Source organism: Phascolarctos cinereus, unplaced genomic scaffold (assembly GCF_003287225.1).
Source record: "Phascolarctos cinereus isolate Bilbo 61053 unplaced genomic scaffold, phaCin_HiC Scaffold_4;HRSCAF=312, whole genome shotgun sequence".
NCBI classification, from domain to species: domain Eukaryota; kingdom Metazoa; phylum Chordata; class Mammalia; order Diprotodontia; family Phascolarctidae; genus Phascolarctos; species Phascolarctos cinereus.
In genome coordinates, this window is record NW_027555847.1 from 147,923,720 (window position 1) to 147,995,808 (window position 72,089).

Genomic DNA, 72,089 nt, shown 5'->3' on the forward strand with positions numbered 1-72,089 from the left:
GCTTTTCATAATGTTCTCTATCTCCTGTTTGGTCATGAATTCTTCTGTTCTCCATAGATCTGATAGGTAAACTATTCCTTGTTTTCCCAGTTTACTTATGGTATCAGCCTTTATATCTAAGTCATGAACCCATTTTGACTTTATTTTGGTATATGGTGTGAGATTTGGGTCTATGCCTAGTTTCTGCCATACTCTTTTCCAGTTTTCCCAGCAGTTTTTTTCAAAGAGTGGGTTCTTATCCCAGAAGCTGGGGTCTTTGGGTTTATGAGCAATCAATATTTTCCCAGTTGTTTAGGTCTGAGTTTATTTTTATGAAAACTGTTCTGTAATTGTGTTCATGTAGTTTCTGGGTTTGTCTTGGCAGGTAGACTCCCAAGTATTTTATCTTGTCTACAGAATTGAGTCACAAGATGGAAATCAGTGTGGTTCACTCAATTCCCACTACCCAACCACTTGCTGTTCTAATTCTCTCAGGGTAACACGGTTAATAAGTGTTTGAGGCTCGATTTGAACTTATCTTCCTGACTCCAGGCCCAGTGACACCTTTGAGTTCTTTACTTTGCAAATAAAACTGTCCTAAAGTTTTGGACCATGTGAGTCTGAGTGTTGAAAGGGGAAGCTAGTAGAAATATATGAAAGCCCTTCCTATCAGAAGCAAGCCTCCAACAACAGACAAGAGTCTAGGAGAACAGAACCAAATGGAGGAATTCTTGGTAGCTGAGTCAGGAATGAAATGACATGAGTGAACTTAATGATGGAAATTGGATATTGGAACTGTTCCCCTAGAACTGTACAGGGAATCATCCCTTTCATTGGATCCCCAAATTGAGGTAATGGTCATATATGGGCCCCAGCTATGATAACTTCGTAGTCTTGAAACCTTTCCTTTTAACCCCTGGGATTAGATCTATGCCACAGAACCTGTCATATGGAGTTGCTCAAAGATTCCACATGGCAGTGCTGCAAACTTCTATGCCAATTCTTTTATGGGATCACAGAATTTTAGAGTTGGAAAGGATATCAGTGGCTATTTACTGAAATCTATACCTAAAAAGGAACATACGTGAGATAGGGTCATCCAGACTTTCCTTGAAAACCTCTGATGAAGGAGCATCCACTGTCTCCTCAGGCAATTCACTCTTGGATAGCTCTAGCTGGGAGTTTTTCCTTATATCAAGCCAAGATAACCTGATTATCTCTTGGTTCTCCTCCTACTTGTGTGACCTTGCCCTCTTAGTCTCCTCTGCTGCCTGCACACCCCCTAACTGTGGGTATGCCCCCAAACTCTGTACTATGTGTCCCATTCAATTCTCTCTCTTGGTGACATCATCTTCTTTCATGGGTTTAGATATGATTTCTATGAAGGTGACTTGAAGGTCTATATATTTGATTCTAGTTTCTCTTCTGAACTCCAGTTTTACATCATCAGCTGCTATTGGACATTTCCTAATGGACATCCCATAAGTATCTCAAACTCAATTTATCCAAAATGGAATTCACTTTTGCCCTCTCTGCACCTCTGCCCCCGGGAAAACAAAAAACCCCTACCACTTATCCCTATTTCCCTATTTCTATCAAACCATTATCCCTCCAGTCATTCAAATTTGCATGCTTAACTCCTTCATCCCATGTAGTCAATCCATGGCCAATTTTTGTTATTTCTATCTCCACATTTCTTACATCTGGGTGTGGCAAAACTGCAGTTCAGGTCTACTCACAGAGCCACTAGTTCAGGCCTTCATTACTTTTCACCTAGACCAGGAGGGCTTAACCTTTTTTGTGTCATCCACTCATTTGAAAGTCTGGTGAAGCTTATGGACCTCTTCTTAGAATCATGCTTTTAAATGCATAAAACGGAATACATAGGATTGCAAAAAAAAAAAAATCTCAGTTATATTGAACTAATGATCAAAAAAATTTTTTTAAAGTTTGCAGATCCTAGATTAAGAACCCCTGATCTTGGGCAGCTAGGTAGCACAGTAGATAGAGCACCACCTTGGATTCAGGAGGACCCGAGTTTAAATTCGACCTCAAGACACATAACACTTACTAGCTGTGTGACCCTGAACAAGTCACTTAACCCCATTGACTAGCCAAAAAAAAAAACCCAAAACCCCCCTGATCTAGACTTGCAATAACATTTTTGGGGGTGAGGGGCAGCAATTGGGGGTAAGTGACTTGCTCAAGGTCATACAGGTAGTGTCTGAGGCCATATTTGAACTCATGTCCTCTTGATTCTAGGGCCAGTGCTTTATCCACTATGGCACTTAGCTGCTCTGCAATAGCCTCTTAATTGGTTTCCCTGCTTCAGGTCTTTCCCCTTTTCAATCCATCCTTCCCATAGCTGCCAAAGCAGTATTGCTATAGAGCATGTCCGAACATATCATTTCCCTATCCAGTGGCTAGTACTCTTTATATCCAAGATAAAATATAAATTCTCTCATTGGCATTTAAAATCCTTTGCAATCTGATGCCAGTCTATCTTTCTAGGTCCATTGCACCTTACTCATTCTACTTTATCAAGAATCCCTCTTTGAAAGGATTATAAGATCTTAGATTTAGAGTTAGAAGGTAGCTTAGATAAACTTAGATAAACTTTTTCCATTCGTGAGCCCTTTTTGCCTGAGAAATTTTTATGCCACCCCAATTTTATAGGTATATAAAATAGGTATACAAACCAAACATTTAATGATAACAAATCATAAAGAAATTGATTTTAAAACAATTCTTTGGTATACATATAATCTTACCATTTGCTAAAGATGAAAGGAAATTTACATACTAATGAGATGGATGAGCTTGTTTATTTTTACATAAAGAATTAAGTCTTGGCAGAATATCTGATACTGTAAGACATAGAGCACCTTCAACATTTTTCAGAGTTATCGATATTTTGATTTTTATAATAATCAATTCTGAGAATGCTGCTTTGCATAAAACATAGTACATGGCAGAAGTATGTTTAGGGCCGTTTCAGAAATTGTTGGAAATTCTGTCCTAATCCCAAGCCAAAATTCATGTAATGATTTTTTTAACCTGTGTTGCTTGATAACTTGGCAAATTCTTCCTGAACTTTTAATGGCAGATGACTGATTTTTTTTTATTTCAGCTGAGTATGGTTGATGAACCCAACTTATTTTTTTGGAATCAAAATGTGAAAGGAAGTATTTCTGAAACTATGTCTCCAGGCACTTCAGATGATCAATTATAACTTACAATTAAATCTTTGGGGAGGTTATTTTCAATTATAAAATCATCTGTGGCTATAAACATTTCTAAAGAACCATTTCCACCCTATTCTTCCATATGTTAACATTTTTAGTAAAACTTTCAATTCATCTTTTAACATAAATGTCACAATTTTCTCCTTGAAGTGACATGTTTAAATCATTGAGTTGTTCAAAAATGTCTGACAAATAACAGTTTTGAAGCCATAATTATGAAAAAATTAACAAAATTGGATTTCTGCTCAGTCAAAAATATAACAACTTCATCTTTCAATTTCAGTAACCTGTTTAAACTTCACCCTCTTGAGAGCCACCTTACTTCTACATGCAGTAATAGCTTTTGTAATCGGGTTCATGTTTTCCAAAGGTTTGAAAACAAATGACTGTTAAGGGCACAGCTTTTAATGAAGTTAATGATTTTGATAATATCTTGAAGCATATCTAACTCTGGTGATATTTTTTGGCTGCAAGTGCCTCCTGATGGATCATACAGTGAGTAAAAGTGATATGTTCATTACCACCAGCTTTAACTTTTGCTACAAATCCAACATTCTTACCCATCATTGCTCCAGCACCATCTGTACAGATTCCAATGCAATTTTTCCATTGTAAACCTTCATTTGTGAGAAATTCATCGACTTTAAGATATGTATCTTCTCCTCTTGTATGCCCTTCCAAAGGGCAACAAAACAATAATTCCTCATGTATGCTTCCTTCATAAACATGTCTTACATAAAGAACAACTGTTCCATGTTGGAAATATCAGTTGCTTCATCTGACTGAATTGCAAACTTTGGGCTGCCCTTCAGCCTGCTGGAATTGGTCATTACTAATTTCAGAAATTCTTTTGGAAACAGTATCATTTGATAAAGGAATTTTACAAATTTCATCCCCACACTTTTTCCCATGAATTATTTCTGATATTTTAATAGCTGCAAATAACACAAGATCTACTATTCTGTAGGGCTTTTTAGTTTTTGCAATTAAATAAGAATTCTCATAAGATGCAGGTAAATACTTTTCATTTACAGTAACAAATTTCTCAAACATCCTTTTTCTTTATTTGAAGATTTCCAAAGTCTTTCAGAATATTGCTTTGGTTTATCTTGGTACGCTGCATGCTTTTTGATATTAAGATATGTTTTAGTTTGGCTAGTTTCATGCTCTCTGCAGCCAAAACTTCATTACAAATGAAGCAAAGAGGTTTTTCCACATATCATCATTATTATAAGTAAATCCATATTGCAAAAATGATTCGACATATTTTCTTTTTCCTGTCAATTTAGGTGTACTCCAACCTGATAGCAAGGACATTGTCATCAGTATTTTTACCTCTTCTGTCTAAATGTAGCCACTTATCCATAACTGAATAATATTTTTGTCCTAAAATACAAATAAATATTGCTAATAATTTCTCAAATAAATACTAGCTTTAGTTTATGAGATTACATTTGTTAATGCTTAATTTAAAAACTGATGTTCACACTTAAATACACATACAGTGGTGATGATGAAGAAAATATTATTGAAAGGCTTTTGTCTTTATTTGCTTCAATTAAACATTTATGTTTCTGTAAAAGAAGGAGATAACAGCAATTTTTAAAAGCAAACAGCCTAACACAATACAATCCAAAGATATACTGATTTGATACTTACATGCTAAGGAATGATGGTAGAAAAATATTAAAAGTCTTTATTTTCCATTATTAAACTATAATTAAACACCTCGGATTCATTATGCATTTGATTTTGAATTATTTTTTGGTCATTACACCATTCAGAAACCTTTTACTGTTGCCAAATTTTTTGCGACCCCCACATTCAGTTACACAACCCCATACCAGGTCACAACCTACAATTTAAGAAGCACCGTAGTCCCACCCACTATTTTACAGATGAGGAAACTGAGGACCAGAGGAGTAGTAATGTATCTAAGGCTACACAGTTTAGCCAGGATGTCTTTTGATTTTAGATCTAGTTTTCTTTTGACTTTCTCATGCTACAATTAAAGAAGGCTTATACAGCAGTATAAGAACTAATTTCTTTCAAGCATGGTAGCTCATGCCTGTAATCTCTGCTGCTGTGGGAGGCTAAGGCTGAAATGAAAGAGTGAATAAAGCATTCATTAAGTACTTATGTGCAAAGTTGGTGCATCTTGAGCTTGATAGTTCTCAGTTGCAGTGGGTTAAGTGCGTCTGCACTAAATCTGATGATTAACATGGTAAGCCCCCAAGCCAAGGCCACCAGACTTAGGGCTCTTCCTCTATCCAGGCTGAAAATGGAGCAGGTCATAGCTCCTGTGTCAATCAATAATGGGATCAGCCCACAAGTACTTCCAATGTGGGCGAGAGGGATATTTGGTCTCAAATTTTTTTAAAATTTAAATTTAAATTTTAAAATGTTTTTTTAAAGGATTTAATTTTTAATCTGTTTACATTTCCCAGATTTGTAGGATACAATCTTCTGCTCCAAAGTCCCTGTGGCAGTAATTTGTGACCTGCTTTGTACAAAGGTCTCATTGCAGAAATTCAAGATTGTAGGCATGCCTAAAAGTACCAAGATAACACCCGTTGACAACTTTAGCTTCTTTTAACCCTCTGAATTTGAGAAAGTGACATACCCCATTCCCCAACAACTTTGCACAAACCACTTCTGTTCCACTCTGCCTCTCACTCAGCCATTCATCGAACTTTGGAGAGTTGATGAAAGTTAGAGTTTGAGTTGTTGGCAAGTTAGTTTGAAAATTAGAGAATTTGCTTAGTTATCAAGGAGATTAAATCAGTTGAGATGTGCATTAAGTAATCTAGTAATTTCAAGTCTTCAGTAACATCAACCTAAGATCCATTATTAAATCTAAATATCTTGGCAACATATTGTTAGGACAAGAGTTAATTAGAAATTGAGTAACAGCCCAATTGGACCTAAAGTGGCCACAGGTCCCAGGTGCTATAACTTTTCCTCAAAAGCACTGTTCTCTCTCAAATATCTACCCTTGGAGTTACCAAACTTCCGCAAAGCTTAGTAATTGTCCATACTTATTCAATTCAACAGAATTACTCAATCATTCACTACTGCTTCTTCCTCCATTTTGATTTACAACTACATTTCTGGTGTAGCAGACTGGCTCAAAGATAGATGACAGAAAACGCAATAAAAAGGGGAAAAAAGGTCAACTTATAGTAAGTACCAGTGTTACAAAACTTTATCTTGAGAGCTTCCTCATGATAGATTTGATTGCATAGCCTTTAAAGGTATATGCATAGGCTAGCTAAATTATTCAACAAGTCTATTGTGGCTTTCCTATTTTTTGATAGAGCACTGGACTTGGAGTCAGGAAAATCCACATTCAAATCCTGCCTCAGCAGCTTACTAGCTGTGTGACCCTGGGCAAGTCATTTTAGTTTTCTGGGGCCTCAATTTCCTCATTTGTAAAATAGAGTTAATAATAACACCTACTTCACAGGGTTGTTCCTCACAGAAGGATCAAATGAGATACATTTGCATTATATAAATGTTAGCTATTGTTATTATGAATAGCGAAGAAAATTAAGAATTTTTAAAAATTATTTCTTCATTAAGAAATCAGAGTGAATTTAGCACAAGTTTACATTCTGGGCCCCAAAGCAAGACTTTTAGAATCAGTTTTCTCTTTATTAATTGCAAAATGAGCACCCTCCAAGAGACAGTGTAGCGTTGCTGACTTGATATGGGCCCAACTGAGAACTTTGCCCCTCATACCAAAAAGAATTTGGGTCTCATTTGTCTATCGGCCCTCCATCTGGCCTCCATTAAGGTGCTCAGATTCTCTAAGAGTCTAGCCAAGTGCTCAGATTCTTAAAATGTAGCCGATAGCTGAGATTTACTCTAACATGTTTATCAATAGAAGCATCACAAACATTTAGATTCCTTAAGAGTCTGGACAATATGGAGAATCTTTAATAAACCTTGTCTTTGGCTGAAAGAAGGCTTGGGTTGAATTCATTTGGGCAGGACCCGTGTGTTGCTATTTCGAGGTCCCAGAACCCCTAAACCTCAACATATGGTTCCCTGAACCTCAACAGTGCCCTCCACTTGCAGCCCCTCCCCCCTCCCCAACTTTTCTAGAGATGAGGGATGCAATGGAAACTCTATTGCCCCTTCCCCTAAACTCCAGAAGGTATCAAGCTTCTTAAAGAACGAAGAAAAGTATAGCTCCAAGGCAGGCGAAAGCCTAATGAAGTTAGTTGTGTTATTTAGCCATGGCTACAGCTCACTGCCAAAGATCCTGTAAGGGTGCTCCCTCATTAGAATGTAAGCTCCTTGGGAGAACTGTGTTTTTTGCCTTTCTTTGTATCCTCAGCTTTTAGCAAAGGGAATGACGCTTAACTAGCACTTAATAAATGCATATTTGCTGATTGACTTATTGACATAAACAAGCTATGACTCCCCCCCTTAAAACAAAACAAAACCAAGCATTACTTCACAGTCCCCACTCTCAGTCCTTGCACAGAGGAACAGTCTGGAGAGCTAAAGAAGGGAGAATGTGAACAGAACCGCCCCTAGCCATTGTCAGATATGGTGCAATATCTAGCCTGCCTTGCATAGAAAAGGGGCTGGAAGCTTGAAAGAGCGAGCAAGAGAGCGGAGGCGATGGAAGGAGGAACGATCACGCTGCCAGCTCGTGCACCCTTAGCCAATGAGACTGCGAGCTGCCTCGGGTCCCACCAATCCTCGGAGGGCTGTGGACAAAGGCGGCCAATGAAAAAGCAGGGCCGGTGGGGCCGCGAGCTGAGCGCGGGGGGGGGGGCGCGGAGAGGGCACCAGCACTAGGCAGCAGGAGGTCTAGCTGCTGGCATCCTCGCGCGGCGCGCTTTCTCTCTCTCTCTTTCCCGTGACTCTCGGGCTTGCGCTAGTGCCGCGCTCAGCATCATGGACACCCCGCGCCAGGTGGTCAACTTCGGCCCGGGACCTGCCAAGCTGCCCCGTTCCGTAAGTGCTCGGCGCTCACCTAGGTGGGCGGAAGGACAGGGGGAGGTGGCAGGAGCGTTGTGGGGGTGGGGGGGCGGCTTTGTAGCTTCCTTGGCATCTTTCTTCCTTTGCACCCGGGAGACCCTTCTCCAGGGGGGGTTCCCTGCTATCCCCCCCACCTTTTGCAGCCGTAGAGCCTTTGCCCATGGGAATTCGAAATGCACACGGGCACCAGGCTGGCACGGTCAAGGCCACTGCCAAGGTCTGGTTGGCGCCGTAGCAACTTAAGCGATGGTGCAGAACCGCCTCGCGGCCCCTTGTTTGACTCCCTGCCAGGGCCCCGTGCCCTGCCCGGGCGTGCAATCAGCGCCTGGCAGAGCTATCTGCAGCAGCCCCCTACCCCGGAACTCCCCAGCCCAGGCTGACCTAGGACAGCCTCCAGGCATCGAATGCATGTCTCTGTGAACTTGGGGAGGGCGGGGCTGAGGAGTGATGGGGGAGAGAAGGTGGGGGAAAGAAATCATAGAGGTGGAAGGGACCCGAGAGCTCCTCCAATCCAGCTCTCTTGTTACTGAGTAAGCTCCTCCTAGGGTCACCTGTTAGTAAGTGACACAGGTGAGGTTCACACCTGATTCCATCCAAGGCCCCCGCTCACCACTCTAGTCTGAGGATGGGTTGCCAGCCCCCTTTTCCTCTCTCTTTTCATCCCGGGTCAGTCAATCAGTCGGTCTTTGAGCATGTATCAAGTGCTCACCAAGTGCCAGGTGCTGTGCTAAGCGCTAATTCAGTCCCTGCCTTCTGTGAGGGGAGACCACGTGCAAACGACGTATGTTATAATTGTTGGTAATCTCAGAGGGGAGGCACGGGGCGAAGTAGTGGAGGGATTCAACCACTTTTGGCTTGAAGTGGAATTCAAGGGATCTGGAATCAGGAAGATTTCCAAAGGGAAATCCTGTCCACCCTCTCTTCTCCGTTCTCCGTAAGACTGCACAATGATGAGACAATCAAGTTTTCTCTTGGTCAAGAGGGAAGAAAAATAAAGGGAGATTAATACTTTGCTTTCCCTTTCCATCTCAAATGAACTCTATGGGCTGTTAAGAAAGTTGCTTTTAATTCTTCAGATAAAGGGCCCAAAGACAAGCTGCTGCTTTTGCTAGATTATTTTTATTTTTTCTAAATCAGATGAGATAGAAAAGAGGCCTTGGAGTTTGAAAGATTGGATTCAAGTCCCATCTCTGATAGACTGGCTGGGCAAGTCGCAATCTCTCAGTGCCCTGGGCAACTCAGAGAAACCAAAGTTGCCTTAACAGCACTGGTGAGGGTGCTTCTCTAATTAAATTGTTGAAATCACTGGTTCCCCCCTCCCCCCAAAAAATCGAAGGAAGGAAGAAAGAAAGGAAGAAAGAAAAAGCAAAAGCAACAGTCTCTGATTGGCAGTCTCTGGTGCCAAAACCAAATGAGTTCCGTATTGTCATCTGAGTAAAATGGAATTTAGCCAGGTGCTTAATCTGTTGTTGGGACAAAAATTCTTAATTGAGCTCTTGGAGGTGCAGAGTGGCCCTTGTTGCTTCCACCTACAAATGAAGTACATTCTTATTCTCAAATATTCCAGGGAATCTGTGATTTCTTAATCATTTTGGATCCAAAACTCAACTGCCACCTATCATCATATGTGAGTCTTGTCCAAGTCCATACTTTTTTTTTTCAAGGCATGAAAAATAAGACACAAAAAAGTAAGGAATAATATCATTTCGAAATTTAAATTTTAAGCTTTTTTAATTTTTTTGGTGAAAAATGCATTATCTGAGGAAAAAGCTAACTCTTGCAGTGTCATAGTTGATATTAAGCCTGCTGAGGCATTGTAACGCTCCTGTCCGGTATTTGAATAGTGGTAGTTCTTTCCATTGTTAAATTTGAGCTTGAGGCCCAGGCTATGAAGCTTCCTCTCCCATGCACCACAAGATCTAATGCTGTGACAGATAAGAACACAGCTAGAGTGTTTCCTCAGAGCATGATGTCCATCTAGTGAATGATAAACCATTCCTGGGCTGAGATAACGGACTTTATTCCTTAGTTTTTACATTACCTTTAGTTCCTCTGCCAGACTCATGTACTTATTAATTTTTATGTCAGAAGCTTTTGCAACCTTTTTATTGAGTGGGGCGTGACTTAGTGCCAGGGAGTTATTTGTGTAACAGACAATATTTTACTTGTATAATTATTAACAGAATTTTAACGTCATAAGAAAAGGGCTTAGCTATAGAAATACTCAGGCTCGTATGAGTATAGATTTAGAGCTATGGGTCACAGATTCAAGGGTCTGTGATTTAAATGGTAGGAGTAGACCTTCCACCAACATAGATTACCATCACCCCCTTAAGTTACTAGATGGTCTGAGAGTTTGCTAAATCTGAAAAATGCATTACTATGTGGTCCTAGTCTGGGCCTCAGATAATAGTTTGGGTCTGAACTGGAATACTTTCCAGCTTGGGCCTACCAGGACCTACCAGAATTTCTGTTCTATGAGCCCTTGAGAGTCCTCATCCCTCCTGATGAAGCTAGAAAAAACGCTGAATTTAATCTTTCACATACTTCAGGTCCTGAGTGGTAGAGGGGTATGTGCCTCCTTGACCTAGGTGAGTCAGAGGGATTAGTGGTCTATCTCAAGAGTTTTAGGTCATTAGGGCTAGAATGGACCTTAGACATCACGATGTCCAGCTCACTCATTTTGCAGATGAGAAAACTGAGGCCCAGAGATAAAAGTCATAAGGGTAGTTAGCAGCAGATTTGGAATTTGAACCCTGTATTCTTCTCACCATGCTATCCTGAGTAACTGCTTTTATTTGCATGGTTGAGCTCCCACAGAAGAAGCTGAATCTGTAAGGGGAGGTCTGTGTGCTTATGTTTGTTTTTTGTATTCTTTATGAAGAGAGGTCATAAGTCTCATGGCTTCTGATCGCTTTAGTGCGGTTAGTTTTGTTGTTGTCCTTGGCTGTTGGGTTTTTTTTTTTTTGGTCTAGAGCCAGGGGTAAGGAACCTTTGGCTTCAAGTCCACATGTGGCCCTCTAGGTCCTCAAGTGCAGCCCCTTCGACTGAATCCAAGCTTCACAGAACAAATCCCCTTAAAACTTGGACTCAGTCAAAAGGCAGCACCCTAGGACCTAGAAGGCCACATGTGGCCTCAAGGCCACAGTTTCCCCAGCCCTGGAGACCTATGATCTTACCTGTGTGGGGAACTCTTGGTTTGGAAACTCCTTTCTCCAATGTAGATGAAGTTAAGTGACTTGCCCAAGGTCGTGAAGGTAGTATATATGAGAGGCAGGATCCACACCTAAAAGTCTTGATGCTACCCATTTTTCCATCCTGTCTCCCCTCATACTGTATTTATATCCTAAAAATATACCAGGCTTACTTTGATAATTATTTTTAATTTGTCTCTTGTAAGCAACATCAAAGATGCAAAATAAAGTAGATTACTGGAGCATTTACTCTTAGATCATTCATGAGCTTGTGGCGTGATGGATTCAGAACTAGAAGGGACCTCAGTTAAGTTCCCTTAATTTACATATTAGGAACTTACCCAAGACTACACAGGTTGCAAATGTCTGAGCTGAGATTTGAACCCAGATCTTCCGACTCCAGTGTCAGTGTTCTTTCCGGTATATCAGCATTCTAAGGACAGAGCTAGAAATTGTCTAATCCTCTCGTTTTACAAATGAATAAACTTGAGGTTTCAGTGAGGGGGCATAACTCACTCAAGGCCACTCAGCTAGCAAGCCTCAAAGCTGTGACTTGCACCCAGGTCCCTTGACTTTCTTAATGGTACAGATGTAGAAACCACATCCCACTTGATTGGATGATGAGTTTTAGTTTTGCTCTGGGAGAATTGTGAATTACTTTTACATTTTAGAATGGAAGTCTTTAACTAGTATATCCCAGTGAATAAAGCATGGATTGTTTTTTTTTCCTCAAGTGCTCCCATCTGTAATTTAATAAACATCTATAGGAGTTTTTAAAAAGTATTGACTTGGCAGTTTGTTTAAAAGAACAAAACAACAAAACCATAGTTAATATCTAAGTGAATTAATGCCTTAGGAGAACTATTGCATCAATGTCATCTTAGAATTAAAATTTAAACTTTTGGGTGAATTGCATAAGCAGAAACAGAGCTGGTCAGTAGAGAAAGTATCTCCTCCTTTGGCCTGTGGCGGGAATGCCCCCATGATAGTTTAATTAGATCAGCACTTCCTACGACCAGCCCATGCCTTTGTTCCTTGTATCATCAACTGTGTTATGTAGCAAATGAACCCTGGTGAACTCCAAAGTACAGGAGGCAGATACTGCATGTAAGCAATTAGCAAAGTTTTTTTTTTTTTTTTTTGCTGTAGAGTGGAGTTTTTTGCTCCAAGTTTACCTGCCTGTCAGTATTTTTTGGAGTGTAGTTCTATTATGTAATTTCCCCTGAAAAGTACCCCCCATCCCCCATATCATGTATAAAATCAAGTCTTATTTTTTTACATCTTTAAATTTCTCTCAGTTTAACAGAAATTGTTCAGTGGCTTTGGGAAAGTTTTAAAAGATGATCCCCAGGGTTCTTTCTAAATCCTATAAATTGAAGGGAAAATCAAAGAAAGGGTGAGCTTCTGGACATTAGGATCAGCTTGATCAGAATCCAAGGATATTCTGGAGCCAACTCAGGCTAGAATTGATTGTTAAATTTTCAGTATGAGCACTTATAACTCATTGTTATTGTTCAGTCATTTTTCAGTTGTGTCTGACTCTTTGTGACCCCATTTGGAAGGTTTTCTTGGCCAAGATACTAGAGTGGTTTGCCATTTCCTTCTCCAGCTCATTTTACAGATGAGGAAACTGAGACAAACAGTTACGTGACTTGCCCAAGATTACACAGACAGTAAGTGTCTGAGGCCAAATTTGAACTCGGGAAGATGAGTCTTCCTGACTCCAGGCCTGGCACTCTATCCACTGCATGAATATGCACTGTGTAGGTGCCCAGTTACAATGCAGAAATCAGCAAATGCTATAGATAAGGGCTTGATATATTGTTTTGTTGATTGTACAGACTTAAAGTGATGGAGAAAATGTTAATGAAGGTTAAATTTTTAAATGAACTTTTTTTGGAGAGCTGATTGTTAAACATTTGCCAGCATACCTTGTTTTATGCCTTACCTTTCTATACCCATTTATTCCTTGATTAAAAATACCCATCTCGGGCATTCCCTTTCCTCCCTACCACATATTTATTTAGACATAATGCCTTGTGACCTATATTCTTCATTATCTGAACCAGATTTGTTAATATTTTGTGTGTCTGCTTCTACTTGTGGGTCTTTGGGTCTATGTTACCTGATTTAGAGATGGGTAATACAAATGCTATTATGAAGTAATTTTCTTTTTTCCTACAGGTATTGCTAGAAGCACAGAAGGAGTTGTTAGACTACAAAGGACTTGGAATCAGTGTTCTTGGTAAGATTCCTGTATTTTGGGAGACTTTCAGGTGTGAAACTTGGATCTAACTAGAAACAATCTAGTTTTTCCATACTTAAAGATGTATTGTAGCTAGAATCTTTCATTTGTGTGTTGTTTATCAAAGTTTCTTCTACTTTTTCCTGCTTCCCACAGAAATGAGCCATAGATCATCTGATTTTGCTAAAATTGTAAACACAACAGAGAATCTGGTACGGGAATTGCTGTAAGTTTTATTTTTAAAACACTGAATTATGTTAATATTGTTTATTTAATACTCTACATGTACTGTGTGATTTATTTTCCCTGTGCTTCAGCCTTGTGAGGTTTTTGGGGGTAGTTTTAATTTCTTATTTCTTTTTATGAATCACGGGAGTTGGAACTGTTTGCATTGGAGACAGCTGAGGTTGAACAGTATTTTGTTTATTTTCAGATAGGGACCTACATTTTCATAAATTAATAGAATAATTACCTAATAATACCTTTTAATACTTAATTAACTTTTTAAAAATCTCAAGTCATATTTGAAAATAATTTGATTTAAAACTGATTTTATAGTGAAAAAGAATCATTCACAGCTTAATCACTCATAAAGTGCTCGTCTGCCACTGTTTTTGGTGTTCTGAAGATTTCTGGTGCCATCGAGAGTTTTTTGTTCTTTATGAGAATGTTTGAAGAGAGATAGTAATATGTATACATACAGTCATTGATTTTCTGGTATATTGTTAACCTACCAAGGTAAAAAGGAATGTTGTAGTATTTTATGTAGTATATTGAAATCCCTGTGTTTCTCTGGTGAATAGAGGATGTTAAGATAAGAGAGATTTTCTTGGTGTGTATGTACAAGGGACACCTGATGAGATCCAGAGTATAACCAAACTGATCATATAAGAAGGTGGATTTTACAATCCAGGTTTTATTCTATTTAGTATGATAGAGTTAGAGTTATAAAGCAGGATGGGACTTTAGAAATCCTCTGTCTTAGCTCCCTCCTTTAACGGAGGAGGAAACAGAGGGGAAAGGACTCAGTGTCCCACAGCTGTTTAAAGTCATGGAAAATTAGTAGAGCTCATCTCTCTAAAGCTGGCTCAGTGTCCTTTTTATTCCATGCATCACACATAAATACTCTATGATTGAGTCAGTATGAATTGCCTAGCCCCATGTTGCTTTGTGTTAAATGTTACTTCTGCTTTGATACAGAAATATTCCTGACAACTACAAGGTGATTTTTGTGCAAGGAGGTGGAACTGGGCAGTTTAGTGCTGTCCCCTTAAACTTGATTGGACTCAAAGAAGGAAGGTGTGCTGATTATATAGTGACCGGAGCTTGGTCTGCAAAGGCAGCAGAAGAGGCCAAAAAGTTTGCTACTGTTAAAATCATTCATCCCAAACTTGAGAGTTATACAAGTAAGTGATTGGGGTTGAGTTCACTGCAGAAAAGTACAGAAAAACTCTGCATTACAAGTTGCTTCTGGCCAGTGGCTTTTTCATATTTTAGGACAACCCAGAGATTTTTAATTCCTTCTTATTTTCAGTTACATTTTCATTAAATTCTGATTGGGCAGTGAGCCTTTTTAAAACTTCCTAAATATAGTTGAAGGACAGCATCTGCTTATTGAGAATTATTCTGTCATGTGAAGGATGGGTGCAAAGTATTCTTTAGGATGGTGATTATTATTATTTAGGATGGAAATTATTCCAAAATAGCAATATAGTATAATTTGTATATGAAATGTTTTGTAATGAAGTTGACTACATAAACATAAGTGATTTCCATGAAGAAAAATGGAGGAACTAGCTGTCTTAAGAAACCAATGTGCCTGCATAGGAAGCTCATTATCCAGCTCAGATTTTAAAAATAAATACATGGAAAATGGTGACTAGGATGAGGGCAAAAGATTGGAACAGTTTTATAGGAATGATAGGAATGGTAAAGCCTAAAATGAGTTGAAGCTTCCTATGAATACGAGTCAGACCAGTTTTGCCCTTTGTATGTACCTGTTTATTTACATATTAGCTTTTCCATTAGAATATAAGCTCCTTGTGGGGCAGGGACTGCTTTTGCTTTTCTTTGTATCTCTTTTGTGAATTTGCCTTTTTACCACATGATAAGTGAAGTCTACTTTGGAAAGAGTATTAGCTCAGTGTCGGGCCTATAGGAAGCACCTAATAAATGCTTATTGGCTGACTTAGTTATGACTCCCCTCCAATGTTGTGGGAGGTAGATTGGCATTATTACACTTATTGTGCTGAGGGATTTTTGGGTTTGCTGTCCACCACAAAGGAAAAAAAAAATCATGAACCAGTAAAGAAAAATGAGACCCTATCTTGAATCTTTATTTATTTTTTAAATGTTAGAGATTCCTGATCCAAGCACATGGAATCTCAACCCGGATGCATCTTATGTGTATTACTGTGCAAATGAGACTGTTCATGGTGTGGAGTTTGATTTTGTACCTGATGTCAAAGGAGCAGTCCTCGTCTGCGACATGTCCTCCAACTTTTTATCTAAACCAGTGGATGTTTCTAAGGTACAGTACAATAAATTACCATTTTGGGGAAGCCCAGTGTTTGAATTATTTTCCCTTCTTTTCTTTTTTTCCCCTTCTTTCTTTCCTTCCTTCTTTTTTTCTTTCTCTTTCTTTCTCTTCCTTTCTCTCTTTTCTTCTCTTTTCTCCTTCCCTCCCTCATTCCTCTCCTCTCTCTCTCTCTTTCTCTTTCTCCTTCCTTCTGTCCTTCCTTCCTTCTTTCCTTCCTTCCCAGTCTGGAAGTTCAGAGGCTACTCACTTACTCATGACCAATCCAGTACTGATTGGCGCATGAGCTTCGACCGTCTCTGTTTCTGACTTGGGCCATTTGTCCCTTTGTTAAGCATCTTGTTTCCGTGGAGCCAATGTTCTTTCTAGTTTTCTGAAGGGATACAAAACATGCTATCTTAGGCATGTATTTCTTGGGCAGGAGGAGAGAGTGCAAGGAGAATATTACAACATTATCAAAAGGGATAAGGCCTCTTTATGGCACTTTGACAAGAAGGTGTGAACTTGCCCCACGGGTAATTCTACTTATCTTGTGCTTTTGCATGCCTACATGTTGTAAAATTAAAAAAAATTATACTATACCCTGTGTTTTGGCACATAACCTGCCAGAAACAATTTTATTTAATTTAATGCTGTTTTATAATTTTCTAGCCTTAAGATGTTCCAGACTAGCATAGTTCCCTCATGCCCTTAGATGTGTCTAACCTGAGATGATTTTAGGTGATATTTATAGGAATATTGAAGGAGTGAAGATTATAATGTTAAAATACAGTTTTAGGTTAGCCTTCCAGAATTTTGATCATTCAATTCTTACTTTGTGGACCTCTTCTAAGGATTGAAAAGGTTTTTCTCTGTCACCCATTCTTAACCCAGAAAGCAAAAGGGGATGCTACCCTTAGATGGTGAGTAACTTCAGATGTCATAACTTCCAGGGGATGAGGAGACAATGAATGACCTTAACTAGGTAAGAGGTAAGGATGCTTTTCATCCATATTCCATTTCCCTGTGACCTTTTCTTCTCCCTACTTTTTTGTGGGGTAGAGTCTAGAAAGAGTTTTAGGGTGGAGAAAATATTATTTCTTAATTTTTTTTAGTTGAACTAAAAATATTTTTTTTGTTGTTTTTAAAGTGCTTTGATAGCATTCAGAATAGGGCCACTCTTGGATATTGCATTAGCCAAAGCGTGACTGAAAGCAGTGGATGTGGTGAGGAATTGGGGTAGATGCTTAGAAGAAGGCTTATATTCCATTTATACCAGGTATATGCATAGCTTGTGCTTTCATGGAAAAGAAGGAAAATCAGGGTTTTTTTGTTTTTTTTTTTGTTGTTGGAAGAGCGTCTCACCTGGGAATATAGTATCACTCATTGCAGGTGTAGTCTTTTACACTGGGCCTGGCTTTGACACAAAATAAGATTTCATCTTTACTTATCTCAGGTTTCCACTTGATGTGAAGCCAAGGTGATATGCTACACATGTGAAGGTGGCCCTAAGTGAAAGGAGGATAAAACTGGCCTGGCCTCTTCTGAACACAGTCGCATGAACCCTATAGCACTTTCTTTGGTTTACCAGGAGCAGTAGATGTCAAGACCATTTTATTGCTTTGAGGCAGAGTAGATAAAGAGCAGGAATATATAATATATATGGAATATGTTAATATAATTGCCCCATGTTAAAGTCTTTATCTGATTGAATTCAATGAATGCTTATTAAGTGCCTGTCATGGGTATCTGGTAAAAAAAAAAATACCAGTATGTTGTTTCCTCCCAGGAACACACAATTGGATGAAGGGAAAATATACATCCAATTAAATGTAATAGCTGATAAAATATGGTAAATAAAGCAAAAGAAAAATCTAAATATAAACAAAGTGCTGATAAAAAACCATCAGAGGCAAAGTGGCATTTTGGAGGAATATTAGATGTTGAATCAGAGGACCTGGGTTCAAACCCTGCCTTTGACATTACCTTTGTGACCTTGGTCAAGTTAATTTAGTCTCTCTGTGTCTGTTTTCTCATCTGTAAAATATGACAGTATTTGACATCTCTTCAGATCTTTGATCCATGGTCTGACTCTAGAATGAAAAAATATATAATTTATATATATTTGTAAATATGTATTTATAAGTAATCTTAATTCACTTGTATGGTCATTTATTATCTGTTGAAAACAAAGTGTATAGGCCTCTGAAATTTGCTATACATTTATCTTCTGATAATTGGTTTGTTGTCATATATAGAAGTAGTTTGGAAACAAATACATATCAGTGACAAGGAAGTTCAGAAGGTTATGTGACTTTAAGAATCATAATTAAACAGGTAGAGGCCTAGTGAACAGAGTGGCTTAGTGAAAGAGTACCAGACCTGCAACCAGAAGGCCTAGATTTAAATCCTGCTTCAGAAACTTCCTCACTGTGTGACTTCCTCAGGGTCATAGGTTCCCATCTGTAAAGTGATGAGTTGGATTTGATGATCTTTGGGACTCCACCTCTTAAAACAGCCTTTTTTCTTTTTGAAGTTTGGTGTGATTTTTGCTGGTGCCCAGAAGAATGTTGGCACTGCTGGGGTCACCGTGGTGATAGTGCGGGAGGACTTACTGGGATTTGTGCTGAAAGAATGCCCATCTGTGTTAGACTACAAAGTCCAAGCTGGGAACAACTCCTTATATAATACTCCTCCATGCTTCAGGTAACTATTTTGACTTTATATTTAAGAAAGGGGGCTTTGGAGACTATATTTTAAAAAAACAAACATGGAAATGCCTTTTTTAAAGGAGGGAAATATTTCTGTTGACTAATGACCTAATAGTCCCATAGCCTTTTATTAATGACTCTTCCCTTGGTCGTCCCTTCTTTTCCCTTTCTTGGCCCTCCTGTTGATTCTTCATTTGGTATTGCCCAGCATTCACTGTTAAACTACAAGCTGTCCAGGGCCTCACTGCTGTGACTTGCATTTAAAATAACCTTTTTGTGCCTTTCCCTTTTTAAAAACAATATATATATTTATAGAATAAAACAAGCATTCCTATAATATCATAAAATATTTACAGTGAAACTGCAAATCTACTATGCACAACATGCTCTTCCTTTCAAATAATACAACAGAATTATCATGTAAATTTCTTTTTTTTCTCTCATTTTTTCTGCCTCACCCCTACTCCATTTAACCATTTCATTTTTGTGAAAGACTTGAAAAGTCTGAGCCTCCTACTCCTTCCTTCTCTTCCCCCCACCCTGAGCCTGAAAGCTGGCAGCTCTGTGGAGTAAAACCGTTGGCTTCAGAATACAATTTTACTTTTTTAGCTAAATCTGCAGGGGACTCTTCATCTAAGTGTCAAACTAGCTGAATGAGAGCTCACACAGTGGCACTGTTCAGTAGCAGTTTTTCAACTTTTCAACTCTGTGCTCAAGGGTTTCTCCTTATGGAAATCTCCCGACACTCAGGATTTATTAACTGCCTGCAAGTCTCCAGAAAACCTGGTAGGAGAGAGGAAAAGAAAGATTTAGAGCCTTAGTGTGTGGATAACTGGATTTATCCTTTCATTCTGGGACATTTTCACTTATTAATAAAATGGATAAAAGCAATGTTGCCTCTCAGAGAAATGAGGAAGCAGTGAGAAGAAAGCTCTTCAGGGCGGATTTCTTCTGTCTTAAAGGATTCAGTTGTGGACATTGCATAATCAGTCAGTAAACACCTACTGTGTTCTAGGCTCTGCATTAGTTGCTGGTGATATAAATACAATGACTTTGTATCCCTACTTATAACGGGCTTTCATTTTAATAAAGGGTATAGCAACTGTATATGTAAATATATGTAGAATGAATATAAAGAGAATAAATGGAAAATAGTTAAATACAAAGTAGTTCGGAAGAAAGGTCACTCAGGAAAAGTTTTAGCCAGAGAATGGCTAAAAGCAGTGAATAGAATCTCCCTCTATACTTAAGTAGGGACATATAGCTTGGCAGGAAGTGGAAGGAGGGTGGTGCCTTCTTTGGGAGGATCACCTCTACTTGATGGGATTTTTCTTTTCAAAACAAATGACCATATAGAGTGGCAAAGGATAGGCAGATAGATAGAAAAAAGGGAAGATTCTATAAAATCTCTTAGCAGTAGGAATTTTGATTTTATGGAACCAGTGACTGTTTTGTTCCAAAACTTCCCAGCATGAACCCATTTTTATAAAATAAATTCCCAATTAACCCATCCTTCTTCCTCCTTCACAGTGAGTCATCTTTTATAGCAAAGAATAAAAAAGAAAAACTTTTCTGCAACACATTGAAAAAGTTTGATATTTTATGTAGTATTCCACACCTATCTCCCTTTTCTCCTAAGAAAGCAAGAAGGTGCCTTCATATAGATAAGCCTGTCTATAGATGACTAAGCCTAGGCACCAAACATAAATACAGATACAGATGTGGACACACACACCTATTTGGTGGCCAGGATTAGTCATTATAATTTCACCGCATTCAGTTTTGATTGTTATTTCCATTGTTGTAGTCATTGTGTCTATTTGTTTTTGAGTCTGTATTGTCCCTGATTTGGCTTACTTCATCATGTAGCAGTTAGTGCAAGTCTTCCCATGCTTCTTTATATTCATCATTTCCATCATTTCTGGTGGTTAATGTAATATAAATGTATTTTAGAGAGTACATATTATATGTACATGTATCTCTATATCCACACTATTTCACTCTGTTCATCTACCCCATCTTTTTTAGCCATTCATCAATGGATGGATATCTGTTTTGTTTCTACTTCTACTTCAAGATGCCCGGTGTAGTCACTGTTGGAGGAGTTTAATGACTGCTAGTCCACTAGCCTACCCAGTGTTTTACAACAGTCTCCTACACATGATTGTGTAGTCTCTTTTTAAACTCTGGTAATAGGGAAGGCATTAGACGGCTTTTTCTTATATTAAACTTAACTCTGTCACCCTGTAACTTCTTGCCCATTCGTACTAGTTTAGCCTTCTTTGAGCTTTATAGAATGTTTAATTCTTCTTTGATATAATAGCCCTTGAGATAGTCAAAGACAACTGTCATGGCCCCCTAAATTTCCTTTTATCTCAGTCTCAAATCTTTGGTCTCTACTCTTACTTCTTATGGAATGGTTCTTATATCCTGGTTGCTCCATTCTGGCTGAATTCCAGTCATTTTGGTTTCCCGAAATAGATACACTACTCCATATGTCATCTTGCTAACACAAAATATAGTAGGGCTTTTTCCACTTTTCTGGACATTCTACTTCTGTTAAAGAAAACTCAAGATCATATCAGCATTTTTGGCAGCTGCAACATCTTGTAGAGTCATTGAGCCTACAGCCAAATAAAACTCTTTTAAGTATTTTCAGTGTGAACTGCTCTTAAGCCAGGAATTCCCTATTCTTTGCTTGTGCATTGTACTTATTCAACTTAAGTAGCAGACTTCATATTTATTTATATTAAATTTCATCTTGTTATGTTTATCCTAGTCTACCAATATTTAGGGGACATGATTCTGCCCTAAAGTATATTGATTATCCCCCATAATTATATGATATCAGCAAATTTGATAAGTCAACCTTCTGTATTTTTTTTTTGTCCCAGTCATGGGTAATAAAGTGTTGAACCTGACAAGGAAACTTTCTTACATGTGTCATTGGCATTCAGATTATCTACATCTATATCTGTATCTATATCTATACCTGTCTGTATTGCATGCTTCTGATGGACAGGCCCATTGAAATCCCATTGATAAGGGAAATTAGATTAGTTTGCAATGAGTTGTTCTGATTGAACCCATATTGGCTCATAGCTAGCATTACTTACTTTTTAAGTGGCCACATAACATTTTACTAATCTGTCTGTCCAGAATCTACCGTTTCCTGAAAAGTAGGATATTAGACATAGACAACTCTTTTGATACCTTTCTTATTCTCCACAGTCTTTGAAGATTATGGGCTTAGCAGTAACACTTGCAAAATCTTTCATGATAATGTCTGGGGTAGTATTCATTTGGGCCTAGAGATATGTACTACTTTAAAGCAACTGTCGCACAGGATTTAGACCCAGAAGGAAATTTAGAAGTTATTTAATCCAGGAACTTTTAACCTTTTTTGTACTCTTTGGCAGTTTGGTGATGAAGCCTATGGACCCCTTCTCAAACTAATGTTTTTAAATACATAAAATACTAAAAAAAACCAATTATATTGAAGTACATTTATCACTGTATTAAAAAACAAAAAACAAATTCATGGCCTCCAGATTAAGAATCCCTGATATAGCCTAATCTCTTTATTTTACTAATAGGGAAACAGACACAGAAAGGGGAGTGACTTGATGATGGCCCCATAGGAATTAAGCAGAGCTGCTACTGTCACCTAATCTATTTTGAGATTTCAGTTTTCCCTTAATCATGTTTGTTATGCCCTTTTTAGTCTTAAGATCATTTTGCTTTGTAGAGAAGATAAAGAGAAAATAGTAAAGATAGTGTGTATCCTCTCATCTAATATTATTCTCTTTTTACCAAACAGTGTATCTCATTACTCTTCTTACTAAGAAAACTTTTTTTTTTGTTATCCTAATCTCCTTTTTCTGTGGTCTCAGCTTAATATTGTGCTTTTTGAGATTCTTAAAGTTTTTGCCACCAAGTACTGCTCATCCTTGCTTGTGGGCCTCTCTCATCTTTTTGTACGTGTCCTTTAAAAGTTTGAACCCATTGGATTTTTAAGCAGCTAGGTTGATTTTCTTTTTGTTATTTTCTCGTTAGGTTAATTAATTGGTGATTGTATTGTCAGAATTTCATTTCTGAGAGTCTTATCATCCGTCCCTTTTAAGCCCTCATTTCCTTAAGACATGCCTTTTTTAAAAAAAATTCTTAGCTTGGTAGCCATCAACAAAAAACAAAATTTCACCTAAAATAAAACATGACCATCTGTAAAAACAACTGTTTACAAATTTCAAAAAATGTATATCAACTTTAATGAAACAGTAATAATAAAAATGTCATTTCCTCCTGCCGCCCCCCCCCTTTTAAAATCTTTTTCTTCTCTGTATCGTTTTCAGGTTTTGTTGCTTTTGTTATTTTATGTAGCTCTGGCCCAGGCTAATTTTTCTAATTCTGTTTTTAAAATTTTATTCTGACAAGCCCCACCATCCTTCCCAAAATCTGAATATTTCCATTTACATCTACTTTTATTCCCTATCACTTTATCTAAAAATCTTTCTTCATATGTATTTCCTCATTCATAATTGTCATTTTTAGGGTGCAGCAACTTTCCATTCTATTCATAGGGTCATAGATAACTTACTCAGGCATTCCCCAAAGTGTAATTTTCTAGGGTTTTTTTTTTGTTTTTTGCAATTAAAAAAAAGTTTTGTGATATTTTTGTATTAATATATCTCAAATTCCTTCCCCCTCATTTTAAATAACATTCTAGTTATAGGATCCCTAAATGAAAGGTTGTAATTGGTTTTAGAACACTTATTACCTGTTGTTATATGACTTTCCCCAAAGGTAGCACCATTTTTTTCATGTCGTAAACTTTTTGAACTCCAGAGTCTGATATTATGTTTACATCTGATATTATAAACTCCTTGGAGATCACAGATGAGATAGTCACTTTTTCCTGGGGTTCCTGGAAGATCCTTTCACATCACTGACCAGTTTCTCCTGGTTAGTCACAATTAAATACGTAGGGGCAGTTCTTTCATATCCATTTCCTCCACCTTCAAAGAGATTTAAACTCTTTGGTGTATTTTCCAAGAGCAAACTCCTGTAGGAAATCACTTCTGACTAGATTAATTTTTATTTTGTTTTTATATTTTATATACATATATATATATACACACATATATATATATATATATATACGTATATATACATATATATACGTATATATATACATATATATACGTATATATATACGTATATATATACATATATATATACACACATATATATATACGTATATATATATACATATATATACGTATATATATACATATATATACATATATATGTATATATATTGTATATATATACACACACCACACACACACACACACACATATATATGTTCATTAATTTTTTACTTTTGATGGAACAGAGTAAGGACCTTCTTCTACAAATGCAGATGGATGACTGATCAGAAGTTTAGGTGGTCTCAGAGAGTTGCCTGGAATCACTGAACTACTATGTGCCAAAGGAAGGACTTGGGCATAGGTCTTCCTAACTAGAAGGCTAATTCTCTATCCACTAAGCCAGGCTGACTTTCTAAATTCAATTTTTAAAAATGATTTTTTTTTTCTTGGTTGAGTTTACTATCCAGTCAGCATTTCTGGAAGATTTCTCCAGTGTTTCTATGATATAAAACAATTGGGATAAATACAATATAACCTTTAAACATTTGGCGTTTTGAATGTTTTAGGTTTTTTCTTTTATTTGAATAACTAATATCATGTAAACCCCTTTGAATTTTGCTTCTATCTTTATTGAAAATGTTTCTAAAATTTGTGAGTATACTTTCTCGTCTTAGAGAATATAATTTAGTAAGCATAATTAGATATTTGCCAAGTGGAACTACCAAATTCAATGAGCATTTGAACTGGGGGCTGTTTTTTATCATTAATGATAACCTTCTCATGTTAGAGTTTGTATTGAATGTATACCAATTTCTTAGGATATTCTGTGAGAGTTATTTTTTACTTGTTTTTCCCTTCTAGAAGTAGAATATAGGAAAATTATATTCTGGTTAATTGGATTTTCTGCTATAATGCACCTGAAATGTCTAGAAGGGTATCTAAAATTTTTTAATTATTCACATTTAGAAAATTAAGTTATTCACATTTAGAAAGCAAATAAATGAATAGCCAAGGCTTAATGGGGAAATGAGAAAGGGGTGCATAACTAAGTATTATTCCCTAATCATTTTGAGATGAGTTGTCATTATAAACCTGGAAAAATTAGAGGACATTCTATATCATCACATGAAGCAATGTAGCCCTTGAAAATCCACTATTTTGAAAAGATATTAATGTCTTTGGTTACTTTTTTGGTAATCAAAACAATGTCAAGAGGCTTTGAAAACATATATTCATGTTGCATTGGTTAAATGGCCTTCAAATAGTTGATTGGTAGCCATGGAGAATGAATGGGCTTTCATGCCACATGTCTGGGCTCTGGATTAGTATAAAGGGCCTTAATTTTGATATTATTTAACCCATTAGTGCTTAGTTCTAGGCAGAGACTCAGCTCTAACTTAAATCCACATACCCAAAGAAAACTTAGGTTTCCCAAGAAATGAGGTGAAGGGTATAAGGTTGTTTTACTTGGGACACTGGTGAATAGAGTTGAAATTTTTCAAAATTTCCATTCCAAATTCATAACATAATTACTCTGCAAAGAATTATCTCAGATGAGGATTGGACCCAGATAGAATTTACCTGCTGAGACAAATCCAAAGATTATATGAACAAGATCATGCAACACTTTTCGTATTAAGACAGATCTAAACAATTGGAGAAATATTAATTGTTCATGGGTAGGCCGAGCCAATATAATAAAAATAACAATTCTCTGTAAGTTAATTTACTTATTCAATATCATACCAATCAAACTACCAAAGAATTATCTTATAGAGCAAGATTATATACAGGTATATATATATGTAGATAGATAATATGTCTATATATATATACATATACATATATATATATACATATATATAGAGAGAGAGTACATATACTATATATATATATATATATATAGTAGCAAAATTAATCTGGAAGAACAAAAGGTCAAGAATATCAAAGGAGTGAATGAAAAAAATGTGAAGGAGGGTGGCTTAGCTGTACCAGAACTCAAACTATATTTTAAACAATCTGGTATTGGCTAAGAAATAGAGTGGTGGATGAGTGGAATAGATTAGATACACAGTAGTAAATGACCACAGTAGAACTACTATCTCTCCCTTCTCTAAGTGCATTCCTCTTTCTTACCCCTTACCTGTTTTTTTTTTTTTTAGAGATCATCCTCTCATTTTCAGCTCATACCCGTGTCTTCTCTGTACATACACTCCTTTTAAATGCTCTGATAATGAGAACATTGTTAGGAGTTACAAATAGCATCTTCCCAGTAGGAATGCAGACAGTTTAACCTAATTGAATTCTTTATGATTTCTTTTTCCTGTTTTCCTTTTTATTCTTCTCTTGAGTCTTGTGTTTGAAAGTCAGATTTTCTGTTTGGCTCTGGTCTTTTCATCAAGATTTCTTGAAAGTCCTCTATTTCATTGAATATCCATTTTTTCCCCCTGAAGGATTATACTCAGTTTTGCTGGGTGGGTGATTCTTGGTTGTAATCCAAGCCCCACTGCCCTCTGGAGTATAATATCCTAAGCCGTCTGATCCTTTAATGTAGAAGCTGCTAAATCTTGTGTTATCCTGACTATGGCCCCATGGTATTTGAATGTTTCTTTCTGACTGCTTACAATATTTTCTCTTTGAGCTCTGGAATTTGGCAGTGACATACCTGGGAGTTTTCATTTTGAGATCTCTTTCAGAAGGAGATCAGTGGATTCTTTCAATTTCTATTTTACCCACTTGCCCTTGATAATTTCTTGAAAGATGATGTCTACCCCCCCCCTTTTTTTGATCATGGCTTTCAAGTAGTTCAATAATTCTTAAATTAACTCCTCTGAATTTATTTTCCAGATCAGTTGTTTTTTCCAATGAGATATTTCCAATTTTCTTCTATTTTTTCATTCTTTTGATTTTGTTTTATCGCTTCTTGATGTCTCATAGAGTCATTAGCTTCTACTTGCCCAATTCTGATTTTTAAAGAATTATTTTCTTCATTGAGCTTTTGTACTTCCTTTTCCATTTGGCTAGTTCTACTTTTTAAGGAGTTCTCTTCATTGGATTTTTGTGCCTCTTTTATCATTTGCCTATTCTGTTTTTTAAGGTATTATTTTCTTCAGTATTTTTTTGTGTCTCCTTTACCAAGTTGTTGGCTCTTTTTCTGTAATTTTCTTGCATCCTCTCATTTCTCATACCATCTTTTCTTCCACCTCTCTTATTTGAGTTTTAAAATCCTTTTTGAGCTCTTCCAGGAATTCTTTTTGGGCCTGAGACCAATTCATGTTCTTTTTTGAGGCTTTGGATATGGCAATTTTGACTTTGTCATCTTCTTCTGAATTTGTGTTTTGATCTTCCCTGTGTCCATGGTGACTTTCTGTAGTTAGGATTTTTTTGTTTGTTTGTTTGCTCATTTTCCAGCCTGTTTTTTTTTTTTTACTTTTAGCTTTATATTAAAGTTGGTCTCTGCTTCCAGAGTGGAGGGGATACTGTCTGTCCTAAGCTTCAGGATTTTTATGAAGTTGTTTTCAGAGCTAGTTCTGGGGATCTATAAGCTTTCAGTTCTTCCAAGGAGAGGTGTGTTTACTACTCTTCTGGCGTCTGCTTTGGTCTGTGAGTGAGCACAAGCACACTTTTCTGCCCTGGAGCTGTGACCAGAGTCCTAGCCCCACTATGGCCACAAGCTCTGGTGTACTAGTGCTCGTCTTCACCATGGGACTGTCACCCAGGGTGAAACGTGTAGATCAGATTATGGATCATGCAACAGCGTCCTGCATCCAGTGCCAGCAAAGAGATTCCTGTAATTTCCTCCTGACCCCCTTACTGTCTGTGGGCTAAAAGTAGCTGCTTTGGCAGCTGATTCATGCACCCCCCAAGGCTTGTTGATGGTTTGCTGTGGACTGTGCTGGACTGTACTCCACTGTCACCCCACCCCTGTGTGACAGACCTTTCCTGCTGACCTTCTAAATTGTCTGGGGCTAGAAAATTGTTTCGCTCCATTCTTCTGTGGGTTCTAACACTCCAGAATTTGTTTTGAGGCATTATTTAAAGTTTTTTGGAGGGGAATTTGAGAAAGCTCGGGCGAGTCCCTTCCTTTTTTCTACCATCTTGGCTCTACCCCCCCACCCCAAGCACCTCCAGCAAGGTAACTTTTGTGTCATCTTAACCAAAATGGGAAGGAGGCCATTTCAGGGAAAGAACATTAAATAAAATTCTATTCAGAGATATCTTGTGATATCTCCTAGAGATTTCTATGTAATAGCATAGATTATGTCGGGGCACAAATCCTAAGGTGGAACAGAGGAAAGGAAGTGTTAGTTTCAAAGGTACCCTATAACCATACTTCCTAGGAATGTGCTGAACACAGTCATTCTCAGCTGTTACTGGAAGGGCTGTGTAACCAAATCACAAAGTTCTAAATTCATTTGGTTGGATAAGCTGCTGAGTTAATATAATCAGTCATCAAAGCACTCATAAAGAAATTCCCAGAGCTTGTAGGATTACTTTGTGAAGAACATACAAGGTAGTGGAATGACACTAAATATTGTATATATGTACAAATATTGTTAATTATTATTCATGTACAGTGTATGGAAAAGTGATACTTTTAGTTAGTATTGTGATTTTAAAATAACGTAAAAAGCAAATTCTACTTTGAATAGTATGAGGATGAAGAAGTCAAAGGAAGGGCCCCAAGGCATTTCCAGGCCTACATGCTAACCTTGTTAAAGATGAAATTGAAGCAGTTTAGGACAGTTGATTTGCAAATGGGGTTTTAAGGTTGATAACATAATATGTGTAAAAAGAAAATAATGAACCTTGAAGTTAATAATAATTATCCCTTAAGCTTTTTATAACACTTACCTCATTAGATTTTCACAATAGTCCTGTGACATAAGTCAGGACAACATTATTACTCCTGGCTTTACTGATTAGGAAACCTGGGCATTAAATGATTTGAGTAAGGTTCAGTAGCTGTCAAGTTGTGAAGCTGGCACTCAAACCCAGGCTTTCTACTCTATATCCCAGGTTCTTTCCACTTAATTAAGCTAAGAGGGCCTCTAAGTTGCTGAAATGCTATTAGGGAGATTTGGGGTCAGATTGTAAGACAGTTTAGACATTTTTAGACTATATGTTATAAGGCTTTTGTCCTCTCTTGATCCTAAATCATGACAACGTAGATGGTCCTAAGATGTTTATGTAGCCCTGAAACATTTAAAAGGTCTTTTATGAGACTCCCAGGAACTAGGAGAGCAACAGGAATAGGGTCGCGGAGACTAGAGGATCTTGTCTTTATTATATTGTAATCTTCTGGTTCTCAGAGGGCACTCTGTCCTCTTGTCCTAGTTACAGAGAGACTGTAATGATGAGTTAGGTCTGGGCTAGCTCTGTCTTGAATCCATATCCCCAAAGAAGGCTCAAGTCCTCTGAGAAAGCAGGTAGGGGTGTAAGTGGTTTTAAATATGGAAGCACCTGAAACTCAGATTACCTCTTATTCTGTTCTTGCCATCTTGTTCTGCCAAGGGGCCTGGTCTGGTGTTGGAATACACTCTTCTCTCACTCTCACCTTTGACTCTTAGAATCTGTAGTTTTCTTTCAAGGTTTAGCCAAAGGCTACTCTTTTATGTGAAGGCTTTCCTGATTTCTTACCCTTTCCCCCCCACCCCCTGCCCCAGTTGCTAGTGCCTTTTCCACCTATACTTTTCTGTGTATACATATATGTATATAGATATCGGTGTGTATGTGCATACACATGTGTGTTACTTTTCCTTATAGAATGGAAGCCCATTGCGGTCCAGGACAGTTTTCATTTTTGTCTTTGTACTCTGCATGCCTGGCACTTAGTGAGTCCTTAATAAATGCTTGTTGATTGATTGGCAGACCAGTTAGGAGACATAGCAACTTCTAAGGCTTTCAGAAGGAAATATCTGAAAAACACCCCTAGGAGGAATAAAGTGTGGCGGTGGAAGGGTGTATTGTTTGCAGCCAGGCTTCATCTTCTAAAAAAGTCATTGTTTGTTTGTTTTTTGTTTTTTAGGCAATTGGGGTTAAGTGACTTGCCAAGGGTCACACAGCTAGTAAATGTCTGAGGCCAGATTTGAACTCAGGTCCTCCTGACTCCGGGGCCAGTGCTCTATCCACTGTGCCACCTAGCTGCCCCTTAAAAAAACCTCATTGTTGATGAATGATAATAATAACATCTCACATGTATGTGGCTTTTGACAAATACAGCTGATCTTTCTGAGTGATTGACAATGGTATTTTGGGGAATTGGGGCAAATTTCCTTTGTGTCTGAAGAAATAAGTGGGGATAAAAGTCTAAGTTGTCTAGGTACCCAGGTGACTTGATCATAGCAGTGAGTTTATGGTAATAATATCTTTAAGTGCTTTGCATGTTAGAGTGGTCTTTTACATATATTATGAACAGAAACCTTATGAGGTAGAGCTATTATGATCTCCATTTTTAGATGAGGAAATTGAGGCTCAGAGTAGTGGTAGAGATGGGAATTCAAACCCAGGCCTTTCAGCTCTGATTTCAGTACTCTTGTCATTACACCCTGACTACATGGGACATATCCTGCACGGCCATCAGGAATCATTGTAGGATTTAGAATGAGTTGGCTTTTCTACATAGGGGCCAAATACCGTCGTCCCAGATCTACTAAGGAGAACGTGCCTATGAATAGCTGGACTTCATTGCATTCTCACTCTGTGCCTCTACCTAAAGCAACTTGGTTTTCTCTGTCTTTAAGGACAAACTGCAAAATGGAAGCATGCCACCTCTCTCTTTCTTTTAAAGAAACCCAAGGCTTTGCAAGGTTAGAGTGGGTCCTTCAGTTAGCACTCTTGTAAATAAATGTTCGAAATACTGTTGCTTTTATTTATTTTTCTACAAACCTCTCTTTACCGGGGTCCAAAAGGCCCAGAAATGATTTATAAAGTCAAGAGATCTGGGTAAGTAACCATTGGCAAGCCTCAGTTTTTGTATCTGTAAAGTAGGGACAATGGTATTTGTGCTGTCTACTACAAGGTTGTTGAAGAGAAAAGACTTTGTAAACCTTTGACCCTATAAGGCTCAAGTGATTATTATTATTATTATTATTATTATTATTATTACTATTATTATTAGTGGTGGTGGTAGTGGTAGCTGCAGTTAGTAGTAGTAGTAGTAGTAGTAGTAGTAGTAGTAGTAGTAGTAGTAGTAGTAGTAGTAGTAGTATTTTTAGGACTTTGAAGCAGTGGAAAGTAAATATGTATGTTTAAGCCTTATTAGGGATTCCTACTATGCCACCTGCATGTATCCTTTCTTGCTTGCTTAGAGCTAAACTAAATAGCTTCTTTTGTCTGTATTTCAGCATCTACATCATGGGCTTGGTCCTGGAATGGATTAAGAACAATGGTGGTGTTACGGCAATGGAGAAACTTAGCCTAATCAAATCACAAATGATTTATGATATCATTGATGAATCCCAAGGATTCTATGTGTAAGTTGATATGATCTCATTTTGTGTTTTTGTGTTTCTTGTTCATTTAAAAGTGTGTGTATGTAATACTATGTCATTCATTTGACATTAATGTCATCACTGGCATTAGTATCACTAATGACAAGCATTTTTTAATTGCGTGCCCATAATCCTCTGGGGAAAAAAGGATTAATCAGTTTCTTCCTAGACTTTCTGAGATGTTAGAAAATCACCTTTGTCAAGTTGTTGCGTTCTATCGCCACTTGAAGCTCTGTAATTTCTACCAGAGGTGAGCATTAGAATCTGTGCTATTTTTATGTGTTCATAGGATTTTTTTCCCCTTAAAATGAAAAGAATTTATTAAATTCTCCTACTCATCATAATTCCCATGTTTGGCAGAAAATGCCTCTGCAAATAAGTGATTTTGTGGTAAATCAGTATTCATAGTAGGAAAAGAAAAGGGGAGAAGGAGCCCATGTAGAAAACTTATCTATTCAAATGAGATTTATTGAATGATTTTTTTTTTCCAGCCAGCAGGGCCCTGCGCCAGGAATGCTGGAGATAATTGTTGTTGTTAAGTCATGTCCGACTCTTAGTGACCCTGTATGGGGTTTTCTTGGCAAAGATACTGAAGTGATTTGCTGTTTCTTTCTCCACTGGATTAAAGCAAATAGAGGTTAAGTGACCGCCCTGGGTCACAGAGCTAGCGAGTGTCTGAGGCCAGATTTGAACTCTGGTCTTCCTGACTCCAGGTCCAGTGCTGTATCCACTGAGCCACCTAGCTTTCCTCTCACTGCCATCTATGTGGGAGACAGGGGGTACTATCAATGTCCACATTTGTATCAAACCAGCATACGGGAAGGAAGGTGGAAGGGGAGAGAGGAAGGCAGAAGCTCCAAAAACAGCGTCTTAGCTTTCCTCTTTTGTACAGGAAAGCTCCCGTCTCTAGTCTGTATTACTGGTGTAGTGTCTTATCAATTTTCTTCAACTTTCTAGGGATTCTAAGGAAGTGAGTGAGGGGGAAGCAAGGTGTTCATCTGTTACATTAAAGACAAAATCCATGTTTTGTGAACATTGTATTTGGTTAATAGTCTGAGGAAGGGGGAAAGAAAAATGGGAGAGAGTCTGATTTAGTCCAGCCCAGGATGGACTTTGGACTTGTTGAAATAGAAATTAGGACATTTATCTCTTATGGCCTTGACTGGATTCTGTGAAATATTCCCAGCCCCCAGAGGCTTGTTTTTATGCATTGGTGGCCATGATCTTATAAGATGCTGTGGCAAAACCAAGGAGAGAAGAGGGGGCACATTCCAGGTTTAGGGTACAGGCAGCTAATACTAAGGTTCAGAAGAAAGTGTTCTGCTCGAGGACAAACTAGGCCAATTTTGGCAGGGCATAGATTACATGGAGGAGATTAATGTGGAATGAACCTGAAAAGGTAAGTATAAACTGGAGCCAGCTGTCAAAGGGCTTTAAATGTGAAACGAGGAGTTTCTCAATATACTGTAATGGGAATGAGGCTAATGTGCTCACATTTCCTTAATCCATAGCATCGGACAGGAAACATTACCTATTTAAGACTAAAATTTCACTAAATTTTTTTGAAAGGAAGATTATGCAAGTTAAATTGATAATGGTGTTTGAACATCTCCTTGTCATTTTAACACATTTTCTTGTGTTCCATTGCCAGCAAGCAAAAGTAATCAGAAAACAGATACTTGTTAACATATCAGTAAATGCATTTTTTTCTGATGTCACAAGCTACTATAGTTGGATTGGATTAAAGGGCATTTTTAATAGAGCTTTCTCTTTCCTTCCTCACTAATGCCACACTGCTTTCAAGTGCTTGAAGTAATACTGAATGAATAAACAAATGAAGAAGTATTTATTAAGGGCTTACTATGTGTCAGGAACTGTGTTCTAAGCACTTGGGATATGAATGGAAAAAGTGAGATCAGTTATATTCTCGAAGGGCTCATTCTTTAATTGGAAGATAATGCATAAAAAAGTGGCAGGGGGGTCAATATTAGAGCTAATATCATGTCAAGGCCCAGGGGTCTTTAGGGTACATCAACCAATAAATGGCAGTGCCTAGCAGATAGAAGGGCATACCACCAGGGCAGATGGTAAGGTCCAAAAGACCTTAGGATATAGTGGCAAGGTAGTTTGCAAGGCTCGGTGGTTTTCCATCTTACCAGAAGGCTTATTCCTAGCTTGACATCAGCAGCCTTGTCAGTTTTCCTTCTCAGCTGCCCTAGATGGGGTCTTGGTGGTCTGAGGGATAAAAAGATTGGGACCCGGAAAAATAGATATCAATTTTATTTTTATTATGCAGTCATCACTGTTGTTGTATAGAGTATCCTCTTAGCCATTATTGTACTCAGATGGATCTGTGATCTCATTAATGTGAGTTAGATCACAACTCATGCATTCTTGGCCCTCCCATGCTACTCTTTTCCAAGCCCTCTCTTTAATTCACTATAAGGGTGTGTACTTGAGGATCTGGGCATCTACCTTAATTATCTTTGGATGACAATGATGGTGTTGATTTATTTATGGTGCTTGAAGCCATAAAGTGAGTTTACCAACTTTATGTTTAATGTACCATTATGATTGATTCATGCATGGGCTCTCCAGTTTGTAATAACAATATCATAAAATTCTGTATACTTTAAAATTTACAAAGCACTTTTAGCATAACAGTGCCATGAGGTAGTTGATTCAAATATAATTATTCCTCCTTTGTATTTGAGGAAGCTGAAGGCCAGAGAGGTTAAGGGGCATATCCAGGCTTCCATGACTAGTAAGGATCAGAACCAGAAATTTTGAGGCCAAGACCAGTGCTCTTTCCATTATACTATGATTTTATAGATTATATACAGTAGATTTTTAATCTGATTTTGGCATCTCCTACTACTGGAATGTTGGCATCTCATGTGCATACAGAGAAATGCAGGTGAATTTAGCAATTAATTAAATTAAATAAAATCAAATTAAAAACAGTGATTCATTCTGAGACCATTTTCTTTTGGGGGAAGGGAGGATGGGATAATGTGTGCCAAGGCTGCTCTTCTTGCCCTAAGTTCAGATAATCAATCATATTGTAAGAGGGAAAGCACCTTAATCTTAAAGAAAACCACCACAGAACTACTTGTGGATTTCCATTTGCAAAGGGGATAGTAATGGGAGTGGAAAGCCTGTCAACAACATTTACCCTGAAGAGGTAACAAAATTGTATGCTTCCTTTGGCCATCTGCCTTTGTAATGGCCAAAGAAGACAAGACATCTTACATAAAGTAGGATTCAGAAGAGGGAAGAAATAGGAAAAGTTGGTAAGGAGAGAAGGGCATGGGAAAAAGTTAAGATACAGGAAAAAAGATAAGATAAAAAGGTGTAACAAACACAAAGGAAGTCGAGCTTGTGATATAGCTGAGAATACAGGATGCCTCTCACCACCAAGGATGTGTCCTTGAAGAAAACAAAAAACAAAAACAAACTTAATTTTCCCCTCTAGGGCAGGGGTTCTGAAACTAGAGTCTGGGAATTTTTGTTTTTTTAATCTTCTGAACTAAATTTCAATATAATTGGTTTCCTTTGTAATACTGTGTATTTTATGCATTTAAAAGCATAATTCTGAGAAGTGGTCTGTAGGCTTCACCAGACTGCCCAAGGGTCTGCCCAGGTCACACAAAAAGAGAAAAAGGTCTGCTCTAGGGAATACATCCCATTCTACTCCCTGCCTCTTCTATATGCCCCTTGGACAGACTTCCATGTTCTTATCCTGGGAATACATATCAGAAGCACCTGTTTCATTACTTGGGCTTCAACTACCACTCTTGGGATACCCTTCCACCTGGTATTTGCCCTTAAGAGTGTAAACTTCTTTCTGTATCACAGGATGGAATGTTACCTTCCTCAGGCCAGCTCTGTGAACTCTGCTTTGGGGACAAATTAATTGCCTGCAATCAATTATTTATGAAACCAAATAACCAATTAAACAATATGTTTTCAGTGACTGCCCTATGGAGGAATCAAAAGAAGCACTAGATCTAATTGCTGTCCTTAAAAAGTTTAGAGTCATAAAATTATAGATTTAGACCTGGAAGGGACCTTAAAGGTCATCTGCTCCATCCCCCTCATTTTACAAATGAGGAAACCTAGGGCCAGGAAATGGCAGAGCCATCTTGTCCAGCCATTAAGTCCAGTGTCTGCAAATCGAGCATTTTTTCCACTGGGCCCCATTAACAGGCCCACGCAGCAACATATTATCGGATTGTGGAATGTGTGGAACTGACTTAGGAGTTCAGTGTTAGGAAAAAGTGATTGTGTCTTTGAGCAAATAGAAGATTTTGTGATGGAGGTGGAAAATGAGCTAGGTCTTGAAGGATGGGTAGGATGTGTATAGGGATAAGGATGGATGGGGAATTCCAAGAAGGTGATATTGCGAAGTAAAGCTAAAGCAGCAGGCAGACTAAACCTAGCACATGTTGGGGACAGAAGGGTATGAGTCTATTTAAGGTAGAGAGTCCATGATGGGAATTGTAAGAGGTTAGAATGATAAGGTCTCTAACCCACAAATACGCCCCTTCTGCCTTCCCTGGGGCCTGATGCTGGGTGACCATCCTAGCCATTCAACAGCCTGGACCTGTTTCTCTAAAGGCTGTTAGATAAATATAATTACTATAAAGCTTTTAGTGACAGAGCATAGTTAGAAGCAGGAATCTGGGTCTTACTATGATCCTTACTACCTGTGTATAAATCTGTAGCTCTACTCTGGCTAAGTGGGAAAAGTTGGACTCTTGGAATGGTGCAGCCTATAGTTTTAACCTCATTATATACTGAGACCTTTCTGTATTTTTGCATTCTTTACAAAAAGACCTGGGGAAACCATCTGGGAATATAAAGGTTTTAATCCACTCAACCTTGGATTTGCCTACTGGTGATGGTGATTTACCAACTGTAGTCATGATGATCCCATTGAATTTATTGATTTAATCCATTCGTGGCATAGTTCTCTGAAACTTTCCCGTGACTCTTACCTTGAAACCTTTTCCACTCTTGTCTCCCAGTCTCTTTGAATTCTCTCGTATGTTCTCCCCTTACCTAATATAAACACACATACGTAAATACATACATATATATTTTTTCCACCAAGACCTTTTCCCCCAGAATAAAAATGTTTCTAGAATGGTTCTTATTTCCAAATGCCCATTTTAGAAGCCTCCCAATTTCATCCAAATAATGCTATTAAACCTTTCTTATTTCAAAATCTTTCTTATAGCTCGTTTTGTGGAAAACAAACTTTCCCCAATGGCAGTACTTCCTGAACTCCACTCTCCCCTGCTGTCTTGTTGGACTTCCCTCTTATGTATACTTTTTTAAAGAAATGGACAATTAAAAAGAAAAAAAACCCCCAAAGATTACATATTTCTAAATACATGAGCATATATGGTCAAAACTTAATAAAGGGACAAGGGAATGATTCCGGGAAAAGGCAGACAGACATCTTGGCAAAAGGTAGAAAAAAAAAGAGATTGAAAAGAATAGATGAAGCTAAAGGGGAGGGGAACCTCTGAGCACCCTTTTTTCCATTATACACTTTAACAGTTAGACCAAAGCTAGGACATTCTCTCTCTCTCTCTCTCTCTCTCTCTCTCTCTCTCTCTCTCTCTCTCTCTCTCTCTCTCTCTCTCTCTCTCTCTCTCTCTCTCTCCCTCCTCCCTCCCTCCCTCTCTCTCTCTCTCTCTCTCTCTCTCTCTCTCTCTCTCTCTCTCTCTCTCTCTCTCTCTCTCTCTCCCTCCCTCTCCCTCTCCCTCTCCCTCTCCCTCCCCCCCTCGGCACTTGGGGTTAAGAGGCCACATATGAACTCAAGTCCTCCTGACTTCAGGGCCACTGCTCTATCCACTGCACCACCTAGCTGCCCTGACATTCTTTCTCTGGTAGACATTTGTCAATTCAGGTGCAGTATATGCGACAGTCTCCTCCTGAGACCTTTGTTCCCTTAAGACATCCCCTCCCCTTCAGGTTTCTGTACCTATAAACAGTGTTATCTTAGGGTTCATTTCATCTCATATAGAATAAACCATAAGCATCTCTTTTCAATTTCTAAGCATTCCTGTCCCAAGAAATTTCATTTATAACATTAATAATAAATAACAGCTGACATTTGTATGTTACTTTAAAGTTGGTCCTTTATCTCATTATGGCCTCATAGCAACCCTGCGATATTAGTGCTATGGGCGTCGTCGTTATTGCCATTTTACAAATGAGGAAACAGATTCAGAAGTTAACTGACTTGCCCAGGGTTACACAATCAATAAGTACAAGGTAGGATTTCAGAGCCGGATCTTTCTGAATGCAAATTCACCACTCCATCTCCTATGCCATACTATACTCAATATATTCTTGCAAGATTTTTCTCCTGACAAAAACAGATGGCTATTGTTGATGTCACCTTAAAATGGCCAGTGCTTAACTTCCTGGCAGCTCCCCAGTGTTTTCCTTGCATCTCCTGAGAGCTGTTCTGAAATTTCCTCTTTGCTCTCTGTCTAGGAGACAATACAGGTAATCTAGCCCCCAAGAGAGGGATGGACAAAATGTGCTTCAACCCAGAGGTTGAAAATCAGACTTTTGATTAAGATAAGTTACTTTAGGTGCAATCAACACCCCTTCTTGCTATTGATGTTTTTGTTTAGGAAAGAGAGACCATGCTCCATTTCAGTGACTAGGTAGGGGTGACGGATGTTGACTGGGAAGCATAGTTCATTGAGGAAAAGAATCCCCAGTTAGGTCATTATTTCTAGATTACTTAGTATCGTTGGTAGTGGTTCATGGACCAGAATGGGGGTTCTTTTGTATGCCCATCATACCCTTGAGTATTTTTTACTGCCCAGTTCAAATAGCCCAAAGTGTTCCAAGCCATTTTTATAGGAATTCTGAGTACCAGATCTTCCATTTTGTCTTCACAATAATTCCTCTGCACCTGTGCCAGGCTCTTGCCCAGGATTATGGGACCAGAACCTAGAACATAGCAGGAGCTATGTGAAGGGTCTATTTCCCAAACCTAAATTACAGTTGTATTAATGTTATGTTTTGAAGCCTCCTCTCAGGAATCGGTTTTTAAAAATTATTGCTATCTCTCTCTTTTTTTTTAATCACCTATAGTTCATGATAGATTCCTCCTCCTTTGCTATCCAAGAGAAAATCTCTTAAAACAAAGAATTAAGACAGAAGAAAATTGGCAAAATAAAAAACAGTGCAAAAGTCTGACACAGATATAAATGTCAGACTTTTTCCACTATATATGTTCTATATATATACATATGAAACACACAATATTTAGTGAAATATATAGTATACGTATAGAGAGGCTATATAGAGAATGTGTGTGTGTATATATATATATATACACACAAATATAATTTATACACATACACACAAGTATATGTAGTATCCTACACCCATAGTCTCCCACCTCTGCAAAAAAGTGGGACAAGGTGCCATCTTATATTCAGAGGTCATTTGAAGGAACTGCAGATATTTATCCCCCAGAAAAGGACACTTGGCAAGAGTGTCACCGATGTCTTCAGATGTTTAAAGGGTTGTCATATGGAGACGGAATTAGCCTTATTCTTCTTGTATCTAAAGGGTAGAACTGGAACTAGAAACGAAGAATGTCATCAACTTGGTAGAAGAAAGAGCTTAACTGTCGGAGTAGTCCAGAAATGGAATTGACTGTCTTGGTAGGTAGTGAATTCCCTATTACTAATAGCGTTCAAGTTAGGATTAGATGATCATTTCGTGATGATATTTTCAAGAGGATTCGTGTTTCTGGCAGGGGCTTAGACTAAATGACTCCTCAGGTCATTTCTAATTTTCACATTATTTGAACTCAGAATTCGTTCTGCTGCCTCTTTTTGCTTCTTGAGGTATTCTTCACTTAGAATAGATGTACTCACCATGTACCGCTTGACAATTTTCCCATATATTTTCTTATATAATTCTAGGGGGTGGCTTCATGGAGGAAAAGAATTTCCAGTTAGGCCATTATTTGTTGATTTCCCAATGAACTTGGCAGTCACTAGCAGGAAGGAATGATGTGCGCTCAAGTGCGTGATTCCCATGAGTTCATCTCACTGCTTTGTTCAAATAGTCCAAAGTGGTCCCAAGCCGTTAGAGGAATGCTGAGTGCCAAATTTCCTGTTTTCTGATTCTCACCTTCTTGAGGCACTATGAATCCCGTAATTCTACTGTCTTTTTACCTATAAGTTCCCCTGGGATGCTGCTTTCTCTTTACACCTTACCTCCTACTGATCTTACATTCATATTTCAGGGAGTTTAAGCACATTATTCAGAGATGGATGGAACTTCTTAGCATTAGCTCTTAGGAGTTTTATGAGTTGCAAACGTACCAGTACAAGCTAGTTAGGGAAGTACATTGAGAGCTTGAGCAGGAAAAGTTACTAAAGTGGGTAAAAAGAGCTTATGGAAGCCAGGAGAAGAAGCGCTACCTAAAATAGAAAGATCTGTCCACCTTTGTGCCGCTGCCATATTAAAAGCTTTTTTTTTCCCCTTCTGTTTTTGCTGGTCACACACCTAAAGGACAGTGTCTGAATCAAACTTTTCCCTTTAGTGGGGTCATAGAATCACAGATTTTAAGCTGGAAGTGACCTCAGAGGTCATCACATCCAACCCTCTCATTTTCCAGATGAGGAAACTGAGTTTTGGAGCTCTTCAGAGACTGCGCAGGATCATACAGCTAGTAAATACACATAAGTCCTAAGTCTTCTGTTTTGGTCTTTACAAGAGAAGAAACAGTATTAAGTAGGGTCTATGTTTAGAATTTTTATGATGGCAGTCAAACCTTCCCACTCCAATCTAAAAAAGAATCTAATTCTGCCCCTTGAATCTATTATATCTTTGTCAAGAAGTACGTAGCATCTTTCCTCATAAATCCTCTGGAGTCCTGATTGGTCTTACACTGATCAGGGTTCTTAAATCTTCCAAAGTTAATTCTAGTGTTGTTACTGTATCGAAGGTTCTCCTGGTTCTGCTCACCATATTCTGCATCAGTTCATACAGATCTTCCCAGGTTTATATCATTTTTCATGGTGCAATAGTATTCTGTTATGTACATGTACCATAATTTGTTTAGCCACTCTAAATTGATGGACATCCTGTTAGCTCTCCATTTCTTTGCTACTACAAAAAGAGCTGTTATAAATGTTTTTGTACATATGACTCTTTTTTTCTTTCTGGTCTTTTTGGAGCTGACTTTTAGGGCATAGTTCCAGGATGATTGGATTAATTCATAGCTTCACCAACAGTGCACCAGTGTCCATGACTGCCTGATTTTAAAGCTAGAAGCTCAAAGGCCATAGGACAATAACAACAGTCCAGGAAATACTGTCTGACTAAATCCAAAGAAACCCTAGTAGTTAGTTTCTACTGTTGTATGATTTTTCTAGTTTCCCTAATTTGAGAATTAATCTTAAAAGCTCTAATCTCTTAATCTCAGAATATGGGAGATCTGATCTGCGTGATGTGTCTGGATTCGTTGGGGGTCCTGCTCAGAGAGCAGGCTGGTTTCCAGTTCTCTAAAGCAGAGTATACTATTTTCCTCCTGTCTCTAGGACATGTCTATAGTGCCTAATGGTTAAAACATTAGTCCAGAAATATTTTTATACATGCTTCAGCATGGAAGACAGTACACAAAGTGGGGGTGCCTGGAAGAGCCATCTTCTTCAGAACTTCAGGACATCACTGACTTAATTTCCTGTGAATATAGACACCTCTTAGTCCATGATTTCATGAGTTACTATAGCACCTACTTCCCAGGGCTGTCATTGGGATAAAATAAGATATAAATATTTATAAAGCACTTTATACACCTTGAAGTGCCATATAAATGCTAGCTATTATTGTTAACTATTTTCATTATTAGCAGCAACTAGGTGGCACAGTGGACAGAGCTGGAGTTGGAGTCAGGAAAGCCCGAGTTCAAATCTTGCCTCAGATGCTTACTAGCCTAAGATCACACTTAGCAAGTCACTTAACCTTAATATGCCTCTGTTTGCTCATTTGTAAAATAGGGTTAATAGCATCTACTTCCTAGGTTTTTGAGGATCAAATGAGATATTTGTCAAATGCTTTGCAAACCTTAAAGTGCTATGTAAATACTAGCTATTTATCTTCATCATCATAATTGTTACCAGGAAAATTCACTCTCTAGAAGCCAGCCTCTGTCAGTAAGCCTCTGTGAATTTAGCCAGGTTGGTGGGGATGACATTTCTTTTCCTGGCCCATGTCCTAAGCCTTTCCAGCTATATAGGACCTGCCATAACCCCTATCTTATTGATGCATCCTTTAGAAGCATTGGGTTGACTTCCATGTAATGATTCTGGTTTATTTTGATACTTTGGTGGAGTTAACAGTCCCTTTGTTAGACTAGAATGTACAGTAGTGAGTGGTAACCTTGTTTTCTTACACTGGGCCCTTTGTAACCTGCCTCAGATCTCATCTTCTTCAGTGTATGTGGCCAATAATATATATATATATTTTTGGCTAGGCAGTGGGGTTAAGTGACTTGACCAGGGTCACACAGGTAGTAAGTGTTATGTATCTGAGGCTAGATTTGAACTCAGGTCCTCCTGATTCCAGGGCCGGTGCTCTATCCACTGCGCCACCTAGCTGCCCCGCCAGTTAAATTTTTTAAAAAAAGTTTTATTGGTGCTTTCTGTTTTTTGTTTTGTTGTGCCCCAGTGATTTCCCTAAATACCTCATCTCTGATTGAGCCCACCCTTGTAACAAAGCAAAACTGTTGGGGGTAAAAAAAAAAAAAACGCCCAATCCATTCTGAGAGCATATGCAGCGTCGCCCATTCCCAATTCTTCATCTGTAAAATGAGCTGGAGAAGGAAATGGCAAACTACTCCAGTATCTTTGCCAAGAAAGCTCCAAATGGGATCATGAAGAGTCAGTCACGAGTGAAAACAACTAAACAAACAAAAAACGCATTTATATAGTATTTGCAGGTTTACAAAGTGATGTCCATGAGCTGTCTCATTTGATCCTCACAACAACTCTGTGAGGTGGGTACTGATTTATTATCTCCATTCCACAGACGAGGAAACTGAGGCTGAGAGGGGTTAAGTGACTTACCCAGGGTCACACATTCAGTGAGTTTGTGAGGCCACATTTAAACTCTTGTTCCTCATCCTCAGTGGACAGCACTCAATGGACTGTACCTCCTAGCCGTCCTAAATGAAGTTATGGAGGACTCAAACCTTAGTGAATTCATTTCTGAAGACTAAAACTTCAAGGTTGTTTTTAGTCCTTGGCATTTCCCTCCTCTCTGAGATGTTTTGAATGTGGTCTGGCCTGGATCCATGGTGACAGCTAAGTGGGCTTTTAAAATTCCTTTCAGAATTGTACGAACTTCAGGTTTTCATTTTCATAGAAACCTTGTAGACTCTTATCACTAGAACTGGGCTTAAGGATCATCTGGTCCACCTCCTTTATTTTGCAGGTGGGGGAACTGAGGCCTAGACAAGTGAAGTAACTTTTCCAAAGTCACAAAGTAGACCAGCAGCAGGATTGCTTGAAAGATGTCTAATAGACTCTTATGTTCCTTTATGATAGCTAAGATTTAAATAATACTATAAGATTTGCAAAGCCCTTTTACATTTGTTATCTGGTTCAGTCCTCATAACCACTCTATAAAGTACATGCTATTATTCCCATTTTTACAGAAGAGGAAACTGAGGCAGAGAGCAGTTAAGTATCTTCCCCAGGTCACACTGCTAGTATGTGTCTGAGGCAGGATTTGAACTCAGGTCTTCCTGACTCCAAGGCCAGTGCTTTTTATCTATTGTGCCATATGTACTGCTGTAGAAAGAGTGATATATTTTTTTTTGGGGGGAAGCCTTAAACACCAATTTTCCACATGGTAGCTATTCCTTTTTCCAAATAAGATGTGCATTTAATTGCTAGACATCAAGACCAGAACCACCAGCACGTTGCATTTTCCCAGCAGTAGGATGTCTAAACAGTGTAGCTGTGGTGTTTTTAATTTAAATGTCAGCTGTGAAATAACCTAGCATCTCATGGAAAAGAAGGGACAGCAATTCAGATCCAAAGCCTGTTACAAGGTATTTGGTTATTCCCTTTAGTATCTAGTTTGCCTTAAAGGTATACGCTTGACTCCTATTAACTTTCATAGGAATTATGTATGTGCCTCTAGGGGAGAGTATAACTTTTAATGGGAACTTCCCTTCCACTGCTTTTATTTGCGGTTTAATTTTAATGAATCCTACCTAGCAGAGACTTCAAATAAAATGGAATGTGCTTCTGCTTAAAAATAAATAAGTAAATGAATGACTGCATGATACATCTAGGTTTTGTCCTCCTAGAACAGAGCTTTTTAGTTTTTCTTTCTTATATATCTATAGTATCCTTGGAAAATATTCTCAGTTGCTCATTATTTTCAAAATCAGAACCCAAGAGCCAACTGTGATTTTTTTTCCCTTAGGCAAGAATTGCTAGTTGTCAGTAAGGTTCCTCCATATCCATTGAGCACCCTCCAGCCAAGCATGGCAGATAGAACTATTTAGATGGGAGAATACCGTTCAGATTCTGACTGTTACTACTTGCCCCTCGCTAATAATGTTCGAGTGTCTGCATTCACAGAATTTTATGGCAATACATCAGATTTCTCTAAGAGAGATTTCTGTCTTGCCTGCCAAGTCCTTAATCCCTTCCACACCTGGTCATGAATTCTGATAAAGCAGAGAAGTTTCATACTGTAGTAGGAAGAGCCCAGGAGCACTGCCCGCCTCTTGCCTCATGATTATCTCTCTTCTTTTCCATGATCTTTTAAATCTTCCCAATGGTGGCTCAGTGATCGCACTGGTCAGTTCTTTTAGGGCCAGAAGATGTAGTTTTATCTAGGTCAGGGAACCGGGATTCATGGAAGGCTTTCTTATTTCTTACCACAGCTATCAGTTCCATGTTAGTCAGTTTTGCTCTGTTACTTCTAATGTAAAGGTCATTCTCCTTCACAGAGAAAATAGAAACAAAATTAAACACCTCTGCTGTCTTCCTGTTGTCAGTTATCATTGTTCCGTCCACCCCAAGCAGAGTTCCTATCCTTTTCTCGAGTCTCCTTTTTCCTCACAATCTAGCTTAAAAGTAAAAACCTAAACAATTAACTGTTTTTGTTGTCCTTAGCTCTCTAAAATCAGCTTTGGCCTATTTTGTCCTTCTGCATTGCTGACAGTATTTTCATATGGTCCCTGCCATGGTCATATTAATTCTCTTTTACGTGGCCTTGCTCCCATCATCTCTACATTTCTCTTAATATTCTAAGTTGGTTAGGGAGTTCCCCCGTGCAACCACGTCTGTGTTGTGTAGGGGAATGGTCACTAGGGAAGGGAATCATGGTCGGTGGAGTCATAAGAATGGTGAGTAGATCCAAAGGGTAGTCAGTCAAAGCAAAAATAGTATTGATTTAATTACTGTGCCCAGAGCAAGAGGTAGAAAAGCAGTTTAGGAGTGAGACCCAATCTCCTGCAGGGCAGATGACAAGATGACCTAAGTGGGCAGCTGGGTGGGTAGATGGGGCCTAAGGCATGATCTAGTTTGCAGCTGACTAGACAGAGTGGGCTCCATTCTACTTCACCATGGGACCTTTCTTAGATGAAACACTGAAACACAGAAATTACAGAATATTCTTAAAGAAATGGAGCTTTATTACTTTTATGTACCTACAGTAACTGCTGACAAAGTGCCCCCTGCTGAGCCTGCTATACAAAAGTGCCCCCTGCTGGGCCTGCTATAATGAATAGATGAAGTTTGTGATAATTAGCATTATTTGCATTTAAACAGTTTTGTATGCTGAAGCCTTTAAAAACAGTTTGTTCTCTCCAGTAGATTAATCATGCTTCCTATAATCTCATTTACATTATTCATTTACTTCCTACACCCTTTCTTCACAGATTGTGCAAAGAGAAACCTCAGTTCAGCCCAGATCTAATTATTGGAGATTTTAAGTTAATAGAGTCCAAAATAATGATATTTTGCTGTATTACATAAATACCTTAAGAAAGTCTGATTTGCTGATATAAGTACTCTTTCTGCTTGTTCAGTCCCCAGCCTTTTTCTAATTTACATGTTCTTTGAGAGATTCTGGAGCTGAAAATGTCCCCATCCTTCAGCCAGCTTTCTGAATCTAGCTAGACTGGTCCCTAAATGAAAGAGAGTATTAGCTGTGGGCCCACACTTAGGGTCTCTCCAGCTTCGTATAGCACCTGCCAGAGCTTGTGCTGCCTTGGGGTAGCCTTCAGAGACCCATAGTTATCCCTGGTTAATGGGTGTGGTTGATGAGGTATTGGGTTAGGACTGTATAGTGCAAGACTTCATAGCACTTAATCAATCTGTAAACATTTATTAAGTACCTACTGTATGCCAAACACTGTGCCTGGTACTCAAAATAACAAAGACAAAAATGAAACAGTCCCTTGTCCAGAGAGCTTACATTTTAATTATTTACAATTAATTATTTACAAAATAAATACATGGTAATTTTTTTTGGGGGGGGAGAGGGGGATGGAAGCATACCAAATAAGTAGAAAAAAGAAAGGAAAGAAGGAAGAAGGAAAAAAGGAAGAAGAAAGGAGAGAAAGAGATGAGGCAAAGAGGAAGAAAGGTGGAGAGAGATGAAGAGGAAAATAGAGGAAGAAAGAAATGAAGAGAGAAAGAAAGATCCTAATTCTTACACAGTGCTTTGTTACCCCTAATTAGAATGCAGTGTCCCCTTCTTCAGACTGCTGAAATCATTTCAGTTCTGTAAGGTTCAAGTCATGCCATCGCCTCCTCAGTAAAAGACCTGCCCTAACTACCGCCACCCAGCTGAGCTGACTGTGATTGCTCCCTTTTCTGAACTCTTCCCCTATTCTCCTCTCTTCTTCTCTTTGAGAGCAGTGACTGTTTCCTTCTACGTTTGGTGTTTAGCCCAGTGTCTGACACAGAGTAGGTGCTTAGTAAATGCTAGTTGATTGATAGATTGGCCTTTTCTTCGTATTGCCTTTTCTTGTGTTCCTGCCATCCCTCCCCAACTAGATTCTTAAGTGTCTCAAGAACAATGTCTTAGATGCAGGAGGATTTTAAGGCATAATTTGTTGATAGTAATCTACACATTCCAGAACAGATACTTTAACCAGTGCAGTGTTTTTCAGATGCCCAGTGGAGAAACAGAGCAGAAGCAAAATGAACATCCCTTTCCGTATTGGTAATGCTAAGGGAGATGAGCGTTTGGAGAAGAAGTTTCTGGAGAAAGCTCTTGACCTTAACATGATCTCTCTGAAAGGGCATAGGTAAGTATAACAACTCCAGAGTTTGAGGCAGATCTGTCTTAGCCTTTGCAGGAAAAAGTACAAGTTAATTGAGCAGGATGACCAGGGACCTGTCCTTTAGTGTTTTTTTTTAATAGTACCAACTATGTAACTTGCTGAGAAAGAACCATCATCACAGAAATGATCATCCTCATTTTTATTTTCTCGTGCAATATGGAATTGACATTGTGTCTTTCCTTTTGAAATGCATGTAAAATGTATATTGTCGCTTGGAATTATGGTTAAAAAAGCAAACCACTTTAGCTGGTGATGTTCTGTTGTGCTATACTCTCCTTCCCTCCTCCCAATCCCAACTTCTCCATAAATATTAATGGCATTAGATAGTCTAAATTCAGAATTATTATGAAACCAAATGGCTGTCTAAGCATGCGCAGAGCACGCTGTTGTTATATGCTGGGGGTAAAAAGACTTAAGGAAGACTTGGTAGTATTAGAGCAGAGATTAGATTTTTATTTCTCCAGAGCTCAAAATCTATGACCAGTGAATGGAAGCAATAGGGAGATATATTGCTTTAATTAGAACTGTCTCATGATGGAACTGGCCATCTCATTACTTAGCAAGTGTTCATCATTGGAAGGGAAGGCTAGATGGCCATGAAGAATGTTGCATTTCCTATATTGGGTAAAAAGGTTGGACTTGATAACCTTGATAGAGTTCTTTATACTCTGATTCCAGTCTTGAAATCATCCTTTAGAAAAGGGTGAAGGGAGAGCAGTGTATTCTGTAAACTTCTCTCATGTATGGCTGTCAGACATTTTCACCTTTGGTTTCTCCAGGTCTGTCGGAGGAATTCGTGCTTCTCTGTATAATGCAGTCACCATGGAGGATGTCCAGAAGCTGGCTGCATTTATGAAGACTTTTATGGAGTTGCATAGGCTGTGAATACTTCGGTACTAGTTTACATACTGCCTATTTAAAAATGGTCAGCCTATTAAAATAATTGTGGCATACATAGATATAAGCTCTTAACAAACTAAGTTATTTTCCTGATAAACAAGCCTATTGTGACTCTTTAAAAAATAACAAAACTGTTACAAGATAGTTTGCTCCTGCAAAGCCAGTGACAGCTGCCATCTTCACTCCGACTAGTGCTGTAAAATTTTTAAAACTATACTTCTTGTGTTTTGTTCGAGGCTTAGTTTTTCCCTTTCCTGTTGCCTTTTTTTCCCCTTTGCTAAATCTCAGTATGCAAATTTGACTGTGTACTTAATTCAGCTGTTTGAATATCCTGGCTTCTATAGGCACACGCAACAGTGGGGGAAGGGACCAGACTCTTCCTGGGGTACCAAGGACGCTGTAGACTAGAGTCAGCAAATTATAGGCCAGATCTGGCCTTCTCTTTGTTTTGGTACAGCAGGCTAGCTAAGAATGGTTTTTTTACATTTATAAATAGAATAAAATTTTATCTTAAAATAGAAGAGCCATTTTTAGCTTACAGGCTGGCAGGCCAGATTTGACCCACAGGCTTGTAGATTCCTGCTCTTGATTGGTAGCCTGGGCTACATGTATGGTCTGCTTCCATTTATTTTGCCCCAGACTTGATGACTGTTTGTGAACTCAGAGACTCAAAGCACAGGGTAAACCATGGGTCTTCCTTTGTGTACTGTATATTCTCTTAAAGAAACAAAAGTGATATGACTGTTTCTATTAAGATCTATTTTTAATATTATATACTATTTTTCTCTATGCATTTATATTTCAATAACGGTTCTTTGTAGTATACGTCAATACTTTAATGTACACTAATAGTCACAGTTGTTATACAAGAAGACTTATTCAGTATATTAACAAGGGGTTGTGGTGTGGTGGGGTTTTTTGTGTTTTTTTATTTTTCTGCTTCTCTTCTCAGACAGGAGGATCTACAATTTTCCCTAACACTTTTCCTACCTGTTAAGTTCAAACCAGAGCCTTTATTAAAATAGCACAAATCTTTATTTCCTTGACTTTTCACTTTTCTCTGCTTAATGGGTCAGCACTGAATTCTGGGGATTTGGTTGGTGAAGAGCCCTTTTCCCAATATTTTATCTGCATTGATCAGTATGTGATATTGGGCATATTAAACCACATTAAAAGTACTAAAACTTGCCCTTCTTCTATGTTTCTTTCATTTCCTGTGTTATTGAGCACTGGCTGTTCTTTATAGTTTTTGGTTAGAGAAAGTGGATAAAATACATGTACATCTGCGTGTGGTAGATGGCACACTAGGCCTGAAGTTCAGAAAGACCTGAGTTCGAATACAGACTCGGACACTTATTAGCTTTGTGATCCTGGACAAGTTTTTTAACCTCTATTTGCCTCAGTTCATCTGTAAAATGGGAATCATAAACCTCCCATGATTGTTGTGAGGATCCAATAAAATAACATTCTGAAGTGCTTTTGCAAACCCTGAGGCACTATATAAAAGCTAGTCATAATATGATGTCTGATAAAGGTAAATTGGTCTTTTTAGTTTTATATCATAGTCATTTCCAGATAATTTTCCTGTCTCTATCACCTAGAAAATCTTCCCTTGTGACAAATAGCTGGGTGGCACAGTAGACAGTGTTGAACTTAGAATCAGGAAGACCTGGATTCAAATTCTGTTAGTGTGACCCTGGGCAAGTCACTTAATTTCTTAGCCTCAGTTTTCTCACCTGTATAAGGAGCAAAATAATAGTACTTATCTCCCAGGGTTGTTGCGAGTATCAAATGAAATAACACGTGTTGTAACTCTATATAAATACTAGCTATTATTGTTAGCTGAGCAAAGCCAATATACGCAGTGACTTTGACACAATATTCTATACCCATCAGTCAATAAGCAATTTTTTGGTCAGGTACCGTGCAAGGCAGTAGGGATACATGGATGAAAATTAAGCAGTTATATTCTCAGAGGGCTTATATTCTGTCAGGGAGATGATCTATACATATAAGCATATGCAAAATAAATACAAGTTGATCTGCCAGGGAGATATTACATACATGTATGTATATGCAAAATAAATCCAAGTGGAGGAAGGTGCTAGAATTAGGGGCATCAGGTAAGGAAAGGAGGGAAACCTATTTCCTCATCTCTTCTCCAAGGCCAAGATTGGTCATTACAATTGCATAGGATTATGCATCATTTTAGGGTTCTTTTCATTTACATTTGGATGACTGTTCATAATTTTAAATTCTTTTTCAGAAGAGTCGAACCAATTCACACCTTCCCAAATAACGTATTGGGTGGTTGTGTTCCTGCAGCTTCCCCAAAATTGACTATTTCTATTTTTTGTCATCCTTTTTAATTTGCTGGAGGTGAGGTGAAATGTCAGAGCTATTTTCACTTGCGTTTTTTCCTATTAATTATTTGGAATGGCCTTTCGTACATTCTGTCCATTATTCCACCTGGCTACCTAGCAGGTGATGTGGAATCTGGGGTTACCATGAGGTCTAGGTTGGCTTTATGGCAGGCCTAAGAATGTACTTGGTTTGAGATGCTTGTATGTTCATTGACCTGGAATCTGTAGCCCCAAGTTAATCCTAGATATAATTTTTAATGTATTTTGACTGACTTGGGTTTTCTAGATTCTCTAGACTGGAAGTAGATGGGACTGCATAGAACCTCTTGAGACTAGAGCCTGGCCCAGGCACAAAATACAGAGCTGGCCTAGTACTGAACTGGTCTCCAGGGATAAAGGGATAAAGGCTTTTTACTTTGCTTTACTTCTCAGAATTTAGCATCATAGTGTATCGAAGACCTGAGTGTTGAGTTTTGAGCAAAAGGCCAGATGATTCTACTATAGGGCTTACTCTGCTAGTTACTTTGATACTGTAGCTTGCAACCATTATTACATGCCTTCTCATCCTTTGTGATTCTTGCCCAAAACTGCCATAGAGGCTATTAATAACTAATGACAAAAACTAATAAATGTCATTCATATAGCACTTTAAGGTTTGGGAGGTAGATGCTATTATTGTTATTTTAAAATGATTTTTATTGATATCTTTTGTTTTTACATCACCTAAATTTCCCTGTGTCTTGCCCCTCCTCCCTGGGAGCCAAGCCTTTTTAACAAAGACTTTTTTAAAAGAAAAAGAAAAAAATGTTAGCAAAGTCTATCAGCACATTTTTAAAAAATCTGAATTATGCAATATCCTATACCCACAGACTCCTTTCTTCCACAAAGAAGTGTGTATGTGGTGGTGGAATGTCTTGTCTTATCTTTGTGGCTAAGCTTGTTCTTTGTAATTGTCACATTCATTTTTATTTGTTTTGTGGTTATTTCCATTTTTTTATAGTCATTATGTATATTGTCTTCTTGACTCTGCTTACCTCACTTTGCATTAGTTCACAGAAGTCTTCCTGCGCATTTCTGTGTTTATCATATTGATAGGTACTATCATTTCAATTTACAGGTGGCAGATAGAGGTTGAGTGGCCCAGGGTCACATGGCTAGTAAGCGTGTGTGTGTGTGTGTGTGTGTGTGTGTGTGTGTGTGTGTGTGTGTGTGTGTGTGTATGTATGTGAAGCGGATGTCAGGATTTTCTGACACCAAGACTAGCGTTCTATCCATGATGGCCTATGATCACAATCTAGTAATCAACATTAAACACCTGTGTGCTAGGTGCTAAGGATAAAAAGCCAAAAATGAAATAATCCCACCCTCAAGGAGTTTATATTTTATCAGAGAAAATAACATGAGTACATAAGTACATATAAGCATATATAAAATATGTACGAAATTAAATACAAGGTAATTTTGTAGTATGGAAAGCATTAATAGCTGGGCGGAATAAGAAAGGCCTCCTTGGAAATCAGGAGGGAAGGCATTCCATTCCTGCATCAGAGACAAGACGTACAAAGGTAAGAAGAGGGAGGGAATAGAACATTGTTGGCGAGACATGGCAAACAGACCAGTCTGGCTGATCCACAGCATAGGACTGAAAAGGGAGGTTGGATCAAAGTGATAAAAGATTATATGTCAAAGAGAGGTTTATATCCGATCCTAGAGGCCCTAGGAGTCTCTGGAGTGTATTGGGGAGGGAAGTGACAAAAATCATTTTTGGTAGATGTTGTAAACCTACTAATTGCCAAGAAGAAAACAGTCTTATATTTTGTGCTCGCCAGATCTAGGAGAGTTGGGGAGAACTTATATTTTCTTACCAGTTTGACAGAGCAGAAATTAACTGTTGGAAAATCAATGATTAAAAATCAACAGACGGACTACACTAAAAAAACAAACATATCTCCTTCATTTCCACCGCCCATTCATTGAAAACTACTACAGGTAGCAAGTAAATATTATTATGGGCACAAATTAAACTTTTTTGGTTTGGGCTGCAGGGAGATTTGGGGTTTCCATGTGTGCCCCTCCACTAGAATGGTGTTGTGGAAAGAAGACTGGACTTGGATCCATAGTTTGAATCACAGCTATGCCACTTACTACTTGTGTAACCTCTCTGGACTTCAGTTTCCTCATCTATAAAATGAGAGACATGGGCAAGATGTCCCCTAAGTAAGCTCCCAACTCTAGGTCATATGAACTTGTGACATTCAGTAAAAGTGTTCTTATTAGAACTGACTTCTGAATATGTGATCATCAAAATAATGGCACCCACACCAACAGAGTGAAGGAATGTTAGAGCCAACAGAACTTGAGGAAGAAAAACAAAATGATTCTCCTGTTCCAAATTAGTAGTGCCAAGGGACATCATGTTTTAGAAGAAAGACTTCTTGATATCAGTTAGTCAATAAGCATTTATTATGTGCTTGTTATGTACCAGGCACTATGCTAAGCACTAGAGATACACAGAAAGATCAAAATAGTCCTTGCCTTCAAGGAGCTTGCATTCAATAGGGAAAATAATGTGTAAATAAGTAGGTACATATGAAATATACAGAAGAGATGGACGATAAAGCTCTTGACCGTATATGATCTCTTTGCAAGGACATAGGTAAGTATAGTAACTTAAAAATTTAGAGGCAGATTTGGCTTAGTCTCTTCATTAGTAAAAGTTAAGGAGGATGGCCGTGTTCTCATTCTGTTGTGGAATGTGGAATTTATGGCGTGTCTCTTGCTAAAACGTGTACAAACTTGTACTGTAGCCTGGAATTATGGAAAAATTTTTAAAAATTACTTTAATTGGTAATGCTCTGTGCTGTACCCTCTTTCACTTTTCCCCACCCAAACCCCAACTTTCCTATAAATATTAATGATGTTAGAAAGGCTGAATCTAAACTTACAACTGAAGGTGAAAAGACGTAACTCTTGTTTGCTGTCACTAGATGTCGAAGGAGGAATCAAGTATTATTTACTGCTGTAGAGGACCATAAGACTATGACCAATGGTGGAAGGCATAGGGAGGCATATTCAGATTCATTAAGGAAGACCTTTCTAATAACTAAATGTGTCTAGCAATGGAATTGGTTGTCTCTTTAAGTAATGAGTTCTTTATCACCAGAAGCAAAGGCTAGACCATCTGTCAAAGATGTTGGAATTCATGTCTGGTGAGGGGTTGGATTTGATGACCTTGAAGGTTCCTTCCAGCATAGTAGTCTGTGATTCTAACCTTACATTTCTATTCCAGCCCTCTTGTTCTAGGGACAGGGAAACTGAGGCCTGCAAAGGAGAAATGAATAGGAAAAAAGATACTTGATTAACATCATACGTTGAGGTTTGTACATTTCTCAGCAATTCCTGAAGTGCTATGTGAGAAATAGAATTGGGCTTCACCTGTGACTCTCAGTTTTTCTGTATTTTCTTAGAAAAATTAATGTAATTTGATTACATTGTGTTTTGCCCTCATCTTGAAAAGCTTTGGAATTTTAAAAATAGGTGAATTGCTTTATGTAGCCAATAATTCTTCCCCCCTCCTTATGTTACTACTGTTAATATTTTAGAGTAATCATTAGTAGAAGAAACCATGGATATCCATAAAAAATGAACAGGACACTTTAATAGATTGAATATTGTCCAATTATGCTGAAAACATTATCAGGTCTGGCATCATATCGGTATATGATTAATGTTTGTTGTATCTCACTCTTTGAATGGAAAATAAAACGAGGAAGAATCTTCTCACATTTGATCAGAGTGAACATAATTAAAAAGTGAAATGCTACTGGGTCTTCTATGAAATCAATCACTTTAATTGGAAAGAAGGATCCCTTACTTCTGTTGGTAATTGGGCTCTTGATAATTTAAAATTGGAATTCATGACAGTTTGTGATAAATTGGCTCCTTTTAGCCTAAGAAGCTAAGAAGTTATAATTACCCATGGATTACTTCTGAGTGGTTGGGGAAGCTTGATCAAAGAGATATTGAGAAATATATAGAAAAACTAGTAGCTTGCAGAGATATATTGGATTTTTAAAGAATAAAATTGTTTGTTTGATGTGGTGAAAACAAAAGCTTTATGGTATTTGAAATTCTAGATACATAAAATTGGATTTTCTAGGAAAGTACGGTATGGGGAAAGAGAAAATTGGGTATACTAATGGAATGAAATCATAATATACTCAAAGAAGTATATGAAGGGATCATCATAAGAATTGTGGGTCATTTTAAGTAAGACTAATAACCAACATGACATTTGTATACTTTTGTTGATGTGTTTGTGTTGAAAATGAAGACTGACTCACAACTAATTTCCAAAGTATAGAATGGTAGGGAAGAGCAATTAGCAAAGTCAGTGTGCACAGTTCTTTTTATAGTCCTATTGTGAAGATTAACTTAAGTACAAATGTATGCCTTGCCTGTGAATATGTCAGAAAATCTTGACTGAGCTGGGGTCTTAGTTATGTACGAAATGTACAAAATTTAGACATTGTGAAAATGAAAATATGTTCTTAGTTACTGACAAGAGCTAATGAGTTTAATGAGGTTGGATTAGCTTAGTTCAAACTAGAAAATTATTAGAATTGATTGTGGAGGTATAATAAATAGGGCCCTAATGAATGAATTTTCTAGCCCTTTTTCCTGCTAAAGAAGGAGTGACATATTTAGTCTTTTTTTCCCCCAAATCTTTTTTTTTTGTAAGGCAGTCAGGGGTTGAGTGACTTTTCAAAGGCCACACAGCTAGTAAGTATCAAGTGTCTGAGGCTGTTTTTGAACTCAGTTCCTCTTGACTTCAGAGCCAGTGCTCTATCCACTGCACCACCTAGCTGCCCTTATATTTGGTCTTGAAAAATTTTTATTAGGTGGGGAAAGAAACTGGTTTTTAATAAAAATAAGAGGTTGGAAGGTGGGAAGTTAGGACCTGGAATGGCTAAAATTTCCAATAAATCTGTCTAGGTTGAATAAGTGCCCAAGCAAGATACAAGGATGGGTGTATGGAATTCCTTGTTAGATTTTTATTGACATTTTAAAAAACTTTATAGTCAGTTCCCAATAGCTGTTTTCCCCTCTACATTGAACTCTCTTTAATAAAGGAAAAAATTAACTCTAGCAACTAAAGAAAACCCATCGACCAAGCTACCATTTCTGATATCATATGCAACATTTTTCTTCCATCATTCTCTGCCTCACAATAGAGAGGCTCTCTGTTCTATCGTCTGTTTCCTGGCACCAAGATTTCTCATTACAATTAAGCAGAGTTCAGTTGCTTTTAGGTTATTTTCCTTTACATTTTTGAAGTCATTGTGTATATTGTTCTCCTGGTTCTGCTTTCTTTTATCTTCATCAGTTCATTCTCCGAATTCCTATTAGTTATTTCTTATGGTGCAATAATATTCTATTGCAGTCACAGATCACAACTGGTTCAGCCATTCTTTAATGGGCATCTACTTTGTTCCCAAATTTTGGGAATTCCTTTTCACATATATGCTCAATTATATTAATATTTTAATTGTGTATTTTAGAAAACTAGAATTTTCCCCACCACAGATTTCAGCCTAGCCAAACAGACTCTTAAAGAACAGTATGTATATACTTCCAGAAGGAACGTCATTAAAATGTTCGATGTTAAAGTTGTGTCTCATAACTTTTGTTAAACAGAACAAATCCCAACTAGATAAACAAATCCTTTCCACCAAACTTCACTCACCTAGAAGCACATAACTTTGTAAGTCCCTAAGAAATAATAGGTATTTTAGAAATAAAATTGGGTTAGAAAAAAAGTTATATAGCTAGTAGTGAAAAACAATGGGACAGATGTAAAAGAAATCAGTGGTTTAAATGCGTTTTTGAAGTTTTCTCTTTGTGTTTTACCTCGCAGAATAAACTTAGATTATAGGCTGAATCCTTTTAACCCTCTTTGACATCAGAACTGAATTCTTTAGAAGATGGAACCAGAAAGCAAAGGACAGTGGATCAATATAATAACCAAACCTAGGTGCTCCTGATGACAAAGATTTCATTCTATTTGCAGGTTAACTAGGATGTTTCTATATTTCAATGTCAGGTATCAGTTATTCATATAGTATTCTGTATTTCCTTAGATAACATGTTGGAAACCTAGTAAGTAGAATATCAGCGATAAGATATTGCTTGTATGGTTACTTGGAAAAACTCCAATAACATCCAGGCTAGATTTAGAATAGCAAATATTTTATCCATGGGGTACCATTGAAATCTCCTTCCTTAGAGATCCTTGATAACTCTCTTAAGTGTTAGCAAAATCTATCTGTGTGAAAGAACTTGGAGAAAGTTTACCCTGGAAACAGGTAGGCCTAATATACTTTCTGTTAACATCCTATACTTTCCTTTAAGTAGGAAGATTCATGATGTTTGTAAGATCATGGGTCTGCCACCCTGTATTGTATAGCCTCTGTTAGGCCCCATGTTCTCTATTTGCCTCCAACACTAGAGGGGCTCAATACAGCTCTCTGTCATGGAAGACTTTGTCCTTAGGTTCTGGCCTTCCTTCCCCTTTTCTTGGTTTCTCCAGTGGCAGTAAAATCACTCCCACCCTTCCTCCCCTCCCTTGTAAATTCTTATGCCTCACGCCAAGGTGGTTCAGGCAAACTTTACCATTCTGAAGAATCTCACAGTACAAACTCAGGCTGTTGCATCTATATCTGATACTACTTGGGTGTCTCAGGTAGCTTTGCAACAGTCTTCAGTGAAGAACACTCCCTTGCAGGTGCTCTCCAGTATTACTCTCCTTTTGTCCTGGAGGTCTGTCCATTAGGCTTCTTACCTTTGGGGTTATGGCTCCTCAGATGAGTCGACCATCTTTATTCAGTAGTCCTGAGTGGGCTGCCCTTTTAGTCTTTTGAAGAATAAAAGGCATTTCCTTCTTGTGTCCCAGGAACTGACCTGTTGGGCTTTTGGTTGTAATGCTTTCCAGTGCTGCTACCTTCATTATCAATGTAAACTTTTTTTTTGATCTATATCCATTAACCCAGGAATCTATATTCCATTTATTTTTCTCCTGGTTTCTCTAGGGTTCTCTCTTATCTTGGATTCTCCTGTATTCTCCCCTCCCCAACCCCTTCCTTTTTCCTATTTGTTCACAAACATACTCTTTAGAATTTTCACACCATTGTCATTTGACATCTTCCCATTTGTATCCCAGTTGGGTATATCATCTTCTCCCCAACCTAGTCATCTTGTCCCCTTTGACAATACTCGCATTCCAGGATTCATAATTTACATTAGCATGCTAAATAAAGTCCCCTTGGATTAGTATTTGTGCTATTATAAAACACTGTCACCAAAGTGATTTTCCTCATGTAGTTCTGATCACATCACCCCTACCCAGCCTTCTCCACTCTATAAATTCCAATGGCTCCCTGTTTTCTTCAGGTTCCAGTGACCAGTCCTTTCCAATATTCTTGTATGTTCTCCATGCATTCTATAGTCCAGCCACATGGGCCTACTCACTAAACTTCACACATGATACACCATCTCCTATTTCTGTGACTGTAGACTGGCTGTCTCCATGCCTAGAATGTTCTCTCTCTCAACCCTGCCTCTTGGAATTCCTAATTTCTTTCAAGATTCAGTTCAAGTGCCAATTTCTGTAGACCGTCTTTCCTGGTTCTCCCAGCTATTAAGTGCCTTCCTCTCTTAAGATTATCTTGTATTTTCTTTTCATATTCATCTATCTCTGTCTATCTGCATCTATTTGTTTATATCTATCTATCTATCTATCTATCTATCTATCTATCTATCTATCTATCTATCTATCTATCTAGATTGCAAGCTTCTTGAGTGTAGGAATTGCTTTACTTTTGTCTTTGTGTCCCCAGCTGCTTAGCACAGGGCGTGGCACTAAGTACTGAGTAAGTGCTAAGCTGGGGCTACAAAGAGACAAAAAATAGTCTCTGTCCTCTAGGAGCTTACAATCTAGGAAGGGGTGGGGGTATGGGGGGGGAGAGACAACATACAAATAAATATGCACACACAACCTCCCCACAGTATAAGTAGCAAATAATCCACAAAGGGAAGGCACTACAACTAAGAGCACTCTTTCTACTATGCTTCACTGACACGAATGTGTTAAGTCCAGTTTACTTGTGACCAATTTGAATAATCCAGTTAATTGTATAGGAGTCCTATGGACACTAACAATTTATAGTAGAATATCTTTCACCCAAGACAGTCTTTCATCAGGTTAAAAGTAGTAAAAGAAACAAATCTCTTGGACTTTTCATTTTCTTGCTCTCTAGAAGCTCAGATTTTCATTCCTCGGAATGAGTCTGGAAAAATACCTTTTATTACTGAGGGCACATAAGCCGCCAGCAAAATTCTTAAAACAGAAATTTCAGTTATAAGAAATCATCCTCTGAAGGGTAGATGTGCTCCAGTCCATTTTAAGAAAAGTATAATATAAAAGCCTAAAAATTGTACCAAGAAAGAAAAATCCTTATATGATCCTCATCTCACTTCCTCCCCACCAAAAACCAAACCAAAATAAAACCACAGACCAAGAAACTGAAACTCCAAGAAAAATAAAGATATGATACTATATTGAATTTAAAGCCAGAGAACAGAGTTAAAACAGAGGCTAGTTAGGCTCTTGTATTGTCCTGGCATTTTTTGTCTTAGTAATTATCTGTCTGTCTGTCTATCTATCCTTTGTCTATCTATCTGTCTATTTAGCATTTATTAAGCACCTACTAAGTGCCAGGCATTGTACCAAGCACTGGGGATACAGAGAAAAACAAAATAATCCTTCCTATCCTGGAGCTCATAGTCTTATGGGAAAGACGATATGCAAATGATTGTGTACAAACAAGATGTATACAAGTTAAGTGGAAAATAATCTCGGAGGAAAGGCACTAACATTAAGGATGACTGGGAAAGGTTTCTTGAGGAAAGTGGGACTTGAAGGAAGCCAGGAGGTAGAGATGAGGAGGGAGCATTCTAGGTATAAGGGGCAGCCAATGAAAATGCACAGAATTTCTTCTGCATGAGGAACAGCAAATGGGCCAGTTTCCTTATTCTGGAGATCCTTATACTAAAGAAAGAAGTTTTAATCCGTATTTCTAAAATTCTTTGTATATCAATGTGAACAATTTGGTCCCAGGCTAGGAGGAAAGGCGTCTATGGGCAGCTATGTGGCACGGTGAATAAGCGCTGGGGCTACAAAGAGGCAAAAAATAGTCTCTGTCCTCTAGGAGCTTACAATCTAGGAAGGGGTGGGGGTATTGGGGGGGAGACACAACATACAAATAAATATGCACACACAACCTCCCCACAGTATAAGTAGCAAATAATCCACAAAGGGAAGGCACTACAACTAAGAGCACTCTTTCTACTATGCTTCCCGAGTTCAAATCCAGTTTCAGACACTCACTAGCTGTGTGACCCTGGCAAAGCCCCTTACACCTGTTTGCCTCAGTTTTCTCATCTGTAAAATAAGCTGGAGAAGGAAATGGCAAACCACTGCAGATCTTTGCCAAGAAAACCCCAAATGGGGTCAGTGAGAGTCGGACATGACTGAAAAATGGTTGATTGAAGAACAACAGCTAGGAAGGAAACACTCATTTAAAAGCTCCTACTATGTGCTAAACACTGTGCTAAGTGCTTTACAAATATTATCTTATTTGATCATCACAAAAACCTGGGAGGTAGATGCTATTACTATCCTCAAATTACTGTTGAGGAAACTGAGGCAGTTAAAGGCTAAATGACTTGCCCAGGATCACACAGTTAGGAAGTATCTGAGACTGGATTTCAACTCAAGTCTTCTTGATTCAAGGGCCAGCTCTCTATACCCTGTACCACCTACATGCCCAAGGAGCAGAGTACTATCTAGCCTGCATATACCCAATATCTTTTTAGTTCGTAAGACAAACACATGCTTGTAAACTGCTGACTTTCTCTAAAACCTTTGTGCTCTATACCAGGTAGACAAGCAATATAAGCAGAACATGAGAGAAAACAACCTTGTGGATGTTCTACAAATAGAGTGGAAGGAATTTTTTCACCTGGGTCAAAAACAGTTGAAGAAAGGACAGTCTGACCATGGGTGGAGTTGAACTATCCTAGGAGACTGGGGAGAGAACAGTCATGGGTACAATCGCTTTGATGGGGGTGGGAATGGGTATAGGGGCTGATCTTCCCTCGAGCAGGAATTGGGGAGGGAAGGGTGAGCCCTGGAGGAAGATAGGACCCTGGAAGGGGACACAGGGACAATGATGATTGTAACAGGAGAGAAGCATCCCCCTACTTCCTTGCCCCCAAAAACGTCAGTGGCCCGAGGCAAAACTCTACTTTGCAGTATATTAAGTCTCTGGGAACAAATAACACAATATGCTAGGATATATTTGTTTCCTGTAAATGTGTCCACAGAAGTGGACATGTGGCCATTTGCTCAGTCCATCCGGTCCCAGCCTTTTAGTACATCCACCCTAATTTTTTGGAGGATTCACTTTCCACCGCAAAAGGGGGGAAAAAAATCAAACAACAAAACAGCAAAGCCTGGATGCATTGAAACAAGTCACTTAGAAACTTTATGGCTTTTAAAATAGAAGCACCTTGGTGAGTCCAAGAGAGAAGCCATTTCAGCATGTGCATTAATTGGCTGTTAGTGAACTTATTGGGTGGAGGAAGTCACTCGGCCTTTGGCTTTGTACCAGGCCAGGAGCCCATGGCATACATTAATAGCCCATTAGTGCACACCCTGTCATATTCTTATTTCTTAATTAATATTGCCTGCTTTAGGGAAAAGAAAATGATGCTATAAATTGGATTTATCTATTGCTTCAGCAATGAGGGTGAAAAAAAGTTATTAGCACCTCATGCTTGTCATACATTAATGGGTAGACTAGGAAACTAGAATAATGTGCTTGGATTTTATTTCTTTTATACCTCCCAATGCCAAAGGAAAAAAAGAGAGAGAAGAAAAACAACCCAAATCCATTATTTAATTACTAAGGCATGAACTTTGATGATATCCTCTGCTTCTGGGAATCTCATATAATCTCAGAAGGTTGAGATATAAGAAGACAGAGGCCAAAGGGTAAGACGATTAGCTTAATTTTCTAGTTTGGACCAGAGACAGTGCTACTGGGCCTTCCTTGTACATGACTGGAAGATCGACCTTCCTTTTTTCACTGCAGTTTTTCTTCTGTCCATACTAAGTGACTGCTTGGATATGGAGCTCTCTAAAATGAGGGGGTGTATTTCTTTGCTGCATATTGCAGCAGAGTGATGTTGGAGGGCATCGTCTGAGCCCAGCTCCTGCTACTGGTTCCATTGTTTGAGTTCCCTGGGTCACCAAATCTTCTGATGCACCATTCATTCATCATTTGCTCAGAATACATTCAGCATTTTTGTTAAGCAAACCATCAGGCTAGAGATATAGTGATGTATAATCCCTGTCTTCAAAGAGCTTACAGTGCAGTAGCCCAACCAGGGAGTGCATAGCTGTCCCATTGGGCAAAGGGGCTCTTGAGCCAGTACATGGAGGAGCTTTTTGTCCTATTGCTGAGCTAGTATCTAAAGGAGAATGTTTGACAAGGCTCATGCAGGGAATTAGATGAGCAAAAACCATCAGTAAAAAAGGAGGAGGATAATGAATTGCCAAATAAGCAAGAGTTGACTGTAGGTCTCTACTGAATTTCTCAATCCGGCCTCTCTAATTAAGAAATCATTTAACCCTAGTTTCCCTATCTACAAGATGGGAATCTTAGGATTTGCTCATGCTTTCATTAAGCCTTTATGAAGAACAAGACAGGATGTCCGTGGTGGAAAGTTTTATGGGACGCCTCATCTTGTTTTATTTTTTAAAATTCCTTTTAATTTCATTTCCATTTTTTTCTTGCTTGAGGAAATCAGGGTTAAGTGACTTGCCCAGAGTTGCACAGCTAGTGAGTGTTATGTGTCTGAGATCAGATTTGAACTCAGGTCCTCCTGACTCCAGGTCCGGTGCTCTATCCACTGTGCCACCTAGCTGCCCCTTCATTTCCATTTTTTTTTCATTCTTCATTCCATTTAATTTCTTCCTCTCCCAGCTGCCTAAGTATGAGCCTGTGTGAGATACATCTTTGAATTCAGGAAGTATTGTAATTGTGTCCTTTATACCTACACTTATTCCTGCAAAATGTGTGTCTGATGACTGCAGAGCTCTCGTGCCTCGTCTCAAAGTGGTAGTGTGAGCGGGTCCAATCAATAGACATTACAGTCTTCTCAAGGGCTTAGTGCAAAAGCCTATAGATCACTTTGCTGAAGGCACTGACTAATTGAGTAACAGAAACCAAGTGACAGCCCACATCAACTGGAAGGAGTCCCTCCAAAAGTCAACAAATTCAGGTGAGTCTGTCTGAGTCATGATGGCTGATTAGAAACAGGCTTGTATCTCAGACAATAAACTCTATTTATGATAGTCTCCGGTCATTAAGTATCTCTGCTGTAAGGGAAAACTGGGGCTATTAACTTTACCAGATTGAACTGGAGGGGAAAAACGATAATTTCTTTTACAAGCAGAAGGGAAGGTTCTGCTCAATAAAGATCAATTAAACATCTCTGTTAAAAGGCTGCTTGGGAACTGGTGCCAATAGAAATGGAAATGGATTGAGTTCACATCCCTTAACCACCTCTCCCCCAGCATTTTACACTTGTCACTGGGTGATTTTTTTTTTTTAAGGGCTTTGGGCAGTGTTCTTTCTGTAAGGTAGAGGTTGGACGAAAGAAACCATTCAGGCCTTAGCTGATTGACTCTTTTGATCATAAGTGATTTTTCCATGCATCAGCAGTGATAGGCCCAAAGGATGGAAAGGTAAATCAAAGGCTTTTCTGAACTGGGCCCCGGCATCTGGATCATCATGTACCTGGAGAGTAGAAAGAATCCAGGGCAGATGGTTCAGAAGGGGGTGAGACATGAATCTCTTTAGGTATGTCGCTCCTCCATGCCGGAAACAGGACACTGTGGGAGAGCATTGGGGTTGGAGTCAGAGCACCTGGGTTCAACTATAAGTTTTGCTATTTACTAAATCTGATTTTGGGCAAACCATATATCTTCTCTTGGCCTCAGTTACATCTCTTGAAAGATGAGGGGTTGAACTCAATGAAGTCCTTTCGAGCTCTAAATCAATGATAACTGTCATCCTGATTAATTCCTTTACCTTGGGCAAATCATAATAGCTTTCAGAGTCTCAGTATCTCCATCTATAAAATGGAACTATTCAAACTAGCCTGTTTTACATGAGTATTCAGGCAGATTTTTTAAAAAAGGATATAATTCATAGCACTTAGCATGTACTTCTCACTTTCTGCTATATATTAATTATGTGCATCCATATCTTAGTTAACCTACTTGAGAATGGGTTGTCTTACTATGAATACTAAAGACAACAAAAAGTGTAGCTATTATATTGCATGTATCTATTTATTTACATGCTGCCTTCCAATTAGGATGTAAGTTCCTCGAGAGTAGGAAATATTTTTTTATTTTCTTTGCATCCCCCAAGCCTAGCAAATAGTAAGTGCTTAATGAATACTTGATTTATTGATTAATTGATCATAATTTTGGGAATCCATACTATCTTTGAATCTCTCTCAGACTCAACTTAGCCTTTTATAGTGTATTACATAAAGTTTGCTAAATTGAATCAATTGCCATATGATAGGTTCATAAATTTGCAAAGTAGGAGCTTTGGGATTTCAGAAACACCACTAAGAATTCAGACATTAAAGCCTTGGCTGGTACATGACTAACCTGTCCACATATGCTCTCACTCTCTAGGCTGAAAGTCCAACCTGTCCATATGTTTCTGACCTAATGTACCATCTGATGCCCTGGTAGTAGGACAGAGAACACAGAATGACATGGCTGAGAATCTGCTTCTACTGCAAAAGCCATATACCCTGGACTGAATGATCTCTAAGATCTCTTCCCACTTTAGACTTCTGAGAGTCACAGGATAGAACAAGCAGACAGAAAGTGACGTAGTCCCTTGAAAATAACTAGTGCTCTGGGCTCCTCACTATTTTTCCTATCTCTGTCAGAGGTCTTTGGAATCATTACTGGGATAGCAGAAAGCAAGAAATAATGTTTCCTCAATTGGTGTTATAAAAGGCACCAGGCATGTCTCTGAAGGATAAGGGACCATGTTCTGAAAACAAGGCCCTTTATCCACAGCAGAAGATTCCAGTGGCTGCATCTCTCAGAAACAAGCTTGAGCTTCAATGATGTTCAGCTTAATTCAGTTCAATAGGCATTTATTAAGCAACTGCTGTGTGCCAGACACTGTACTTGATGGATGCTAGGAATACAAAGACAAAAATGAAACATTCCTAGCCTTCTAGGAGTTTACTTTTTACTGAGACAAAATATGTTCACAGATAAGAATTTTAAAAAATACATTGTATATATGTGTGTGTATATACATACATACATATACATATACATATATATACATACATATATATATATATATATATTTTAATATATATTCAGAGGTTTTTTTGAGTTGGTGGATGGAGGAAGAACCCTAACAATGGTGAAGATTAAGAAAGCCTTTAAGTAATAGGTGGCATTGGAACTGAGCCTTGAATAGAACTAAGACTTCCAAGGGGAGGAGGTGAGGAGGCAGAGCATTTCAGGCTTGGGGACAACCTGGTGTAAGGGCACAAGTTATCATGGGTTTTTGTTGTTGTTATTCAGTCGTCAGTTATGTCTGACTTTTCGTGACTCCATTTGGGGTTTTCTTGGCAAAGATACTGGAGTCATTTACTTCTCCAGCTCATTTTACAGATGAGGAAAATGAGGCAAACAGGGTTAAGTGACTTGCCCACAGTCACGCAGCTAGTGAAGTATATGAGGCCAGATTTAAAGTCAGGAAGGTGAGTCGTCCTGACTCAGGGCCCAGCACTCCATCTGCTGCGCCACTAGGTGCCTCATATCATGCTTAGGGAAGAGTAAATATTGGTTGGAGAGTAGAACATGTGAGTGGGGGTAATGTGAAATAAGTCTAGGAAAATAGTTTAGAGCCTGATTAGGAAGAGATTTAAATACTAATCAAAAGAGTTAGGACTTTATCCTAGCCATAATAAGGAGCCACTGAAGCTTCTTGATCAGAGAAGTGACGTGGTCACATATTTATTTTAGGAATTTAAGTTTGGGAGCTGTGTGAAGGACAGATTGGAGAAGGGTAAGGTAGGAGGAAACTGGAATTATATTCCTGTATTCTCTTGTGTGTTTAGCCTTTTAGTGCCTGGAAGCACAATTCCTGGTATATAGTGGGTGCTTAACAAATACCTGCGGATCGAGTAATTGAGTCTAGCAAATAATAACTCACATTTATAATAGTATTTCGCGATCTTCAAAGTGCTTCCTTTACAACAAATATGTGAGATAGGTAGCATAAGTATTATTAGCCCATTTCACAGATGAGGAGATTGATGTTTTGTAGGAGTTAACATGTTTAGGTTCACCCAGTAAGTGCTAGAAGACACACATTTGAACCTATATCTCTGCAGACTCCAAATCTAATCCTCTTTTTACTACTGCGTGGAGTCAGCTCTATAATAGAAGAGATCAAAGATGATACTTAGAAATATAGCTTTCCTGGTAGATCATATTTTAAAGAAGATGATAATTGAACATTCTAAGATTTAGCTGAGTTTATAGGAGTATATTTAATTTTCCAGTTGCTAACGCTTGTGCTTGGCCTGAATTTTTTCCCAAGGTTAATGCTTTAAAAATCATTGCTCAATGAGATCATGCAAATCCAGATGTCTATATAGCTACTGGAAGAAAATTGTTATTGTTTTTTTTTAATAAGTTGCTCCATCTGTGAGGAACAGAACTCAAAGATGACTTCAGTTTACCAAGGAGTTTTGTATTTTACTAAAAGGGGGTAAAAATCAATCTTGAGTCTTTTGGCCCAGTGATCAGAGAACTCTTGCATTGATTTTGCTCTGCTACTCGGGTAGGTTTGCAATTCATGCTGATCTGGTCTTATCTGACTTGAACTTTACTTTCACTGGGAAAGTATTAATCTGAGTGTTATCTGTACAACACTACAATACTGTACCCTCTTTAAGATCACTTTACATAGCTTGTGTAAACATCAAAGGATTCAGTTCTTCAGATTTCCTCAAGTTTAGAATTCGGGTTTGTTCAGTGCTATTCAGAGTTTGAGCACGAGAGGGAGACAAAAGCTTGGCTAAATAGGAACCATTCTTGAGGGAGAAACAGCCTCCTTGTTCAAAGTGAAAACACAGGAATACTTGGAACAGGATTTGTCTGCTGGGTATAATTTGGGTTTCCCAAACAAAATGCAACTAGCAAACGATATGCATGTTTTGTCTCTTTATTTTTTCTTCTCTAAATCACCAGTTGGGAGCCACCCCCGCCCAGATCAGGAAAGCAGAAACTTCTCTAGTTTCATTCAATGCAGTGGCCTGTGGATGTTTCCTATATTGATACCACAAGCATTTTAGAAGTGTCTGCTACGTGCCAGGCACTGAGTTAGGTGCTGGAGATACAGAGACAAAAACAATCCCTGCCCTCATGAGGCTTATATCCTATCTAAGGTGAAACATACACACAAATAAATAAATACAAAATGTATTAAGGAAATTTGTCAGGGAGAGGGCACTAACAAGGGAGGGACATCGGTAAAGGCCTCATGTAGGAGGTGATGTTGGAGTTGAGCCTTGAAGAGAGCTAGAGACTTCAAGATGAGGAACATGAGATGATGACTTCAAGATGAGGAAGGAGTGCATTCCAGGCATGAGAGACACAGTGAATATTCTAATCTCATCATAGGATTATAGATTTAGAGCTGGAGGGGACCCAGAAATCATATAGTCTTACCCTTTTATTTTATAGATGAGGATTCTGTGCCCCAGGTCACACAGCCAATCAGGAGCAGAACTGGGAGGTGAACCTTGGTTCTCCTACTCTGGATCCAACATTCTTTTCACTGCAACATGTTGGGTGGGTTAGGAAAATCCCTAGCACTCTTAGGTATTAGGGAAAGTTTCTGAGGGCACTTGAACACTAAGCCTCTTTCTCCTTCCCCTGCCTTCACTACTTATCCCATGGACTAGCTGTAAGTTGGGCAACAAGTATTTATAAAGCACTTAATATGTGCCAGGCACTGTGCTGGGTACTGGGGATATAGTGTGGTACAATAGGAAAAGTGTACTTGTCTTAAAAAAGTCTTGGGTTCCTATCTTACCTCTGATGTGACCCAAGGCCAGCCTGAGCCTCACTTTCCTGAGCTTCTGTTCCCTGATCTGCAAAATGGCGGTAATAATGCCTGCCTCACAGATGTATTATGAAACTCAAATGAGATAATATATGTAAAATACCCTGCAAACTTTATAAATGTCTATTATTCTTACGAAACCAAAGGATGATATGCAAATGTGATTTTTTTTTAACTATTTCTTTTGTCAAAGATGTTTCAACTACTTGAGAGTAGTTACATTTCTGAGAATTGGTTTCTTTTCCCCCCAATAGGCTGCAAGGAGCTGACAACTTTCAAGTGGTCTCAGTATTCTTGAATGATAATGAATGAGAAAGAGGCTTATAATTTACCAGGAACACAATCCTTTGAGCTGGATTAGCCCCCTCCCTGTGCAGTCAGATCAGAGAGCTGCCATCCTTCCTCAATGAGGAATTCGGATTTCCCCTTATGCCCTTGTTCTGTCTTCTCAGGGTCAACAAGAGAAGAGATGATTCTCTCATCTCACCTGAACATTTTCAGAGTGGTCCTTTTCCCACTTTGGGCAATATTTTACAGAGGTAAGCAGACTAATCCTCATACCATAGCTCAGATCTGGAGTCAGGAGAGTTGTACTCAAGTCCGGGAGCAAATCAATTAACCTCTCTGAATCTAAGGTCGCTCAATTATGACATGAGAATACTAATTAATGCTTGCCTTTCCTGCATTGTAGGATGGTTGTGAGAGATGCATTTTGTAAACCATATGACAATAATGAATAAATATAACATAAAAACATGTATAATATGTAATATAATACTTATATTAAATATAATAATATAAGCAATAATAATAGCTAGCATTTTTATAGCACTTACTATGTACTAGGCACTGTGATCTTATTATCTTTTGTGGTCTTCACAACAATCCTGGAAGATAAGTGCTATTATGATCCCTATTTTGTTGTTTGTTTTTTGGTGAGGCAATTAGGGTTAAGTGACTTGCCCAGGGTCACACAGCTAGTAAGTATCAAGTGTCTGAGGCCAGATTTGAAGTCAGGTCCTCCTGACTCCAGGGCCGGTGGGTGCTCTATCCACTGTGCCACCTAGCTGCCCCTGAGCCCTGTTTTATAAGTGAGGAAACTGAGGCAGACAGCGGTTAAGTGACTTGCCCTGGACCATATAGCTAGTAAGTATCTGGGATCAAAATTGAACTCAGGTCTTCCTGACCCCAGGCCCAGTGCTCCATCCACTGAATTCTAGCTGGCTCCAAGGTGATTGAGACTCTGGCATCCTTCATGTAGTGTGGTCAAGGGAGAGTTAGGTGTGCTGGGTGGAGGAGTGACTTGTCTCAAGGTACATCCCCAACCCACTTTTTTTGCTCTTGCCAGGGTCCAAAGACTAGTTTACTCAATGACTCATCAGGATATGTGCTTCTCTCCTTGTCCCTGCTCCCTGATGAATAACACTGCCAAAAGTGATTTTTCTAAAACATGGGTGATCTGGTCATTCACATCATGTCATGCCCAAACCCAATATATTTCAATAATTTTTTTCGAGTCTTTGAAGGATGAAGCCATGGGGCCTTAGGCCATACTTACTCCCTGGCATGCTGCTTTCTTGGCTATCAACTTACCACACTTGGAGCTGATCCAGGGGACTCGTTGTCCTTCAGGGCTTTTTAAATGTTCCTGTTTGCTCAACTGCAACATGAGGCATAAAGTCCCTTTAACCTCCTGACCCATGAACCAATTTAGCTCCCCAATGTTAGAGATGTGATGAAACCAAATCCTCATTTTCTGTCCTTAGTTGCTGTTACCATTTCTGGGAGCCGTAGCTGTTATGTCCACTTTTCTCATTCTCTTCCACCTCTGTTTTCTCACATTCTAGACCGTGAGAGTTCGTTTTCCAGAGTTTGTTTACAATGCAAAGTGCATCCTAAAACTATGGGGAAATTATCCTAAAAGTCTTGTGCATAGTCTGGGAAAGGTTGGCTCAAATTTTAGCTCTAGCTCTTTCTGTTAGCTGACCTGGGCAAATCATCTAACTTCTGTTTGATCCATAAAATGAGGATAATAATACTTGTGCTACCTACCTCCCTGGTTATTGTGAAGAAAACGCTTTGTAAACTTTAAAGTAATACACACACTACTTATATAGCTGGACCTAGAGTTGGAAAGACCTGAACACCTGGGTTCAAATACAGTCTTAGACACTTACGAGATGTGTGACCCTGATCAAATCATCAAACCTCTGCCTGCCTCAGTTTCCTCATCTATAAAATGGGGATAATAATAGTATCCACTTCCCAGGGTTGTTGTGAAGATAAAATGAGATAATGTTTGCAAAGTGAATTGCAAATCTTAAAGCACCATATAAATACCAGTTATTATTAATTATTGTTATTATCATATATTTACATTTTTGCAAATCCATTGATGCAAATCACTTTCACCTTCCCTTTATATTCTCAAGTTGCCCTGGGAGCACTGAGAAGTTAAATGACAAGTTCATGGTCACTCAGTTTGTATGTTTAGGAGGCAAGACTAGAACCCAAGTGTTCCTGCCTCCAAGGCTGATCTTCTTTCCTCTATGCCATAATTCTTTGCCATATAAATCTTCATTGTTATATTACTATTAGAAATTTGCATAAAAGAAATATACCCATTCTCAGACTGAATGCTACCTAAGCTTTTTGATCTAATTGTTATTTTTTTAATTTAATTTTTGCTACTAAGAAAAATCTGTTTTCTCTCCCTCTCACTGCTCTCCTCTTGCCCCCTCCCCCAACTGGAGAATAAAAAAGAAAGGTAAAACTCTTGTTATAAATACGCAACCAAAACTAATCCCCTCATTATCTATGTCCAAAAGATGTGTCTCATTCTGCACGTTTAAAGTCTGCCTCTTTTTAAAAATAATACTTAATTTTTTTCTCAATTTTATGTTAAAACAATTTTAAATATTTTTTTAAAAAGTTTTGAGTTCCATATTCTATTTCTCTATCTTTCCTTCCCCTTCACTCTCCTGAGATGGTAAGCAATCTGATATAGGTTATACATATGCAATCATGTAAAATATTTCCATAGCAGTCATTTTGTACAAGAAGATTCAAACAAGGAAGAAAGAAAGAAAGAGAAAGTAAGAGAAAGTGAAAAATAGTGCTTCAGTCTGTATTCAGAAAATATCAGTTCTTTCTCTGGGAGTGGATAGCATTTTTCATCATTAGTCCTTTGGGGTTGTGTGGGATCACTGTATTGCTGAGAATAAGTACACTTAAAAAAAAAGATAGTATTGTATTTTTTCCAATTACATGTAAAGAGACATTTTTAAACATTCATTTATAAAAATTTGTTTCAACTCTTCTCCCTTCATCCCTCCCTCCCATCTCCCCCACCCATGGAAAGGTAAGAATTTTAAATAGGTTATATATGTGCAATCATGTAAAACATTTCCATATTAGGCATGTTGTGAAAGAAGAAACAGATCGAAAGGAAAAAACCATGAAAAAGATAAAGAAAGTGAAAATAGTATGCTTTAAGCTACATTCAGACTCCATTAATTCTTCTTTGGATGTGGATAGCATTTTCTATCATGAGTCCTTTGTCATTATAATTTGACTTGGTTCTCTATATATTTGAAAAATGAGGCCTTTATCAGAGATGCTTGCTATAAAATTTCCCCTCCAGTTTTCTGCTTTGTTTCTTATTTCGATTGCATTGCTGTTGTTGGCAAAACCTTTTTAATTTTATGTAATCAAAATTATAAATTTTAAATTTCATAATGCTCTCTATATTTTCTTTGGTCCTAAATTCTTCCCTTATCCATAGATCTATAAGGCAAACTATTTCATGTTCCCCCTATTTGCTTATGGTATCACCCTTTATGTCTAAATCATGTACCCATTTTTACCTTATCTTGGTATATGTATGAGATGTTGGTCTATACTTAGTTTCCACCAGTTTTCCCAGCAGTTTTTGTCAAATAATGAGTTCTTGTCCCCAAAGTTTAGATCTTTGCATTTATCATGTACTAGATTCCTATGGTCATTTACTACAATGTATTGTGTACCTAATTTCTTCCACTGATCCACCACTCTATTTCTTAGCCAGTATCAAATTGTTTTGACAATTACTGCTTTGTAATACAGTTTGAAATCTGGTATGGCTAGACTACCTTCCTTCACATTTTGTTTTCATTGATTCTCTTGATATTCTTGACCTTTTGTTTTTCTAGATGAATCTTGTTATTATTTCTATAGCCCTATAAAATAATTTTTGGGTAGTTTGATTGATATAGTGCTGAATAAATAGATTAGTTTAGGTAAAATTGTAATTTTATTATGTTGACTCAGCCTACCCATGAGCAATTTATATTTTTCCTATTGTTTAGATCTGACTTTATTTGTGTAAAAAGTGTTTTGTAATTTTGTTCCTATAGTTTAAAAATCTACCTCTTTGAAGAGTTGGGAAGTACACTTTATCATTGGTCTTTTGCAACTGTGATTGGTCATTGCATTCATCAAAGTTGTTTATCTTTGAACAAAGTTGTTGTTTTTACCATATAAACTATTTTCCTGGTTCTGCTCATTTTACTCTGTATCATTTCATACATGTTTTCCCACTTGACCTAATCTTTAACTGATATGCTGAGATCTAAGCTTGAT

General features: G+C 38.2%; 1 protein-coding gene across 1 annotated transcript; it reads left to right on the forward strand.

The window, feature by feature from the left end:
- Positions 1–8,009: 8,009 nt before the first annotated feature.
- PSAT1 (phosphoserine aminotransferase 1) lies at positions 8,010–48,983 on the forward strand. The gene is made up of 9 exons (XM_020995624.1): positions 8,010–8,195; positions 13,598–13,658; positions 13,815–13,884; positions 14,859–15,064; positions 16,016–16,188; positions 18,710–18,879; positions 31,381–31,509; positions 46,721–46,858; positions 47,674–48,983. Exons 1-9 carry the CDS (start codon positions 8,136–8,138, stop codon positions 47,777–47,779), a joined length of 1,113 nt encoding a protein of 370 aa, XP_020851283.1. The 5' UTR covers positions 8,010–8,135; the 3' UTR covers positions 47,780–48,983.
- Positions 48,984–72,089: the final 23,106 nt, after the last annotated feature.

What these genes read in the sequence shown, in the direction of transcription:
- PSAT1 (XM_020995624.1), top strand. Translation starts at nt 8,136, where the DNA reads ATGGACACCCCGCGCCAGGTGGTCAACTTCGGCCCGGGACCTGCCAAG. An exon ending in CTGCCAAGCTGCCCCGTTCC is followed by an intron (nt 8,196 to 13,597) that starts GTAAGTGCTCGG and finishes TTTTTCCTACAG; the next exon opens with GTATTGCTAGAAGCACAGAA. An exon ending in AATCTGGTACGGGAATTGCT is followed by an intron (nt 13,885 to 14,858) that starts GTAAGTTTTATT and finishes GCTTTGATACAG; the next exon opens with AAATATTCCTGACAACTACA.